The 70,144-nt window shown below is 47.0% G+C and overlaps 3 protein-coding genes and 1 long non-coding RNA gene across 5 annotated transcripts; 3 read left to right on the top strand and 1 right to left on the bottom strand.

The window, feature by feature from the left end:
* Positions 1-23,415: 23,415 nt before the first annotated feature.
* On the bottom strand, positions 23,416-23,970 carry LOC131901806 (uncharacterized). Its single transcript, XR_009376883.1, has 2 exons — positions 23,710-23,970; positions 23,416-23,562 (listed from the first exon to the last, which is right to left on the bottom strand). It is a non-coding gene; the product is annotated as an uncharacterized LOC131901806 (long non-coding RNA).
* A 329-nt stretch (positions 23,971-24,299) lies between these two features.
* LOC131901805 (doublesex- and mab-3-related transcription factor C1-like) lies at positions 24,300-31,133 on the top strand. Its single transcript, XM_059252879.1, has 7 exons — positions 24,300-24,445; positions 27,497-27,654; positions 27,945-28,000; positions 28,306-28,442; positions 29,246-29,306; positions 29,487-29,616; positions 30,589-31,133. Exons 1-7 carry the CDS (start codon positions 24,423-24,425, stop codon positions 30,699-30,701), a joined length of 678 nt encoding a protein of 225 aa, XP_059108862.1. The 5' UTR covers positions 24,300-24,422; the 3' UTR covers positions 30,702-31,133.
* A 12,474-nt stretch (positions 31,134-43,607) lies between these two features.
* Positions 43,608-49,556, top strand: LOC131901811 (uncharacterized). 2 transcript variants are annotated; one of them, XM_059252884.1, is made up of 7 exons: positions 43,608-44,105; positions 45,694-45,850; positions 46,159-46,217; positions 46,726-46,862; positions 47,949-48,009; positions 48,178-48,496; positions 49,451-49,556. In XM_059252884.1, the coding sequence occupies exons 2-7, from the start codon at positions 45,787-45,789 to the stop codon at positions 49,465-49,467; spliced, it is 657 nt and encodes a 218-aa protein (XP_059108867.1). In that variant the 5' UTR covers positions 43,608-44,105; positions 45,694-45,786; the 3' UTR covers positions 49,468-49,556. The 2 variants fall into 2 exon arrangements, with proteins under 2 accessions (XP_059108867.1, XP_059108866.1); XM_059252883.1 differs by lacking the exon at positions 43,608-44,105 and adding an exon at positions 45,176-45,465.
* A 14,585-nt stretch (positions 49,557-64,141) lies between these two features.
* On the top strand, positions 64,142-70,121 carry LOC131901812 (uncharacterized). Its single transcript, XM_059252886.1, has 14 exons — positions 64,142-64,322; positions 65,851-66,015; positions 66,147-66,311; positions 66,443-66,607; positions 66,739-66,903; positions 67,037-67,201; positions 67,334-67,498; positions 67,647-67,811; positions 67,943-68,104; positions 68,239-68,403; positions 68,535-68,699; positions 69,129-69,283; positions 69,599-69,657; positions 69,966-70,121. Exons 2-14 carry the CDS (start codon positions 65,855-65,857, stop codon positions 70,104-70,106), a joined length of 1,998 nt encoding a protein of 665 aa, XP_059108869.1. The 5' UTR covers positions 64,142-64,322; positions 65,851-65,854; the 3' UTR covers positions 70,107-70,121.
* The last annotated feature ends 23 nt before the right edge of the window (positions 70,122-70,144 follow it).

The raw sequence follows: 70,144 nt of genomic DNA, 5'->3' as shown, positions 1-70,144 counted from the left end.
AAGTGTGTCATCCTAAAGGTGCAGGAGCTTCTTCCCCGAGATAGAAGACAGCCTCTGACCTCCCCGAGTTAGTCTTTGGGTCTAGGTGAAGGAACTTGGCCCTCCAGAGCACTCCTATGTCCCGAACAGGAAAAAAAAAATCCATCCTGCCCTGCCTTTGGGGCCTGACAGGCGACCAGGGCACTCAAGCCAAAGACTGGGCTTTCTGCTGAGTATCCCGGACTTGATCTTCGTGCAGGCCAGCTGTGTCCCAGAGGAGGTGTCCGGGGAGGTGTGGAGGGTGTTGGAGGTATGTTCGCCTAAAAAGCACCCCATCCTCGGGGAGCCGTCACCAAAGCGCATCACCAGAGCTTGTGTGCCCCACGAGTATCTGGTGCACGAGTAGGTGTCCACCAGCAGTCCCGTGCTCTCGGTATTCTTGTGGGGCCCTCAAAGGAAACAACACAGATGCAAGTCCTGGAGTTTGTGGCCCAAGTGAATGACACCCGGCCCAGAGCCTTGGCTGTGGCAGTAAATGAGGCGTTGAAAGAAGAGGAGGAAATACCCGGTGCTGTGCGGTGGCGGCCGAGAAGCAGCTGCTGGTGATGCTGTGACAAATGCCAGTGTTAGTGCGAGTTCCAGTTCCAGGGCCCATGCCATGGCTGAAGCAAGCATCAGCGCCAGTGCCAATGCAAGGGCTAGGGCCAGGGCTAGAGCCATGCCGGAGTGATGATCAGTACCGGGAACAGTGCCGGTGCCAGTCACAATCTCAGGCCAGGGTCAGGCAGGGCTTCTGCAGCCACCAGGGATGGCTGAGGCCGAGGCTTCCTTGCTTTTGTTGTGGGTAGTCAAAGGGCTGCTGGAGCAGTAGGCGCTGGGCTCTGATGTAGGAAGAGTGCAAGGGTAGAGCAGGGTCAGGAAGGCTACACGGCCTTGGGCTCCAGTTCTCTGTGCTTCCTGGTGACTTAGCGCCTAGCCTGCGCCTCGCAAAGTCGTGTTTGCTTTGTAGCTCCCCTCTTTCCCGTTGAAAAACAGTTTCGAGGCATCAAGTGAGGAGAACTAAGTGATGAAGGCTGAGGATGTGGCTGAGTGGTAGAAGACTTTCCTCACGTGGGTAAGGCCGTAGGTTCCATCTCCGGAACCATAAAATAAATCAAAAGCGACTCGATATGAACAGGGTCAAATCAGAGTGGAGGTAAAGGCATACTGAACTGTTTCCCAAATCCTTGCTGTTATAGACAGATGATCAAGTATAGCATCTAGGCTTATGCTTGGCCTACATCCAGTGTTTCACTGTTCCTTATTAGGAGAGATTTGTTTATTCAAAACACTTGTGACACTGTCATTTTATGTCTGAAACATACTAGAGACAGTGGTTCTTTGAGATGCTAAAGGAATTTATAGCGCAGTGATTCCCCCTCCATATATTAAGAGGTAAAACACAAACTTGGCCAAAATCTGACACACAGCAAAAGCAGCTGATGTTTACTTGTGTTCACCTAGAGTTCTGGATGTAGGGAAAATAAAATTGAATTAGACACCTTGCTCATGGACTCATTTATTTAACTTGTGTCTAGTGACCATTTACCTTTGGTGAAGCGTTGTGCCGAGATTCAAGGCTGAACCAGACTCAAGCTCTGCCCCACATCCGAGAGTCTAGTTTGGGCTCTCAGGGTAAATAACTGAGGTAGATGTGGCAGGCAGGTTTGACTGGGATGGTCATACGATCCAGGTGGTCAGGGAGCCCAGAGGAGAGGCATGGATCCGTGGGAAGGGAGCGTCTGGGAGGCAGCAGACTTCACTGCTGACACGTAGCAGCATCCTGTCAGAGATGCATCACTAGAGAGGTAAAAACTGTAAATGACGCCCTGTTGGGTTGTTGTGGACACCTGGAGGACTCCATGCTTCCATGGAACTGGGAGGCTAGAATTAGAGGATCCTGGAGGGATGGTGAGAGAGCAAGAGCATGTGTGCAGGAGACACACTCTTTAGTTGTGGCTGAGAGAGATGAGAAATGACTGGGACTAGGCACTCTGAGGTTTGCCAGAGGGAAGGCCAACCAGCAGCAGCTGTGGTAGGTGCTCTGGACTCTGGCACCCATGCAGCGTGGACCCACACACTCTGGGTCCTTAATCCATCATTTCTAAGGAGTGGCAGGAGAGGAACAAGTGTCCATTCACCGGAACAGAGATTGTCCCCTGAGGCAGGGCTCAAAGCAGAGGTTGTCTCCTGAGGGCTGTGAGAGCCAGGGCTCAGTGTGTTAGGTGGGCAGTGCTAGGATTTCAGTGAGGTTCCATAAGTTAGAAAAGAAAAACAAAGGCGTGTGTGTGTGCAGCTATAAAGGGTTCTGCTGGTGGTGAGGAACACTGTTGACGGAAGTGAGAGAGAAGTGTGTGTAAGCAGAGGCAGCATAAGCCTTGGTGGCCAGACCGAGACTCCAATCCAATTTAGTTGAGCTCCAGAGTTTTTATGATTAGAGTGTGATCTGATGAAAGTGTAGCTCTACCCAGTGTTGATGGCCTGTATATACAGCATGGCTTTTGAAGAACCCCCGTTTCCTGTGCTGACTTAGGATAGCTTCCAGTGGATATCAGGACCATAGCAGCTGGCCTGTGAGTACCTTCGGCCCTTACAGGCTGCTGGTCACATTTCATGCGTGTGCTGGTGTGTCTTGGAAACGTCTTGTCCTCCAGATGAAAATCCCATGGGATCTGGTAACAGCAATCTTGGGGACTCCCCTGGGGTATGTGGGGTCCAGAGAAAACTGCATCTAAAACCCCTCAATTTTTCCCTTCTGTGAGGAAAACAAGAGGCGTCTGCTGGTGGAGTGGGGGTGACGATATGGGAATCTGGGGTGAACTGGACTGGGTGTTGTGGGAACGTTCTGTTTTTCTCTGGAATAGGGTTCTTGGGGCGAATATGTGGACGTCAGTCTAAACCCTACCGTGGGATGCCAAAACATTTCCTTTCCACTTGCAGCCCACAGCCCTTTGTCAGTGATGAAGGCTGCATATTAGATGGCATATATTTTTGCAGTTCTTACAGTCAGTTTTTCTCAAAAATGGCCATGGAGGATTCATTGTCTTAGCCCACAGTCCTAATAGGTACCTCAGCAAGCTCTACTGTCCCATGAAAAGTACTAAGGATGTGGCCTATTCTCTTGCTTACTTCTTAAAATGTCCCCTGTATCCATATGCCAAGATCAGCCCACCGAAATTAATTTTTCTTGTTTTGGAAGACGTACAGGAGCAATATTGATACAGAATTCAGCAGATATATCAAGACTTATTTCCACCTAGATGGGAAAGAAGCATGAGAAAGCCAGATGTGCCAGAACGGAGAAGGGTGAGCCTACAGAAGGAGGGACTCCCCCAGAGTGCTGCTCCCATCAACAAGTGGAGACAATAATTTCCCCGTTTCCACAAGGCTGAGCTCCACTCCGGGAGGCACTGTGGGATCTGGGTCCCCATTTAGACAGAAAAGAAAGTATTTTGAGGGTCCCCCATGATGTTCAAATCTGTGTTGTTTCTGAAGTCTAGGATGTTGTTGCCTCTGTCTCTGACACCTGGTGTTGCCAATTTCTTTGTTTTTATTTATTTTTTATGTCATGTGCATGGTTGTTTTGCACACATCTGTGTACCATGTGGGTGCCAGGTGCCCATAGAGGTCAAAAGAGTGGGCCAGCTAGATCTCTTAGAACTGGAGTTATACTCATTTGTGAGCCATGGTGTGGGTGGTGGGAATCGAACCCAGCTTCTCTACAATAGCATCAGGGCCTCAACCACTGAGCCTTATCTCCAGTTCAACCATTGCCATTTCTAACAAGGCCTCTTCCATGTTAGATTAATGGTTCAGCTGTACTCCATCTTCCATTGGAGCCTTGCCCTGAGGAAACTATGTTTCATTACCTTTCAAGGTCACCAAGGAAAGGCAAGAAAGGCCCACACAGGAAGAAGAACCATATGTAGTTAGAGAGAAGGTTGCCCCTTGGAGGGCGTCTGTTTTGATGAGCAATGGGTTGTCTGGGAACTCTTTGTGAGCACGGAAGTCGAAAGCCCTTTCGCAGGATCAAGACAGTCTCCCTACAAGCACCTGCCCCCCATTATGCACCCGCCTCCATGTAACCCCCCATCTACTCCTCCACTACCCATTCATAAACAAGGCGAAGGATTTCTCCATACGAGGATTGTTTGCAATGAAAGCTGGTAGAGAGACATGCTATTCCCTCCTCTGGGATTTTTGGTGCGTGCAAGTGCCCCTTGGGGTAGGAGTTGAGAGCTGTGGACACTCACTGCGCATTGAACAAGGACTCCACCAGCACCACCAAGCAGCAAGCACCATTGCCCCAGGAAGGTGGGCGCAGCAGGACTCAGAAAGACACTAGTTCCTGCCATTCACACCACCCCACCCCCAGGCCAGCAAAGCGGACACCCAGATCATCTCATCCGAGGTGGGTGTCCATATGAAAGTGAAGGAAATACCACGAAGCCAAAACATTGCAAAGCACACCGGCCTTTATTTCAACCTCATTAACAAGATTCTTGGGAGAGGAGGGGCCTGGACAGCAGAAGGTCTTGCTCTCTGTCGTGGCCCCGTGTCTCAGACTCACGTGGACTCAGCCTCGGAATGAGCGGCGTCCTCGCCTAAGAAGGAAAAAGAGACACAAGTGGACCCCCAGGAGCCCTGTGGGAACTGAGGGGAGGGCTGGGGTGCTCTCTGGGGGAGAGGAAGGGGACATCCTGGCCTGCTGTGAGTGATGAGAGAGGCAGGGGCAGACTCAGAGCCCTCACCTGAAGAACTTGGACACACGAGCCAGGGCTCTCTGGAACCGGCCCTTCCAGGTCCTTCTGGGACGAGCAGCCTCCCCGGTTCCTCTTGGGTCATTGAATACGTTCCCCATGGTGTGAGGAAAGACCACCCCTTCCGGGCAGTATTGTTGGCTTCTCAGAGTCTGAAAAAGAGAGTTGAGGCCTCATCTTTGCGGCCCCTCATGGCTGCTGTCTATCACCCCATTTGGCTACTGTGATGTGCACTGCTGGTTGAGGTGTTGAGGATGGAGAAGTGGGGAGACCTGCCCTGACCCACCCAGCCCCCCTGAAGGATGTTCCAGACCACATGGAAATGAAACTCACCTGCCCAGGAGGTGGGAAGAAGGGCATGAAGACCATGCTTCCAGGAGTGTGTGTTCCGGCCGGAGCGAGTCTTAGGACTTCCTTCCAAGAGAATGTGTAATGGCACGAATGTCCCCCCGTCCAGGACTTTATAGAGATCTGCTGAGCTGCTCACGTGGCTAGTGCAAATGCGAAGCACGCCCCTTCACAGCGCCTGCCCACTCTGCCCATGTCCTTGGTCCCTCCCTGCTTCGGTCCAGGACGTCTAGCCCAAGCAGTGGATACATTGCTGATATGGGACTTCTCTGTTCCTGTGCCTCTCCCTCCCACCTCTCCAATCTCCCTCCCTCCCTTCCATTCCCATTGTCGCTTTCTCTGCTCCTTATTCCTCCCTCCCTTCTCTTCCTCCTCATGTGCTCTGTCCTTCTCTCTGTCTCCTTCTGTTCTTCAACTTCCCTCTGGCCCCCAGTAGACTCAAGCCATGTTTCAGCTTCCTGGGCAGAGAAGCACTAAGGGGCCTCACTTTGAGTAGAAAACATGCTGATATTTTAGCCATACCTCATTTGGGGTGACAGTATTTGATCCTTTTCCTTCGGTGGACTCTCCTGGTCATGGTGTGCACCCCTCTGGTTTCTTGTCTTCTATTTTTCCCTGAGTCCTGAGAAATGCTTTTGTATCACTCAAGAGGGTGTGTTTTATAATCTGCTCCAAGCCGACACCATCATCATATAACCTCTTGATCGGTTTTCACACATTGACTTGTGAAACTTGTAGGTGAAATCCTGAGTGATGCTTGTGATGAAGAGGTGGCATTTGTGAGGAACGGGTGGCTACTGATGCCTCTGTAGTTTCTAAGTGTGGAGGTAAATGGAGAACGGTCTCTTAGGCCTTTGTGTCTGTATGCTGTATAAAGCTACTGTTGGCCTTCAGCCATTACCTCTGTTCTACTGTCTCGACTGGACATCACTCCAGAGTTCTAGGTGGACCCCGGGTGGGAGAGACATTATGGGAAGGCACTGGGGGTGGGGTTGCCGTGGAGCAAACACTGTAGGTGAAATGTGTCAGACAAAGTCTTTTTCTCTAGACAAGCCATCTCTGGAACCTGAGGTGATGATTAGCAGCCCTGGAGATGTGCAAGCAGTTGTTTCACCCCTGTGCCGTGCCCTAAGAGTAGGGTATTGGTGGTCCCTGTGCAAATCAGAGGTAAAGGAGCCCTCAGTTTTCATGTGTGCCTTTGCATGATTTATCCAAGCACCCCAATAGAATTATAGGAATTGCCAGGTACATTTTGACTAAATCTCAGAACCATCACATACCACCCACCCTCCCAGAAATGAATAGGTATCTCTGTCCTCACTGTCTGCTTTTCCTTGCCCATGCATTCAAAGAGGTTTCCTCTCACAGTGCTCCATGGGAACTTAGAGTTAGTGCCATGTGAGTCCATGAAAGAGTGAAGTGATTCTTCTCATTTCTATTCATGCCTAGCTGTGTGAATACAATGTGGGGTTCGTATGTGCGTTTAAATGTAAGTAAAAATCTGAGTTAATCCGCTGACCTCATTGGTGAGGAATAGAAACAAAGGCCTCATAACTATGTGTCATTTTGCCAACTTCCTTAGTCATGTAAGGAAGGTGGATGATAAGTAGAGGCTTCTTCCATACTCCAGCAAAGACCCCTATGCTAACAAGGAGAAGGCCCACCTTTGGTCCTGAGTCCACATTAGAACTCCTGGTTTCCTTGCCTGCACTTGTTGCTCTCCTTAGCTACCACCTGGGGGCAGAAGGAGACATGAGAACTGTCTCAGGCAGAGGCCCTGAGCCCTTTATGATGCAGCTTCTGAATGAGGTTTCCCAGGAGCCAGGGTTCAGGCCTAAGCTAAGGGCCCCTGCCAAGATTTTGTCCTGTAAGTTGCTTTAGGATGTGCCTGGGCCTGGTTGGGAGGTTTTGACATCTGCAGTGATGCTGGAGGGACTGACAGCTGTCGAGAGGGCTGGAGGCTCCCTCCCTCCCCAGCACTGGAGCGTGGCAGTTAACTGCTTAGGCAGGATGCGGGGCAGTAGTATCTGACACCGTCTCAGGGCAATATACACGTGTCTGTCATTTGACACCACGGATCAGAAAGAGCAGGTCAGTGTCAGCCACAGGACACTCTTCTGTCTGCCTTGCTCTAGACTATACCCCCTCACAATTTGTTGGTTGTTGTTGAAGTCCTACCCCAGAGCTGACTGGGTTTGGAACCTTTAGTGTGGAATTAAGGAGGAAGTTAGCCCTAGGTGGGAGGCTGACTTAAGAGGGTGGCCTTGTGTGAAGAGACCCCAGAGGACTTGCTTTAAATGTGCCTGAATGCCTGATGGAGATACCATGGGATGACTTGGAGAGAAGAAGGCCAAGCATGAAACTCTGGGCAGAAACCAAGCTGGGAAACACTTTGATCTTGGACCGGCCAGTCTGCAGGACCATGAAAAAATAAATATCTGATGTTCTAATCATCTTGTCTCTGGTATTTTCTTGTGGCAGTCTACAAAGCAGAATAATGTGGCCATCTTGTGGTTTCTCTGAAAAATGAATCTGGGGTTCTTATGGATAACCAGGCAGCCTCTTCCTTGAGAAACGTGCACAGGGTGAGGATGATAATACTGACCAGCATGGGCGTTTAGTTTTTCCTTTGAAACCTCTTGGAAAACAAAAGCCGTCAACATGCACCTGCTTCGAAGGGTACCATAGTTCTTCAGGGGTGCGAGCAGGTGGGAGTTGGTCGGCCATCTTAAAGAGGGCCTCCCACCATGGGATTGATTCATATCAAGAAGTGCTTACTGTATGTCTGAAATTTCACCGAATGAAGGCATTACATATGAGAAGAGGAGAATGTTTTTCATGGCGGCCTCAGCTTTATCAGGTGCAGAGATGGTCAAGGGCATAGGGAAGAGAGAGAGCATGTGTTGACATTTTCAGTCGGAGGGTCTGATACACAGAAGACAGGTCAGCAGGATCCAGTCAGCCCTGAGACACACCCGGATAAATTACAGTTAATTATTTGTGGCAAGCACTACATACACAGGTGCATTCCAGTATCTTCTCCTAGTCTCTTAAAGGGTAGGAAGCTCTTTGATTGTTACAGTGATAACAGATCCCTTTCTTAGGACACACGGCAGTGTCTCCTGTGTTAAGTCTTGCTTGCTTACATACATCATCCGTGTGTATACTCTCACCAAAGACTATCGGAGCAGTGTGGGATTAAAGAATGGTCTCTCCATGTAACTTCACCATTACCAGCCCTCGTACTATCAGTAGGTGTGTGTCTTGAAGACTCCTGCAAATGTGCGTTTACATACATCCTTGTGCCCCCATGGATACACACAGTTCTGTTTTTCTGACATAAAAATAGGCTCATATTGCACAGAGTAAAACATTTGGTTTTTATCATTGTCCTTGAGGGCTAGGTGAATTTACGTATCTCGTAGAAAGCTATGCACCATGGCATGGAGTCTGTAACATGCTTTGTGCCAGCCTTCTTTATGTCCAGATGTAAAGACCTCGTCCCAGCTCTTTACAGTTTTCAACTGTTCATGTGCTCCTTAAGTACCCTTGTTCCAGAGATCATTTCCCTAGAAGAGAAATAGGGAAACAGAATTTGGAGGCCACGCTAAACGTACATTTAAACCACCGTTGGTGAGTGTATCTCCAAGGAGGAGTTGTGCATCTGTGAAGCCCAGGTTGCTATTCATTGTCGTCAGCCTTCTTTGTGCAATTGTTTCCCGCTTAAACTTTGCCAGTCTGATGGGTGACATATTGAGAGGCCTTGAGAAAATGCCTCTAGGTACACAGTGAAGTCCCAGGGCGGATGGGTCATCCCAGGGAGCCAGTACTCAGACTTGGCCTCCCAGGACCTGTGCTGGGTGAGATCAGAAAAGGCACAAGGACAGCAGAGAGGGATGGAAGAAGATCAGGGACCATGGGATTGCTAGCTGTCAGGAAACTCTTCAACCTTGGCGATTGTCATGGAGTCAGGGGAGTTTTCCAGAGGAGTGTCTCTCTGGTATGGGTGAGGATAAGGTTCAGTGGGGAAGAGGAGAAGGAAGAACTCTGGAGGAACAAGACCAGACAGATACAATGACTTTGAAACTGCCCACAGGCAGCTGCCTTTTTCTCTATGGAGTGTCTGCAGAATTTAAACACGGCTGCCAGTCGGCAGCAGGGCACAGCCTCATGCCTCGTAAACACACTGATCTCTGGGGCTCTGGGTGTTCAGAAGGAGGGGGCTTGGTCCACACTGGACTGCTGCAGTATTTGGCCAGTGAGAAATTGCAGGGCATGATCAGGGATGGTCTGGAGTTTGTGAGGTCTGTCTTGTGACTTCAGGGGTGATGATGTCCTAAGGCCCTGGTCTGGCCAGTGCTGCTCAGTCCACCCACACTGTAGCTCTGAGCTTTGGGAACTGACCATTTTTGACACGATGAGAGGAGCAGGTCAGGGGGACAGATAGTGTCTTAGCGTATGGACTCACAGAGGAAGGGTCACCAGAGAGAGACCCTCATGACAGCAGTGGCCTCAGGAACCTTGCAACTGGGCTGCAGTGTCCTAGATCCCTAAGCTTTGAGATCAGAGAATGTGCAGGTGTGCAGAATGTCAGAGGTCTCTGAATGAAAGATTTCACTGTAGACATAATAGGGAATGGCAACTCTGGAAACCATACCAGCCTGTTCAAGGTCACAGAGACGGAAGGTATCACTGACAAGACAGTCATATGAGCACACCATGATTGTGACGAGCTCTGACGTATGAATCATGTCTCCTAGAAACTGACAGAGTCCCGAAACTCAGGAACTGTGTGATGCAACCATCATGAAAAGGAGAATCCAGGAGGGTTGTTTTTCCAGGTATGGCACAAAAGCAGTAACCTTCTTTCAGGTCAACCAGGAGTGGTGTAGTTGGGACATCAGGCTCTGGTGTGTGGGGAATGAGGATTCTGAGACTTTTTCTGTGTGCTGGGCAGGGATAGAGAGATGAGGGCTACTTATCATGAAGCCCCACTCCATTCATCCCCTCATTGCCTATTGGGATTCTGCTGTGTCCAGTCATACCCTCCCTTAGACATCTTATAGTTTGGGATGGCAGTTTCCTGAAGGGCTGAGAGGAACGGGAAGCTTCGGAACCTCATCCCTTGGGCCTATGCCTCTAAACCAGCAGTTGCAATCTCCTCTCTCTCTCTCTCTCTCTCTCTCTCTCTCTCTCTCTCTCTCTCTCTCTCTCTCTCTCTCTGCCTCTCCCTCTCCCTCTCCCCCTCTCTCTCCACTGCACTCTATACAGTGTAGCACCCCATGTTCATTTGGTCAGTCCAGATTCATTTCTGGAATACTCAAAGGCCCTATAAGAATTTGCTCTCCACGTGCACACTCGAAGTGTCCAGCATCTACTCTGCGGGAGTCTGGGCTTCGTTTTGGGGCAGTAAAAGGGAGAGTGTGCACCATTAATCCAGGGAGGAATCTAGGAGCTACAGAGATCAGTGGGTGCATAATTACCACCTCATTTGGTCAGTGCAAGGTACCCCAAGACAGGGACTGCTTGTTCCCAAATCATCAAGCAAAGCTCTTCCCTGGAGTGGAGTCTGAATATGGGCAATTATGGCAGCGTCCCTACCAGAGGACACAGTTCAGCATGCAAAAGCTATGGTGGAGAAGACTACATTGTCTGTGAGTGGGCGTGCACACATTTGCGTGCACTCACAGGCAGAGCAGAAGCAGAAAATGTCCTCAAATCTGGGGTGCTGTGGGAAGAAAGAAGGGAGTGGGAATGGGATTGGGGAGGAATGGGAGAGCAAGCAGGAAGAGAAGGGAGGGAAGAAGAGAGGCTTCCACGGGGAGATAGAGAAACTTTTTGCCCTCTGTATCAGCATCATGGCCTCATTCTGCTTTTGATAAAGCTCCTCTATCCACCCCGGAATTCCTTGCCAAAGTATCCATTGTGATCTGCTCTCCTTCTGGCAGAACAATGGCTTTTGTGCTATGTGCTGAGAATTGGCCTGTCGTTAATTTTGAGCATCGAAGACCCAGAAAGCAAATGAAAGCCCTTGTAGGAGAATGGTGGGTCCAGAAGGAACTATGAGTGCAATGGCCCCAAGGGAGAGGAGACTTGGAGCATCCCTTTGTTGAGTGAAGGCAAAGTCGAGACCACCATGGAGAATCCCAAGGCTGCAGGATAGATGGAAGGTGTGTGGAGTGAAAGGCAAAGTCTCTTACAGAATCATTTCATTTGGAAATGCCTGGTGGATAGAGAAGCCTCCACAAGCCTGCTTATCAATGTATCCCGCCATGTAAATGTTGGGCTTTCTTAGTGGACCATCCTTAGGTCATGAGGGAAAGGCCAAAGTAATACCCAGCTGAGTGTCTACCCAAATGGCAGTGCCCAGGTCATATGCTCTGTGTCCTGGGGAACCTGGGAGGAGCCATATAACTAGGACAATGACAGTACTGAATTGGTTCACTAGCCTGGCTGCAGAAGGAAGGACGGGGCTCCCAGCTCATATGAAATGCATGACAAGAGGCAGAATTATGGGGTCAGGCCCCTGAGACAGGAAGTCAAGGAGGCTGGGGAGATCTCAGGGGGAATGAAAGGGAGGAGAGGCAAGGGGCATGGAGGCTGCGGAAGGAGCATATCTGGCCTTCTGTCCAAGCCATATGGCCTCATTCTGTGTTCTGATAAGGCTGCTTCTCTCTTCCCCACAGTAGAATTGTTTAAAAATGTATCCTGTCTGATCTGCCTCCCTTCCAGGAGAACAAAGGCTTTTGTGCTACCTGTTGGAGAGATCTGCCCCCCCCCCCTCGGAGCTGAGGACCGAACCCAGGGCCTTGTGCTTGCTAAGCAAGCACTGTACCACTGAGCTAAATCCCCAACCTGGAGAGATCTTTTGCCTGCAGTTACTTTTTCTGCACCAGAAGCCTCCCGAGTCACTGTGAGAACTCCCGAGTAGTGGATTGTGGGTACCAGTCACCTACCTTAATAGTGGAGCATACTATTTCCTAAGTGCCTGGAAGATCCCAGATACTGTCACATCAGCTCCTTCAATTGGTGCATATTTGAACCAATCTTGCAAGGTCAGTGTCAGTCAAGTGTATGGAAGCACTACCTCAGTCCAGAGGCATCAAGTGATTTGTTCAAAGTCACACAGATGATTCACACCAAAGCTGGGACCTGACCCTGTGTCTGACTGAAAGGTGTGCACACCCTGTTCCTCCTGGGTCGCAAGAAACTCTCCTGGTTTGACTCAGGCCTTCTGTTACTTGCCACAGTCCCAGCCCCCAGGTAGTCCTGTTGTCTTCAACATTAGTGACAGATATGTAGCAAATCACACCAAATATATTAGCTTAATGGAATATGCAGTTTTTGTCCCAGAGTTTGATGGATCAGGGGTTCTGCATGACTTCTCTGAGCCCTCCACTTCTCAGCCTTTCTGACACCCAGTTGCAATCAAGGTGTCAGACTCCCGGGAACTGTGGTCTATCTCCTAGGCTTGACTGAAGGTGAACCGGTTGTTGGCAGGATCCGGTTCCTAATGGGCTGCAGCATGTGGGTCTTAGCCTGTTTCTGTCTGTTAGACATGTTGCTGCCACCAGCTCCTTACCATCTGTCCATCTCTACAGGAACATGTGCAGTTAGCACTGGAGGGAGGAAGTTCGCCTGCCCTTGGGCAGAAATGACATAGTGTTATATTTTCCAAATTCTGTTGACTAGAAGCATGGCACTGGGTTGGGACGCGAGTGCCTGTAAGGAGGTTGTCACTGGTGGCTCTTCTACAAGTGTGCTTACCACGTGTGCTGCTGCACTTTCATGGAATATGGAGTCAACACAGCTGGTGGGGGGACCCTCTCAAGGAAGGAAGGAAGGGACTGGATATAGATTGGAGAACACTAAATGCCTCCCCGGTACTTAAGTGACAATTCGTGGCAGGAAAGCAGCAGTCACAGCAAGACAGTATCACGTAAGCAGTGGGGACTTCAATGTTATTCCCTTTGGTTTTCGGAGGATTTGAGGGGTTGCATTGGAAACTGTGTTAAAAATGGAAAATATGAGACCAAGTGGAGCTCCTGTGTCTTCACTCCAGATCCCAGTGCATCACGGTGAGTGGCATGTTGAACTGTCAGCAGTCCCGTGAGCCCAACAGATTCATTTGGCATGATTCCCAGTACCCAGGGAGCCAGAATCCCTAATCCCAGCCTTAGCCAGGATCCAACGACTTTTGTGCCAGTATCACAGATGCTGTGTATTTTCACAGCACCTGGACACAGATGGGGATCATGACCTGCTATAATTTTACTGAATTCTCCCCAAAGGCAGAAGCAGACAGGGTGACACATTGTGACATAAACAACCAGAGGTGATGAATGATGCCTTGTGGTGATGGAACTCTCTTGGGTTGGAGTACTGTTGCTGTCAGAATATGAGGTATCACTCCCCTCTAAGGCCTAATTGTGGTTTCTGGGACATTATGACTCCTTTTTCCAGCTCCACATCCTTCCACCCACAGCCCCCTTGCTGGGCACTGCAGCAGTCACTCAGTACCTGATGGAGACAACCGCTCTCCATGAAAGAGTTGAAAGCAGTACTATGGTATCTTGATGTCTCAGAGTCACTTACGTCACCCTCACAAAGACACACAAACCATATACACAGGAGATAGGAGAAACCACAATATTATAAAGCCAAACCATTGAAGTCTGCTTAGCTTTGGAAAGTAAGGGCTGGGAGCAACAGACAGAACCTGATCACCATCTGCCAGTCATGTCTGTGACACTGTTGATCTCTTGCTTCTGAATTGTCTGTTGGGAAGGAGAAAATAGGGACAAGTGGTCCTTGAGCACCCTAAGGAATAGAGGCATGGGCTGCGCATCTCTTGGTGGGACTGGAATGGAGACAGCTAGGCTTGCTGCTGTGAGAGAGGCAGAGACTGTGGTCACAAACATCTGTAATCCCAGGACTCAGAAGGTGGTGGCAGGAGGTTCAGAAGCTCAGGGACATGATAGTGATGTCTATGCCAGCCTGGGGTAAGGCCTTGTCTTGAAACAAAGATATGGAGTGGAAAGTGATCCAAAGAGGAAGAGGGAGGGTGAAAGGATGAATAGAAATACAATGTTTTCAGCAGAGCCACCCTCTTCAGGGGATCCTTGATGGCCGGTCATGACATTTGCTGTCTTCCACCAAGTGTTAACTGGGAGCTTTATGTGGATACAGTGGGTCCAGGACTATATTTGTGATCCCTCAGACTCTGTGACTTCAACATATCCTACTGGTACAGGCCACAGCCAGCGTAGATCTATATTCATTTGATGCAACAATGGCATCCAGAGACCTGGGTCACTGGCCTTTGTGGGCAACGATCAGTCACACTGGAGGGAAAAGACTCCATATGTTCTTGAGTTTGCTCATTGTGGGGAAGGAAGGAAGACCCAGCCACCTACACTCCAAGCTAGGACCCCCACCCTTTCCATTGCAGGGGAGGGTCTCCAGCAAGACACAGATTTCCTCATACAGGAAGGTCCTGTCTCAGCCACAGCAGCGTGCAGAAACCTTCAGATTCTTCCAGAAGTGTGATGCGCATTTGGTGTAGGAAAGGAGTTAGTGTCAGAGGCACGAAAACCCCTTAATCTCATTGTGTTTGTGAAGGCTGAGTTCCTGTCCATACTGTGAAGCTCCATCCCTGTGTCCCTGGCCTAGTTTTCCACCGCCCCTTCTGCAGACAAGTACATGCTGGCCAAGCTCTTGATACATTTCCCTCACTCCTTTGAACCGTGGGATGCCTCACTGACTTGTATATCTGTTTCCTGTCCTTCCTCCTTCCTCCTCAAAATACAGTCTAATCAAGAGTTTGTACCCAACACAAGACACCAAGGCCAGCGACCAAATGGCTCATTGAAAGTGGTGTTCCCCACTGTTTAGAACCCTCTAGTGATGATTATGTAAGGAATAAGACTTAGGGAAAGCATGAATTTGGCATTGTCAACCTCACATTTACTAAAAGACAAAGACAGTCAACTTTCTAATTTCCAGCCCCATTCCTCATGTGGACAATTTCAGTGAACAGACAGGGAGCCTCTTCCTGGTCTCTGAAATGGCCCAAAGGCTCTCCATGACTTAAGGCCTGGGTCCACTAAGGGTTGTAACCAAGCTCTAGTTTTCTCTTCCCTGAATTGGTGGGAGTCAAGAGGTTCCAGAGGGAAACACAGAGGCAGGAACTGTATCACAGAGACCCTGAAGCCTTGAGCTGAAAATCTTTTTCTCTTTGATGTACTCAACATGCTATTGTGCATTTTGTTTTATAACTGGTGTTTATGTGTTGTACATAGAACCGAATTTCATGCAGACTGTGTAATGCAAGTATATGAGCAGCCCCCACGGCCCCCTCCTCTTCCTTCTGTTCCCCTCCCACTTATGACAAGCCCCTCGGTTCTTTCTAGACCATTTTGCTTCTACTTGGATGTCCTTTACATAGCCATGATTTTATGATCTATATACAATGTAGGATCCTCAAATGTGAGAAAACATGTAAGATTTGTCTGTCTGACATGCAAGATTTGTCTGTCTGACATTCACTTAGAATGCTGCACTCCAATTGCAGAAGAATGAAGCTAGATCCCCACCTCTCACTCTGTGAAGAAATCCATGGCAAGCTAATGACTAGTCTTAGTGTAAGACCTGAAATTCTGCCTGTGCTAGAAGCAGATATCATCATCACAGACAAGGAGTTCCTGAAAAGACCTGTGCTTGTTAGCAAATGAGGCCAACAGCAAAGAGAGCCGCTAATCCACTGAAGAGACTTCATGCAGAATGGGAGAAAATCTTCACTAACCACATCTGGCAGAAGAGCCACACCCAGCTGTGAGTCTTGAAAAAGGGCAGCATGCCTGAGGAACTCTCCATGGTCCTTACCTTGAGGATGCCCCAGCCTAGCGTGTAGCAGAGCTGGAGAAAAGCTGGTTAGAACATGATGATTGGCCATGGGGTCAACACATGAGACCCAGAACATTGATGTCGGAAGCAGCTGTTTGTTTTGTTGTAGGTCTGGTGGAGAGTGTCACCCTATCTTACCCAGGCTGGTCTTGAAACTCATAATCCTTCTGCCTCAGCCTTCCTACTGGTGAGGATACAAGCATATACCAACACAGCCAGTGCACGATTCTGATCTGCAGTAGGAGGAGAAAGAATTTGGAGATGTACCATGGGTAAAGGTTTTAAAGTAGAGCAATCCCTGCTGGATGCTGTTTCCAAGAACATGTGAACTAGTGCACGGGGCCGGCCACCCGGCTGCAGTGTATGTTCCAGCTGGAATTATTTCTGTTTGTAGCATTCTCAGTTTCTAACAGGACACAGGCGTCTGATTTTTATGTTGTTTCCATCCCAACTTGTGGCTTGGTACTCCTACTCCTTTCGAAACGGCCTTTTCATTTCTATTTCTGGCATGCTCCAATTCTTGGTTAACTCTTCCATTGTGGCTTGTATCTTTCTGTTCATCTGTTGGTTCATTTCTTCACTTTGCCCCGGGGTTCTCAGCATGCTCCAATGTGTTTCTTCTGTGTGGTTTAACTAAAGACTGTTGCTCTCAGCCTCGCGCTTCTGTTTGCTATTTCTTCTGATTCTTTGGACGATTTTCAATTGAGTGGCAGTTTCTTTTATGCTCACAACAGCTAAAGAGCCTGGTAAGACTTACCTGGATGTTCTACTGGAAATAAAGCATCAACGAGGCTGCAGGGGTTTCCCCTCAGAATCTAACCAGGTATCTTTTTTTATTTTTTATTTTTTATTTTTATTTTGCAATACAATTCAGTTCTACATATCAGCCACAGATTCCCTTGTTCTCCCCCCTCCCGCCCCCCTCACATTTCCCCCATCCCACCCCCCATTCCCACCTCCTCCAGGGCAAAGCCTCCCCCGCGGACTGAGATCAACCTGGTAGACTCAGTCCAGGCAGGTCCAGTCCCCTCATCCCAGGCTGAGCCAAGCGATCCTGCATAGGCCCCAGGTTTCAAACAGCCGACTCATGCAATGAGCACAGGACCCGGTCCCACTGCCTGGATGCCTCCCAAACATATCAAGCCAATCAACTGTCTCACCCATTCAGAGGGCCTGATCCAGTTGGTGACCCCTCAGCCATTGGTTCATAGTTCATGTGTTTCCATTTGTTTGGCTATTTGTCCCTGTGCTTTATCCAACCTTGGTCTCAACAATTCTCGCTCAGATAAACCCTCCTCATTCTCGCTAACTGGACTCCCAGAGATCCACTCGGGGCCTAGCCATGGATCTCTGCATCCAGATCCCTCAGTAGTTGGATGAGGTTTCTAGTACGACAATTAGGGTGTTTGGCCATCCCATCACCAGAGTAGGTCAGTTCGGGCTGTCTCTCAACCATTGCCAGCAGTCTTTTGTGGGGGTATCTTTGTGGATTTCTGTGGGCCTCTCTAGCACTTTGCTTCTTCCTATTTTCATGTGGTCTTCATTTACCATGGTCTCCTATTCCTTGTTCTCCCTCTCTGTTGTTGATCCAGCTGGGATCTCCCGCTCCCCCAAGCTCTCTTTCCCTCGACCCTCGCCCTTCACTACCCCCACTCATGTCCAGGCTGTTCATGTAGATCCCATTCCATTTCTCTGTCATTGGGCGATCCCTGTGTCTTTCTTGGGGTCCTGTTTTCCAGGTAGCCTCCCTGGTGATGTGAGTAGCAGTCCAGTCATCCTTGTTCCACATCTAGTATCCTCCTATGAGTGAGTACATACCATGTTTGTCTTTCTGAGTCTGGGTTACCTCACTCAGGATGATTTTTTTCTAGATCCATCCATTTGTCTGCAAACCTCATGATGTCATTGTTTTTCTCTGCTGAGTAGTATTCCATTGTATATATGTACCACATTTTGTTTATCCATTCTTCAGTTGAAGGGCATCTAGGTTGTTTCCAGGTTCTGGCTATTACAAACAATGCTGATATGAACATAGCTGAACAAGTGCTCTTGTGGTGTGCTAACCAGGTATCTTGATGAGTGTGTGCCGGCCCCAAGTGGCAAGTGACTGGGCCCGTGACAGACTGTTGCCCATCAGCAGCTCTGCTCCACACCTACTTCCTCTCAGGCGTAGATGGAATAAAGCACACAGTATAGTTGATTCACATAAACTGGGAGTGTTGGCACATGCCTGCCACCCCATTACAGGAGACTGAGTCTGGAGTGTTGTAAGTTGGAGCTAAGCATGGGATACCTGCTGAGTTTCACGTCACTGTCTTAGTTCCTTCTCTATTGTTTTGAGGAGACATCGTGACAGAGGCAACTTATGAAAGAAACAAGCATTTTGTTGGGTGTTTGTTCTCAGTTTCATAGGTTGAGTCCTCGTCATCATAGCAGGGATCATGGTAGCAGGCTGGTAGACATGGTCCTGAGCAGGCAGGCAGGCATGTCGCTGGAGCTGTAGCTTCGAGCTTACGTGTTGAGACAACAACCAGGATGGAGAAGGAGCCAGAGCCGCCTTCTCCACCCCCCCCCCCAGGAATGGTGTGAGCTTTGAAACCTCAAAGCCCACTCCCAGTGACACATCTACTCCACCAAGGCCATAACTCTTCACCTTCTCAAACAGTCCCCCAACTGGAGCCAAGTATTCAAACATACGAGTCTGTACTCATTCACACCGCCACAGCCACCTTGCTGATGTAGTGAGAACATATCTCAAAAACACTCCCAACACTCATGACAACCAAGGGAAGCCCAACCCACCAAAGCTTCCCAAACCTGACCACCAAACTCACTGCTGGAAAAACCCAGATCTACTGTCCTCACATCCTCCTACGTGTCTGACTCCCACCAAACCACACGAGAGAAAGCATCACAGAAGTGGTCTGAGGATGGATGTGATGGACGGAGAATTCTGTGTGAGCCTAGAGAGATATGGGGGCCAGGGCCAGATCCACCACTGACTGTGACTGGTCATTAGTAGCCACCTCTCCAGGCCTGTTTCTCTAAACAATGTTTTCACTGCAGCAGCAAGTGTTGATGGCTGGAGAATTGTGTGATTTCAGCTGAGGTGAAAAGGTTGTACTGTCCCTCAGGCAACCATATAGCCAGCACAGAATCCTCCTCAGCGCTGTGTCTCTCCCTCTAGATGCTGCACATTTTATCGGGGCTTCATGTAGGCGTAAAGGAGCAATAAATATCCAAAAATATAGAAAAGGTACAGAACTCAATAGTAAAGGAAACTCACAGATATCCCTGTTTGCAAATGGACTAAGGACCTGTGTAGGCATTGTTAGAAATGAGATGTCCAAATGGCCACCAATTATAGACAAAGGTCCTTGGCAATAATAATCGTCTGGAGAATGTGAATCACATTCACAGGGAGAGGTCATCTCACCTTTTTGTGTTGGGCTTACTACGAGAGATGGGAGTTAGTGTCAACAAGGAGCAGCGTTACCCCTTGTCCAATATTGTTAAAGTGTGAGTCCAAACAGCGGCGATGGAAACCACTGCATGTGTTTCCAAACATCCAAATCAGAACCACCGTGCCTCTTAACTGTACCTGCACTGGTGGTATCCCGTAAGACCTTGAACCAGTCACCCGAGCAGTATCTGCATTCCCACGTTGACTGAAGCATCACCTACAGTACCTGATCCAGGGACATAATCTAAATGTCTGCTCGTGGATAAATAGATCTGGAATAGAGGTGCATCTGAGGGCAAACCCTGCAATTACAGGCACTTGGGAGGCTGAGCCAGAAGGATAACAAGTTGATGACTTCCCTGTGCTACAGAATGAGCTGAAACACAAATGGTGTGCAAATTAGTGAGATACAGTTACATTTCTTTCAGCTTGAAAATGGTCTGGGAATAGAGCCAACTGAGAGAGCATTTACTTACCAAGTGTAAAGACTGACGTTCAATCCACAGCATCTGCAAAAAATACTCCTCTCTATGCGCACAGATGTATGTACACACAAAATGAAACATCATTTTGCCACAGACAGACAGAAATCTTGGCAGGCCTGAGAGTTGACTGTTGTTTACAACAACATGGGAACAGTGAAACAAAAGAATGTGTTACCTGCTTTCACAAGAGAAGGAATGCATAGAGAAGTGGATGCCAGCAAAGTGGGGGTGCGGTGGGGATGGCAAGTGGGAACGTGCCCGTATAAGTGACAGCCTAAGGGCACAAGCTTACTTTTTATTATAAGAATATAATGTATTCCTTGGTGATCCTACTTTGTTAGCATGTATAGTTATACGTTGTCTGTGTGCTCTATGTGATGTATGAAGTGGATAATAAGGTTGTGTTAGCTGTATAGAACTTATTTACCCACATCAACACGGACTATTTTGGTTCCTATATGATACAAAATTATAAATTTAAATCTATATCAAACACATATGTTCAACACATATGTGTTTAAGACTTCACAGCATACTGGAAATGTGCATGGTGGAAGATCTTAAATGCTTTTACCACAGAAGAATAATGTGACTCTGGAGGGTGACTGATGTGCTATTTAGCTTGATGATGGTAGGTAGTCATTTCCCAATGTGTCACATACTAACTGCGTACAATTTTATTTTGAGTTTTCCTTCGAGAAAGCTAGGGGGAACATATCCACACAGCTGTGAGAACCCCTGGATAAAACTCCTCAAGTGCTGGGCCCTAAGAAGTGCTCACTCTTGCACAGGACCATGCCCTGGTTCCCAGGCTAGGAGAATAGCAGTGTTATTGGTGAGAGTACGTGAGTCACTTGTGAGTGTGTGGGGAGGGGCAGAGGACAGTATCCTCTCCTGTGAAGCCATGACTCTATGGCTCTGTAGACTGGGAGGCAGGAGACAGGTCCACCAAAGCCTAGAATACAACAATGGTTCTCAACCTTCCTAATGCTGCAACCTTTTAATACAGTTCTTCGTGTTGTGGTGACTCCAACATAAAGTTATTGGGTTGCTACTTCATAACTGTAATTTTACTACTATTATGAATCATAAATATGTGATATGTAGGATATCTAAAATGCAACCAGAAAGGGATCGCGACCCACAGGTTGAGAATTGCTGGCCTAGAAGGACCGTGATAGGTGATTGTAGCAAGAGTTGAGATCAGCAGCAGAGTACATCCTTTGGAAAACAAAACGTAGTCCTGAAAATACCAGTGAGCACCTTGTGGGCAGTGGGCAGGTAGTTCTATGGCCATGGTTACAGTCAACTTGGAAGGTATTGGTCAGAATGGGTCCTCTGGTAAGAGGAGCCGATCGATGTGAAGGCTCCTCATGGCTCAGTCCAGCTGCCGTTATCCACCTCTGCTTCTGGATTTCTAGTGCAGCTACTGAGTGGAACCAAATTTCACCAAATATTTCAATAGACATTCATTGTTTAAACACACACACACACACACACACACACACACACACACACACACAGAGGGACATGCAGAAGTTTACAAACTAAGAAGGCATAACCACTGGGCAGACTGTCTATCTCCTGGGAGTTGAAACTTCTAAGCCCTGCATGTGAGGTTCAATCAGGACTGGGCAAGTGATGACGTGGAGCTCACCTTCCCAGCTGAGTTTGGGTCTGAGTTAGTTACTTTTTTGTCAACTTGACACAAGCTAAGATCATCTGGGAAGAGGAAACCTCAGTGGAGGAAATCCTTCCATCAGAGTGGTGTGCATGTTTTGTGATGATCGATTGATGGCGGAGGACCCAGCCCACTGGGCTGGTGCCGTCCCTGGGCAGGTGGCCCTGTGTTCTAGAAGAAAGTAGGCTGAGAAGGCCATGAGAGCTAGGCAGTAAGCAATATTTCTCTATGGCCTCTGCTTCACTTCCTGCCTCGAGTTCCTGTCTGTCTTCAACAATTATAGGACCCTAAGCTGTGGGATGAAACAGGCCCTGTCTCCCCAGCTTGCTCTAGGTCCATGGTGTTAATAGCACAGGGACCAAGTCAGTAGAGAGAGGACTGGTGGGGAGGGATGATGCTCAGGCCCTCAGACGTGCCACAGAAAGATCATCTCTAAGTCATTGATCACACTGGGATTAGCTACTTGGTGATGGTTAATCTTCACTGTCCATCTGACTGGATTTGGAATCCACTGGGAGACATATCTCCAGGGTGTCTAGGAGGATGTTTCCAGAAACATTTACATGAGGAGAGAAGGGCTCGCCATGAGTGTGGACGATGTCGTTACATGCACTGGTTTCCAGGGTTGAATAACAATGAAAATACAAAGGCCAGTGTCTCCTGCTGCATGCATTCTGGTTTTCCCACTGTGGAATCTCGGCTGCCTGCTGCTGCCACTATGAACCTGCCACCTTCCCCTCCAGCGTGAATTGGACCCGTTTAATCTGTGAGCCGAAAGAGAGTCTTTTTGTGGCTTGTTTTTGAAAGAAACGAAAACATAAGCAATACAAATTCCAACCATTCTCTCTCTGTGGCTCCCACCCTGGCTGTCCTTCAGAAATAGAGGAAAGGGCCTTGGGCCTTGAAATGCTGCTGTCTGCCTGTACACTACCTGCCTCTCTGAGAAGACCTTCCCTCTCTCACAAGGAAGGACAATGCTTTCTCACGGCTGGCCCTGGCCATGCATTTTTTCACTCCATCAGTCTGAAGCATACAGGAGCCTGTGTAATTTAAAGGGCGAGGGGTATTTGTGTTTTTCTGTATCTTATTTATGTTCTCCTGTAGCAAGTATGCATTTCAGAGTTCCGTAAAACTGCCCAGCGACTCCTCCACCTGAGGGTAAAAGATGAGCTCTGCTTCATCTCCCTTGCAGCCTGGCCCTGGAAAACTGTTCCAGTGCCTTTCACAGTCCCCCTAGGGAGCCAAGAACCCCTCATCACAGGGAGAGTAACCTTGTGTAGTGGTGACAAGGTTGTCTCTTGGTGGCTCTCTTGGCTCAAGGAGCTGTGGGTGATTGGGTACTGTTTGTGAGCACCAAGCCTAAAGCCCTTTAGAGGCTCCACAGAGTCTTTGTGTGTGCCCCTGTCCCACCTCTTCAGAAACTCTGCTCAAGCTTTCTCAGCTATGAGAGCTGCTGAACAACAGTGGAGAGAGGCCTACAAGTCTCCTCCTGGCTGTATGGAAGTGTGCGGGTCAGAGCTGCCAGCTGTGAGGAAAAAAAAACTGTTGACTGGAGACCAATTGCAACAAAGACCCCCCAACGGAGCAAGCATCATTGCCTCAAGGGGGAACATGAAGCCCTTGGAGTACTCCGAGAGATACTTGCTTTCCCCTCCAAGATATCCCCATCCCCACCCGTCACCAAAACATCATCCCCAGCACATCTTAAGTTGATGTCAATATGGAGTATGAAGAAAATATCATGAAGCCAAAACATTGTAAAGCACACCGGCCTTTATTTCAACCTCATTAACAAGATTCTTGGGAGAGGAGGGGCCTGGACAGCAGAAGGTCTTGCTCTCTGTCGTGGCCCCGTGTCTCAGACTCACGTGGACTCAGCCTCGGAATGAGCGGCGTCCTCGCCTAAGAAGGAAAAAGAGACACAAGTGGACCCCCAGGAGCCCTGTGGGAACTGAGGGGAGGGCTGGGGTGCTCTCTGGGGGAGAGGAAGGGGACATCCTGGCCTGCTGTGAGTGATGAGAGAGGCAGGGGCAGACTCAGAGCCCTCACCTGAAGAACTTGGACACACGAGCCAGGGCTCTCTGGAACCGGCCCTTCCAGGTCCTTCTGGGACGAGCAGCCTCCCTGGTTCCTCTTGGGTCATTGAATACGTTCCCCATGGTGTGAGGAAAGACCACCCCTTCCGGGCAGTATTGTTGGCTTCTCAGAGTCTGAAAAAGAGAGTTGAGGCCTCATCTTTGCGGCCCCTCATGGCTGCTGTCTATCACCCCACTGGGCTACTGTGATGTGCACTCCTGGTTGAGGTGTTGAGGATGGAGAAGTGGGGAGGCCTGCTCTGACCAACCCAGCCCCCCTGAAGGATGTTCCAGACCACATGGAAATGAGACTGCCCAGCAGGTAGGAAGAGGGAGATGAAGACCATGCTTCCAAGAGAGTGTGTGATGGCATGAGGGACACCCCCCTCCAGCACTTCTTTGCAGAGATCTCCTGAGCTCCCACTATGCTGGCTGCAGAGTTGGAGGCCGGCCACCTGCATCGCCCTAAGCCCCGCCCCCTCCATGGCCCTAAGCCCTATTGCTGCTTCCTTGGTTCCTGCCTGCTTCAGTTCAGTACATTGTGCTCAACCAGTGGATACATTTCTGGTGTGTGGCCTGTGTCCCAAATCCCGCCCCTCGGAACTTTCTTTGTTTCTTCCTTTGCTTTTTATCTTCACTCTGGCCAGATCAGCAGCCTGAACGCAAGTTCTGCTGGCTGAACTGAAAATGCAGAGGTCTTCGGTTATACGGTGAGTTCTCCTTCCGTGGGGTTTCCACGGACAAAAGTGCTCACGAAGCCTGCCTGTGGTAGCCGCATTGAGTTAGGACTGAGATGTTTTTCAATGCCCTCACAAGGTGCATGGCCCAAATGGTTCATAAAACCCGAGAGCAAGGGCTGGCCTTGGCGCCCTAAGGCCAGAAGGCCTGGACCCTAGTTTTTCTTTGTGAGGGGTTTGCTCTGCACAGGTTACCTGCATATCTGCTCCTAAGTGCTTCTGGTGAACGATGGAAAGTATTTGGTGGCCTGCAATGTGCAGGAAAGTCGTCAGGGGTCCAGACATAGGTTTTTAAATTTAGCACTTTACACTTAGAATTGTGATTGTTATGGGTTATGTCCTGCACGTTGTTGGAGCCATTGACCTTTGTTTGCTTCTTTTTCCTTAAGGGCATCCACTTTTTTTCTGTGTCATTATTGTGTAATTATGGTAGAGCCTTGTTGTGCTGTTCGTGGCCTTCCTTCGATTTCAGTGCTGTGTGTGTCCTGTCCTAAGGTGACTCCGTGCCTTGGTGCTTACCACCATGTTGTAGGATGATAGCGAATTTCCAGAGTTCAGTCCTCCATCTTTGTCCTCATCCAAATGTCATTAGCCATTTTGTGTCGTATGCATTGCTAGAGAACTTTGAGCAATAACTTTTCCTTTTATTGATGATTACAGAGTGGAAATCCTGACCTTTTGAATGTTTTGATCAGTGAGCACAGTATACCTTTCAGTGATTGTTCCAATATTCTTAACAGATATTTTCTTTATTTTAGTATTATTAAAGATGTCATTTTAAACACTTTGAGCCTCCAGTTAATTATTTCTAATATATTGAATTTTAGTGGGTTTGTGCCTACTAAATTTTCTGTTCAAATACCTTGTACAGCATTTCAAACATTTACAGATGACTTTTATCCAGAATGTGAAGTATTTTCTGTATCAAATATTATGTCACTTTTAAAGGAAGAAAATCCCGAGATTTTTTTCAATGAAATGCAGTTAAGCATTCATAATTGATCAAAGTGCAGAAAACATTGTTTTTGGAAAGTTCAGCCATAAATGGGACATTTGTATCATATGCTCCCCTTTCCCTCCACTCCTTCCCCCACTCCCCTCTTCCCTGTCCCCCACCCCACCAAGGTTCAGAGAATACTTGAAAGAGGAGGCAGGGATATTTTGAGACTAAACGTCAGGAAAGACCAGGGCAAAACAGTGTCTTCTGCTCTTGACGGGACCACTGTACTTGTGAACTCATAGCACAGATCTTGCAGACTATCAAGCCAGTCACTAATCTAGCATGATTGGGCGAGGGGGTCATGAGTCTCCACACCTACCTGAGGACTTATGGACAGCTGATAGCCCTGGGGGCTAGGGAGAATTGGCTTTCTCTAAAGTGTGGCCTCAGTGAGTCAGCCATGCTCCTGTGGATGGTGCCACACTCAGGATGGCACATGGCATCTTGGTGGATGGTTAAAGAAGAAGAAAGAGGACACAAAGTTTGGAGGGTGGGAAGGTAGATGGTGGACATAGGAAGAGTTAGGGGAGGAGCGGGTGTGAATAGGTTAAAAAATGCATTATATTAACATGTCTCACAAGGTTGATGAAAATACTATACACAGAAAGAGGACATGGTGGGGGTGGGGGTGGGTCTGGGAGGAACTAGGGGAGGAGTCAGGTAGAATATGATCAAAATACATTGTGCGCATATATGAAATTATCAAAGAATTAATAAAAATATTATAGTAAAGTACATAACTAAAAGACAGTCTTTTACTTCCTCTCTTTCAATCTATATGCCTTTTATTCATTTTGATGGGTTTTTTTGTCCCTATGTGCCAGCTATGGCCTAAAGTTTAATGTGTGCATATGGTTAGAGGTCTGTATAGAGAGATATTGTGGCTCATTTCTGAATTTTTGGTTGGAGTATTCTAGTCTGTCTTTTCAGTATCACGTGTTTTCTGTCATCAACACAATCTAATTCATGGACACATGTGTATAGACTTACATACACCCAAGTGGAAGAGACAGCATTCAGAGAAAGAAAAGAAACTAAAGGTGGTGGAAACGAGAGTAATGAAGGAAAGTAAAGATGAATGTCATGTTTTCTCATGTGTAGAGTCTACATTTAAGTGTGTGTGTGTGTGTGTGTGTGTAACGTGAAAGTAGAAGAACTGTTTGTGTGTAAGAAGAGGACTGGGTGGAACATGAGTAATGGAGGGCAATGGAGGTATGTATGAGTAAAGTACAGTGGTAAACATGTGTGAAAATGTCATAACTAATCCATCATTTTGAATATTAAATAAAAATTATAAAAATAATATTAAGATTATATATATTATTGAAAAAGAATTATTTATCTTTTCACCAGTAAGTATGTTTCTAGCGTAGCCAAGGCTGGCCTCAAACCTGTTGGAATCCAGTTGTCTGAACCTTCTGAATGCTAGGATATAGGCATATGCCACCAGACCCTGCTTTAGTATTGGCATTTAAATGGAAATTGTCTTGCATTCCTAGGGTAAACTATGCTTGATATTGGGTATTTTTCATCCATTCTTGGATTCAAATTGCTAAAATTTCATGAGAGAGGTTTGCATCTAATGTTCATAAGGAATACTGGCCAGTAATTCTTCCTATACCATCTTTTACTTCTTCTTAAAAGTAGTGTTGAACTTGTTAACTAAATTGGGAAGTTCTTTCTTTCACTTTCTAAAAAAGCTCTTGTCAGATTGCTGTAGCATTTTGTTCATTGGACATAATTAAATACCAGTTATGCTTGAGGCATTTACTGAGCCAATGAATAACGTATGACATTTCAATGAGGCAAGTTATAATGACTGGTGCAACTTGGGAGACTCAGCCTAGTCCCAACACACCAGCAGATTGCTTGTTCAAATAAGGGGATAAAAGCATTTTTGCCTCTTAAGTCTTGGGAGTGTCAAAATTGTGCCTTATTTTCCTGTGTGTAGTGTCTGGGAAAGGAAAGGATCAAGCTTCTGCTATATGTAACTAACATTAGGTCTTCAATCCCCCCTGCTTTAGGGAACTACGTAAGGCCTTGTCTGTTGTGAGTGCCTCCAAGAAGAAGCAGGGTATACTGATAAAGAGACGCCTGCTTCGGAGACAGAGAAGGATTATGGCTGCTGCCCCTAAATCGCACATTCATGTCAAGAAATTGACTGTGGAAGAAGGAGTTTGCAGTAAGTGTCTTTCACTAGATAGGGGACCTGAACTTGGGGAAGAAGCATGAGTATTTCTGTTACTAGTCCCATCGCTGACTTGCAGTGTGACCTTTAGCAAGAACTCTCTGGTGTGTAAAAAAAGAATCATTGTCAGGTACCAAGTGTTTCCAGGAAGGAATGATTTGGCAAGGCATTGGGGAGCCGAAAAGTTCAATAATAACATGAGGCTTCAGTGTGGGTATGGGGTGTTTTATAAAGGAGATGGTAGGGGAGGAAGTCTCAGTCCAAATGTGACTATTATTTTATAGCTGGAAAGAACACTGTACGTCAGCTCCAGGCCCAGGTTGACACAGCAACCCAGGAGGTAAGAAGAGCCTGTTGCCCAAGGGGGATTTCCCCATCAGCCATTGCCCACACCCTTTCTACTATATCCCGAAGACAGTTTCCATTTCTAACCCTATGACCTACTCCTCTTGTGGCACTGGAAAAATCACTTCTCCCTGGACCTCAGTATTCTCAAATCAGAGTAAAAGGTAAGGCTGGATGGTCTTCAAGGTTTCCACAGCTCTGAATTCTGTGTTCTTATTTTCATACAAAACTATACTCATCCTTTATCTCTCTGTGAACATCTGGGTGCTTGATCCTCATTTTTTATCTCTGCCCCTTCAGGAAAGTTCTCAAGGGCCTGTGCTGCTGAGTCAGCTCCCAGAACCAACATCTGTGCCGTATACTCCAGAGACCATGGGGCAACAACTGACGGTTTCCCTTTCTGGGGAGCCCCATGGGCCCTCTGCCATGGCAAGCATGTGAGTAGGACCAGGAACACCGAATGCACTGCGTTTGCAGATTTCCAACCTTGCGCCTAGTGCCATGGGAGCTAGTAGCATCAGGAGGATTGACAACAGGAAGAAGGAAGCAGACGAGTAGGGGAAGGAGAAATCAGCAAGAGCAGAGGACTCTCAGCTTTGACAATTTCTATCCATGAGGGTCTGGACAAGTGAATATTTTTCCAAGTCTCTGTGTTCCCAGCAAGCGTGTTGGTGAACATAGTCTACATCTTAGTACGAACACAAGGTGTACCACATAGTAAGCCTTCAAAGTGTTGAGAATGTCATTACTTTTTGACAGATGGAAAAGGAAGGTCCTGTTGAAATCTGGGAGCGTTATAAGGAGGGCCACAGGGCCTCAGGGGAATGAACAAAGGACAGCAGGAAAGAATCGCTAGAGGTGAACCTGAATTGTCTTTCATGGCCAGAGGGGATTGGGTAAAGAGGAGGCAAGATGCAACTACTGAAAAGGGATGGTACTCACATGCCTTAGCCACTTTCAGACTAAAACACAGACACTGCGCTTCCTCATCCTCATCTTCACGGTAGCCCAGGGAGGAAAAAGCCAGCACAAAGTATTGTCTCTGAGATGCAGTAAAAGAGGGACTAAAAGGAAAATGAATCAACCAATAGAAAGGGCTTGCCCAAAGCCTGAGGATAAATATCCATGCAATCATTTGGATTCCCAAATCTTGGTATTGCAAATACCTGCTACTCTGTCTACTGGTAGTATATTTCCACGAGAACTTTTAATCCCCTAGCCCTTCCTCTTCTTCTTCCAGGTACCCAAGCCTGATTCTTCAGCCCTGTGCCACTGCTGACTCTATGCTACTGCAGCCACAGGTCCTGGCAAAGACATGGGATTCAGAACAGTGGGAGGCAATAAGCTTTGGAGACATGGACACAAGTAGACTGGGCAGGGCGAGGGGCAGCTGGGAGAAACTGGGTGCTAGAGGGTCACTTGTCATAGAAGAGGACACACGTTGCCCTAGTCTTCATTCTCTCACACCCTCTCTCCTGCAGAGCCCCAGTGCCTCCAACCAGGCTTCGGTTTCTGCTACCTTGGAGTGGCAGGAGATGCTGGAGGCTGCTGAAGCTCTGCTGGCTCTGAAGAATTCTTCGCAGACACGTCACCAGCCCTGTGGCATGCCAGGTATGTAAGGGTATTTGGCAGATGGGAAGCTGTGTGATGACATCACCAGCCCTGTGGCATGCCAGGTATGTAGGGAAGCTGTGTGAGGAGCTATAGGAACCCAGAGTTGGTGGTTTGAACTGTCTTGGAGCCAAGCACTCAAGTTCCTAAGACTGACTTGAGAGATGATGCCTAGGGGCTACTCAGTGACTCTTCAGGTTACCAAAGGTTTTACTCTATAAAAATTGTCCAGTGCGCTGACATCAAGAAACAGGTAGGCTGAGGTCCCTGAGATAGCAAAGTCGTGCTCCAGGGGAGAAAGGTATATCAAGTAGAAAGAATAGAACTGGGTATAATGGTTCCCAATGCATGGTTGTGTCCCAGTGTAGACTGAGATGGACTGGGAGGACATGCACAGGGGATAAGGGTCTGAAATGGAACAAGATCATGATGATGACTTCAGGGAATTCCCCATGTAGATACAGAACCTAGACACCCTTATCAGGCTGAATTTTGCCAGTGAATTTCATTGGCCAACACAAAACAGGAAAGGCTTCATGAGATCAGAGGAGTATTATTATATGGCCGGGGAGGCTGAGATGGAGTCTGGATACTGCTGAGACAAAAACACCAATGGATATTGGTTTGTGGGTAGGAAGCCACTCTGGGTGGACATGCTGGAACAAAAGGCAATTAATAAAGCTTGAGAGATTAATTGTCACTGAGGTCTAGCAGAGTGGGTGATGTAGGCTAGGCCAGCAAATTTTCAGGGTGAGGAGATAGAGAATTTCCTCGACTCAGTGAGGATCATATCTAGAAACCCCAGGTTTGACCAAAAGGGACTGCTGCCTGAGGGACAGTAGAGCTAAGAGCAGAGATAAGGAATTCTGATGGGGATAGGGATATTCCTGGAGACCCAAGAAAAGTAAAGAGAAAGCCGAGGAGAGTATCATGTGTGTGACTTGGCTCTGATCTTTGTCTTTCTGTCTTCAGGTCCTGCTGGAGAGAGGGGACTGCAGCTGGCCAGCCCCTCTATGCCACCCAGGCCTGCCAGCTCTGGTTCGCTGCCTTCTGGACATCTCGATTGCATGTCCCTCTTGACCTAAGAACCCAGACTACGAGGCCTCGCTAGAGCACTGCCTGTTTGATTCCTGTTTCTGAACTTGCAAAATGGCTCCTGTCCAAAGTGCTTAATGTGTTTTTTAAGCATTCAGGTATTTTATAAGCTTTCAGATCCTTTTTATGATATAGGGCAATTACTTGGCTTTCCTATGTTCTTTATCCCCATCCCTTATTTCTTTGGAAGCTGGGGCTTTTTATGTGTCTTATAAAATGCTTTGTGCAATCAAATATGATCAATCAATCAATCTCTCGGTGGGGTTCTGAGTGATAGCAATGCCAGTGTTTTCCTTTGTGTGCACTTGCACACTGATCTGTGCACTACTGTACTGACATACGTATGTGGAAACATGAGTATTTTCACACTGCATATAGATTTGTGTCTACCAAAAATAAATAATTTTATAAGGCACTAAGAAGTATGGGTTGTTTGTTAAGCGGCATATGGTAAATAATCAGTTAGCTAAAAATGTCCTCTATCAAAGCATCAAGCAAGAGGCTTCAAAAGAGCAAATATCAGTCACAATGTCTTTCAGAATTGCACAGCCCCTTGGTTTGTTACCCAAGTCATCCCTGGATGAGGTTCTGCATCCTCTAACAATGTTCAAACTCAGACGGACTGAAATTTCAGCCGGACTTTGTTGATGCACTCGTTCTCCCTCTTTCTTTCCATGCCTTTCCTCATTTCATCACAAGTGATTGATGATGACACCTGTTCCTACTATGCCTTTTTATCCTGATGCTCTGTTCATCAGAATTCTGATAGTCTCCATCTGACGGTGGAAAAGTCAACATGCAAAATCAGTTAGGATATGGAGCAAGACTGAAGAACATCTCATTTCTCTTGTACTCCCTTGACCAATTACATGGATGAATGATCCCTAAGTCCTTTCATTCCCAGTGACAGATGATTAAAGTCAAGTATTTCTGAAGGAGTATGTGAGGAAGGGCCAAGGTCCTGCCATACAGTGACGCCCTCACCACGTGTTGATCCTATAGCTGAGTTATTACTTCTGCATTTGTAGGCACCACTAGGCAGTTTCCCATTCTGAGTGCACAGAGGTGTGTATGGTAAGTGCAATTCTTGTATGATTTTTTTTTTTTTGGTTTTTCAAGACAGGGTTTCTCTGTGTAGCTTTTGGAGCCTGTCCTGGAACTCACTTTGTAGACCAGGCTGGCCTCAAACTCACAGATCCACCTGCCTCTGCTTCCTGCGTGATGGGATTAAAGGCATGCGCCACCACCATCCAGGTTCTTGTATGATTTTTAAACCATTATTAGTATTTAACTTTTTATTTGAAATTTATTTAAGATTTATATTCAGATATTGTATGAAGACGACATCCAGTTATACAGATACCATGTTAAACATTTTCCAAAATAGGTGGCATTCATATTATGATAATCAAGAATACATGAACTCCAAGACCCATGAGAAGTGTAGAGGTCAGTTGAAAAGCCACAGCATATAGGTCATGATAAAAACAAGAAAGAATTCTAGCAATGGGTGTAGGAAAATTTTCGAGTATGTCTCTCTCTGCCCCTATCTCTACTATACATAATGTAGAACAAGTAGGAGAAATCTGGAACACTTAGCCCCTGTACTGGTACTGACATGGTAGATGGGCCTATGGATTCAATGGTCTGGGTTATATAGCAGCTATATGACAAACTAGTTTCTATCCTGCCTGACTTGGAAGGCTGAAGGAAATTGATTGGCCGTTGGAAGCCCCTCTCAACAGGCCAGCAACATTTAGGAGCTGCAGGTCTAAGTGCAGGTACCATGGGAACAAGAAGCTACGAGAGGTTATACAGATGACTGAGCCTCTGGTCCACTGGCGACAGTCTTCCTATATGCTAAGGCAGTGTGCAGTCTTGGAAAAGTGTTCTCTTTAAACCCTCAAATCCCAACACAACATGAAAAGGCATATATATCAACAATTTCAAAAACAAATTAAAACTCCAGAGGTTACACTGAAAGAAACTCAGGACCAGGAGGGCCATCAGAAAGAATTGAAAAAAATCACCATAACCACGTTTGCTAAGTTAGACGAGAACACAGATAAATAGTCAAAACAACGTTCAAAGTAACAAAAAATGGAGACAGAAGTCCAATTTTGAAGCCTCACATCTGATATTTTTGTTTTGCATTTTCATTAGATCTTTTTATTTTATTAATTTTATTTTATGTGTGAGTGTTTTGCCTGATTGTATTCTTATGTTCCACATCGGTGTTTAGTGCCCATGGAGCTTCAAAAGATGGTAGGAGTTCCCCTAGAACTGGAGTTACAGATGGTTGTGAGCCTCCATGTGGGTGATGGGAACCAAATGCAGGTACTCTGCAAGAACAGGTGTCTTCTCTCCAGGCCCTACACTTTCTGATTTTAAACCACAGTATAAAGTTAGTTATCCCAATATTCTGGTATTGGGCATACAAAAAAGACAAACAGTCCAGGAGAATACCATAGTGTCCAGAAATAAATCTCCATCCATATGGTTAAGTGACCTTTGACAGGGGTGCCAAGCCCAGTGGATGAGGGACAGTCCTGCCTCAATAAGACACATTGGAAACTACATAGAGAGAATGCAGTTGGTCCATTACATCATCTAAAAATTACCTAAAAGGAATTAAGACACAAGAAGGAAAAAAAAAGTTGCTGAGTTTAAATTTGTCTGCCTTTTCTCAGAACAAGATGAAAATGAAATATTCCTGCTGTTTTCATATCAGGCCATCTTTGATTATTGAAACCGTTGCTTTAGAAACAATTTAATTTGTGATCAATTGTGATTGAAATAAACTATTTTATAATAGTTTCATATTTACATAATACTTAATAGTACAATGACTCTCCAAATTTGTATAGCAGTTGTATCACTTTTGAAGTAATGTTCACACATATCCATGTATGGGTATTGATCACTTTGTCTGCAAATGGAAGAACAATTTGAATTATTAATTTAATACCTGTGTAAAGCAAGCAGAACAAAACAATACAAGATATAGCATCAATATATGTGGGTTAAGATCCATACCAATAAGAAATGCACCTTTCAGAAGAACACACACAAACAAAACATTAGAAATGTAAATCTTGACACACTTACACATCTATTACAAGAGAATGGAGCAGTGAATAATAGGGAATCAATAAATAACTAAAGTAAAAGATTACATTACACAGTTTGACTACAACCCAATGAAGCACATAAATTATTAGTTTTAATCCAGTCCTTAAATTTTGAAGCCTTGGAATCCAAGAAAGCAGGCAACAGAAAAATCCAGAATTGGAATTCTTCACTGAGCATCGGTTGATCATGTAATTTAGATCATTTTCCCCACTGAGGCAACCCATACACAGGCACTGCTAAAAATGACAGGTAGTAAAAACTCCCCAGGTGAAGATCTGGAGAGGTAAACTGCAGAGGTAAACAGATGCACGTCAGGTGCATTCTAGGTATTTGATAAACTGAGGACCTGATAGTGTTCCATGCACCCTCTTGAGGCCAGTAAGACAAAGGAGGCTGAGCCTGCCTGCGCTCTACTGGACAGCAGGGAACACAGAGGGGACATAGCCTATTCACAGGAGCAGCACTGGGAATCGAGGTGGATCTTAAGAACTTCATCTTTGATGTCATATGAAAGTGATAAAGCTGTGGCCCCAAATCCACAGGAAGCAACAGCTGAACATCTCTAGACGAACTGAAAAAATAAGCAAACCTTCAATAACGTTTATATGTTGTATTAATTACTTTTCTGTTGCTATGATAAAACACCATGACCAGGGAATTTAGAGAAGAGTGGGTTTATTTTGGCGTGTGGGTCCAGAGGGTTAAGAGTCTATTATGGCAGGGAAGCATGGCAGCAAGCAGTTGGCCTGGCAGCTGGATCAGGAAACTGAGGGCTCACATCTTGATCTATAAGGAAAAGCAGAGAAAGCAAACTAGAAATGGCCTGAGTCTTTAAACTCTCAAAGACTGCCCCCAGTGACATACTTCCCCCAGCAAGGCCACACTTCCTAAAACTACTGAAACAGTGCCATCAACTGGGGACCAAGTGTTCAGATGCTTGAGACTATGGGGGGACATTTTTCATTCAAACCACGGCATTCCATTCCCTGGCCACCATAGTCCTGTGGGCATATAATAATGCAAAATTCATTTTGTCCAATTTCAAAGGTCCCCACAGCCTTCTACAGTCTCAACACTGTTAAAAATCCAAAGTCTCTACTGAAATTCAAGGCAATTTCTTAATTGCACCCCTGTAAAATAAAAAAAGTAAACTACATATTTCCAATATAAAGTGCCACAGAATGTACATTGCTATTCCAAAATGGAGGACTGGGAGCAGAATAAAGAAATACTGGATCAAAGCAAGACCAAAACCCATCAGGGTAAATGTCAAGTCCTGTAGCTCCATGTCTGATGTTGAGACTTTAATTTCAAAGGGTTAGATGGCCCTACTCCTTCAACTTTGCTGTCCACAACATACAAATCTTTTTGGGACTGGTCCCTATGTTCAGCTCTCTTTGGCCGATATCTCGCAGCTCTAGCATCTCCAGCATCTTGAGATCTCCATCACAACCAATGCTTTAGGTTCACAGATTCACCTAATGGCTTCTCAGGCCTCCATGAAAAGATTCCACTGCCACATATTGCCTGGACTCAGTGAAACCATGGAGGAACATTCCAAAACCCCTTTAATTTTGTATCCTTCATGACTTTAAAGCCAGCATCACATGGACAACACAGCCAAGTTTAGGTGTCATCTTGGGTTGAATGAAATGCTGAAACTGTTAGAAGAACACATAGACATCACCCTACAAGATGTAGGTATAGGAAGGGACTTTCTCAATACAACTCTATTTCCTCAGGTATTGGAGCCAACAATTGACAAATGCGACCTCATAATACTAAAAGGCTTCTGTACAATAAAGGAAATAATCTAGTAAATAGGAAGTCCCTAGAATGGGAGAGAATCCTTGTTTGTTACATATCTGATAGAAGATTACTATCCAGGATATATAAAGAGCTTAGAGCCAAGAAAACAAATGGACTATGGTTCCAAACAATTCTCAAAAGAAGAATAACAGTGGCTAAGAAATATCTTAGCAATTATGGAAATGAAAATTAAAACTACTTTGAGATTTCATCTTACTCCAGTCAGAACAGTTAAGGTAAAAAATAACTGACGGCAAATTCTGTTGAACACATGGGGGATCAGGAGCCCTCATTCATTCTTAGTGGAATTGCAAATTGTTGCCGCCTATCTGGACATCAGTGTGGATAATTCTCAAACACTAAAAACAAACCTACCAAGTGACCCAGCTATACCATTCCTACATATGCCCGCAGGACTGGACATTTTACTCCACAGACACTTTGCAGCTATGTTCATTTCCACTCTATTTACAATAGATAAGAAATGGAAGCAATTTCAATGTGGTTCAACTGATAGATGGCTAATGGAAATGTGGTGCACATACACTACGAGATATTATACAGATGTAAAGGAAAATGAAATTTGCAGGTAAATGGATGGATCTAGAAAATATTATATTGAGTGAGGTAACCCAGGCCCAGAAATAAAAGTGCCACATGTTCGCTCTTATTTTTGCATCCTAGCTCTAAATCTTTAGATGTGAGTATAGCAGTTGGAGTAACAGCAAAAAAAAAGTGTGAAAAGGGCTCATGGGGGCAGAGAGCTCTACAAAGAGAAATAATAGGACATAGGTGCTATGAAAAAGGAAATGGGAAAAATGATGGGGGATGGGAGGGCAACATGGAGAGAGAGGGAAAGACATGGAGTAAAAAAACACTAAAGTTGCTTTAAAAGACTATAGGAAATCATATTATTTTATGTTTACTTAAAATTTTCCACACATATGCACATACATATAAAGTTATGCCACTTGGGGATGACAGTGTTTCCTTAAGAATTGTTAATTATGTAATTAAAAAAAAACTGTGCCAGGCATGTGAAACTTCCTTTTGAGTTGTTGGTCAGGGGAGTCCAAAATTATAAGATATGGCCATTGCCATTGGTTGCCTCCTGAAAATTGAAAGTAAGGCCCCATTACTGAAAGATAGCATATACTTTTGGCAGAGGCATTGGAGGAATCAAGATAGAACTGACATGAAAGCCCCTTCCTGAGAACTAACTCATGTATTACTGGAAGAAGTTGTGCAAGCAGCCAAGGGAGAAGAGCCATCAAAAGTTCCACCCAGCTGTAATGCCTGTGAACCCCAACAATGACCAGAACGACAAGATGTCCCCAAAGGTGCACTATCGATCATGTGGCTAACCCACAGCCATCTAATTGGACTGAAGACTCACTCAATTGGAGGGAATTTATGATTGGTTATGTAAACCTAGACCACTCCTCCTAGCTGGTGAAGCCATGAACTCTAGAAGAGAACCCATTGCTGCTACTTTTCTAAATCAGTATAATTTTAACTGCTTTCTAAATACTTACCCTCAACTATTCACAGATAAGTATAGCTCTAACTCCTCGCCAAAGAAGCTTCCCTTGCAGCAAATGGAGACCATTACAGAAAGTCACAACTGGTCAAAATGCAAAGAACAATGGAGTGTGGAGTTTCCAGTCATAATTGATACATATACATTGTGGAAGAGAATGGGGAGAGACTATAAGAGTCAGGACCAGGAAGGGATGTCTATTGTAAGACAGTGTCTTCTATGTGTGACAAGGAAGCTAATCCAGGAAATCTCAATCATATGATTACAGAAGAAGTCATAAAAATGACAACACTGATTGATATGTGAACATGAATAGGGAAATTCTCACTGTTGGAAGGTATTCACCAGGGACGACTACTTGGACATGGGTTTAAGCCAAGAGAAAGTCTTTATTAGCTGGCTGACAACTATACTGGATGTTTGGGATCCCAGTGTAGCCCCTAGTCTTTCTTAGGGTGACCTCTGAAGCACATAAACCACATTCTGGGTTGAGCTACTTCTGTTAGCAAGAACAGTTAGCCAGAAGAGAACTACACAGGCTGAAAAGAAAGGTTAGTACATTTTGAAACTTTCCCAGAACTATATGGACTTTGATGGATTAGTCCTATATTTTAGTTTATGGCAGGTGGTGCTGTCTATGTGCTGAGTTTTATGGCCTGAGTGGTACTTTCATCATGGAGTCAGTTGTGCTAAAGTCTTGGAGCCTACAAAGTGTGGGACCCTATTACATCACAAGGCTTCACCCTAGAAGAGTTACAGGTAACTAATGGTTGCAGAGAGGGAGAGTTGGTCTTCCCCAGGGCAAGACCCCCTGATAAATTATCCAATTACAAGGGGCCTAAGCACAAACACATACGAGCAAAACTAAATGATCGTAGCATGTTATATGGATAAACTTATGTGAACACACACATATAAAAAATTGTAAATAAAGAATAAGAGGCTATGAATTTGATAAGGAATAAGAGAGACACAGGAGAAGTGAAAAGGAGGGAGACAATGATGGGAACACAGTACTCACATATGAAATTGTCAAAAATTAAAATATTAAAAATATTTTTATTAGCACATTACCTCTTTTTGTATTTGTGCATTGTTTGACCTCTACACACACACACACACACACACACACACACACACACACACACTCATACACACAGGATTCCATAAAGAGACTTGACTTTTCTTTATTCAGTTTACTCTTTTTTCTTCTTTTTTATTTAAAATTTTTTATTCATTTTACATACCAACCACAGATCCCCCTCTCATCCCTCCTCCCGCTGTCACCCCAACCTCCCCCACCCAGCCCAACCCCCACCCCCTCCTCCCAAAGGGTAAGGCCTCCCATGGGGAGTCAGCAAAGCCTGGTACATTCAGTTGAGGCAGGTCCAAGCCCCCCTCCCCCTGCATCAAGGCTCAGCAAGGCATCCCATCATAGGTAATGGGCTCCAGAAAGCCAGCTCATGCACCAGGGATAGATCCTGATCCCACTGCCAGGGGCCCCTCAAACAGACGAAGCTACACAACTGTCTCCTGTATGCAGAGGGTCTAGTCGGCAGTTTACACTTTTATATCTCTTAATAAATAAGTGTATTTTACAAAGGGTGTTGATTGCATTGGGAAAGTGAAAAAAGAAAGGTCATGAATTTGAAAGAGACCAAGGAATTTCATAGAGAAGTATTTGGAGGGAGGAAAGGAAAGTTGGAAATAATTTAATTATATTATGATCTAAGAATGACCCCCATAGGGTTATATGTTGAATGTCTGGTTCTCAGTTGGTGGACTGTTTAGGAAAGATTAGTAAATAGTATGGCCTTATTGGAGAAGGTGTGTCACTGTGGATGGGGGATGGACTTTGATGTTTCAAAAGCCCATGCCAGACAAAGTCTCATTTTTTCTGCTGGCAATTTGCAGTTTGATGTAAATTCTCAGCTACTGCTCTAGACCCATGCTTGCCTGCCTGCTGACACAGTCCCCACTGTGATGATCACAGACTAACCTAACCCTCGAACTTAACTATAAGCAAGACCCCAATTAAACGTATCTTCTATAAGTTGCCTTGGTCATGGTATTTTGTCCTGCTGATAGAACAGTAACTAAGACATAACCCCCAAACATAATAGAAACAATTTTTAAAACTGCAAAAAAAAGTATCAATAATTACCTTCTTTGTGCATTTTAAATTTGAGATGAGGTCTTCTTATATTACCTAGGTTTGACTTGAACTCTTGACTCAAGTGATCCTCTCATTTTAGCCTTAATATTTGCAGGAACTACATGCACCAGAATTTCACTTAGTTTAAACTGTCTCCTTCCAATGTCTGCAGAATACATCTTTACATCAACAGTTTCATTTGTGAAAATGGGCGTATATTCTTCATTTTATATTAGTCTATACAGAGTTCAATTGTTTTCATTTTAGGAGACTACTATTTTTATTTTAAAAACATTGGATGAAAATTTTATACATAAGTACCTTATTTACATTATTTCTACCCATTTCTCTTCCACTGGAACTCCTCCTATACCACCCTAATTTTAATGCACTCTCATATACATATATATCCTACTGGGTCCATTTAGTGTTGCTCATAAGTACATATGTTTAGAGCTTAAATGCTTTATTTCATGTTTTATTCAGTTTCTATGGTTTTCGGTGTTGTGTTTTGTTTTTCTGAGATGGTTTTTCATTTTTCTTAGTGTACAAAATAATGGCTTTCATTATCATGATCATAAATATAGGTTGCTCATATTCATTCTCATTAACCTTTTTATTATTACTTTTATTCTTTGAGATTTGGGGCAATGTATTTTGATCATATTCACCTCCTCCCTACTCCTCCCAGATCCACCCTCTCTTCTCTACCCACCAACCAAGTGGCTTCTTATTTTTTTCATCCATCAAGTGCAACTTGTGCTCCCCATATATTCTCATGGGTTTGGCGTTCCATTGGAGTGTGGTCCACTTACAAGAGGCAACATTCTTAAAGTGCTCCCCCTCTCCTAAGCTCTCAATTGAAAATATCTCCTCAGATAGAGGTTGTGTCCACCTTCTCTCTCTGTGCTGGGATTTTTTTCTGACTCGCAAGGGGTTTGTGCATGCTATACCAATTGCTTTGAGTTCATATATGGAGCTGCCCCACTGTGCCCAGAGGATAATTTTCCTATTATCATCCACTGTCTCTGACTCTTATAGTGTTTCAATCCCCTCTTCCACAATGATCCAACTGTGTACATACCAACAGTTAATATTAACATTGCCCAGGAGGGACACATCTTTAGAAACCCAAATTTGTGATTCTGCAGAAATTTTAGAGCTGTTCGGTAATTTTGGTTATGGTAAATATGGAGAATGAGGAATGTCCAATAATGATATTTCAGCCCTGCTAGAAATTATATTCCATGAATCCTTTTCTCAAATACCAGTAACAAGATGCACCCTAAAATCATCTATGAGAATGGAAAACCAGTCTCCAAGTATTTGTACATCACTGCTGAAAAAGTTGTTTAGGGGAGAAGGGAAGTCAGGAGAGGCCAACTGGCGTTGTCTTCAGAAAGAAACATCTGGAAGATGAACTGTGGCACAAATCCCTTCTTTCATCAAAGCTAATGTTGTGGAAGAAAAAAGGCAGGGTAAAGAATAATGAGGAATGACCCAAAACAATTGAATCACCGGGAAACCTGAATTCTTCCTACAAAGACAGGAGCCCTCACTGTGCAATGGGCTTGCTAAATAACAGATCAGATTTGTGTTGGTGGACCCAGCGGTGTGGCAGATCTTCTTCTGCTCCCTTTCGCTCTCATATCCATAGCTTTGAAACCTTTAGACATAAAACTTGAGCGACTTGGAGATTTACATCTCAATTTTCAATAATTATTTATCAAATCCTCCTGCTGTATTCATGTTGTACATGAACAGAGACCAGTAACATCTTTTATCTGCTGTTCCAATTGCAGGAATATTGTATAATTGTTAATGCTCACAGTAAATCCTAAATTAAAATCAGTAACTATATCTATTACAAAGAGTATCAGCCCATCTTTTCCTCCTTTTCTCTTGAGAATAATCTTGGATTTCTTATTGAATGCCTGCTCACTCCTTTCTCTTCTAATCTGGGTTCCCTCTTCATACAAATGTTTGTGGAGAAATGACTATGTGCTGAGACTCAGCCCCAGCTGGAAACATGATCTCCTTGTGGTTCTTAGAGAAATGCAAGCCTTCAAGCCCTACCATGGATTCATTTTGTCAAGCTTTGAACTGTTTTCTTATACTGAGGAAAACAAAAATTTAAAAAAATTATATAATTAATCAATTTAATTGTAATAAAATCATCAAAGGACTTGAAAAAGATTGAATGTATTCCCTTCTGTAATGTGTTCACAAAAAAAAAAAGGTGAGAGAGAAGGAAGCCAAGAACTCACTATATATCCCACATAGGCCATCCTCCTGCCTCAGGCTCCTGAGTACATGGGATTATAGACCTTTACCATTAGGCCAGCATACGCATACACTCATTCATTGTTTTCAAGGTGTTTGTTATTTATCGTTATATGCAATTGTCTTCTCTCACCCAGTATTTTAGTGTACTGAAGAAATATTTACTCGTGTGGGTATGAGGACAGAATTTCCAGAAGCTAAATTTTAATGAAATCCAAAGAAAGATGGTTCATATGTAGCCCTGGCCTTTTGTACTTGGTTCACTGAACCTTCATGCTCTGAAATTCCTTTCTAACAGACGATTGGAGGACATGCAAAACTCCTAACTGATTTTCTGGAACAAAAGTAATGCACAATTATAGCATTATGGAAGAGTAATCAACGAACTGCTGTTACCTTCCATAAACAGCATAGTCCTTTGCAACATCATATGAAAATCACTTTTAAAATAAACAAAACAAAAAGGAGTAGGATAAATTTTTTAAATGTAGTGGGGCAGGTAGGAGAATTTAAATATGGACTGCCTGGCAACCTGGCTAATACTTGCATTTAACGACTTTTCTTGGTGAGATACTGTTATTGTGCTGGTCTGGGGACACAACACAGTTCTCAGAAGATGCATGCCAAAATTATTTAGGGGAAGCTTCAATCTCTACAAGAACCCAGTGAAACAAGCCAATGTGAGTATATGGTTTAGATAAAAGAGTGTTCGCTGTATTTGTCTTCAGCTGTGTCTTCTCGGGCTAAAAACGGTGGGGGAAATGGATTGTTCCCCCAATTGTGGAGTTGCACGTGAACACTCTTAGTGAGCTTTGCTTGAAAATCACCGGGGAAATACGGAGATCAGAGGACATACACGAAAGGAGATTTGCAGGGAGTTATTAAGGATGTCTGTCAGTGGAAGAAGGGTAATTGCTGTCCTCTCTCCCGGCACTGGTTCTCGAAGGTTGTCCCCGGCCCCAAATGCCACCACCATCAGCAGGAAGAACAGAAAAGTGGTCCAAGATCAAACTCTGCTTCCCACACGTGGCGCTCTAATCTGAGACTACAAATATGGCGCTCAACACGGTGTGTTAAAGAACCATTGTGAGCTCGCCATGGGGCTCCTGTCTATAATCCCAGCACACAGAAGGCCAGGGCGAGTCAGAGGACAGCCTGGGCTACACAGCAAGTTGAAGACCACCGTGAGCTACACAGCGAGACCATTTTTCAAAAGAATTTTTAGGAGCTAGAGAGATGGGTGGGCTGTCCTGGAGGATCTGGGTTGGATTCCCAGCACCCACGTGAAAGCTCACAAACATTTGCCACAAAATTGGGTCCCAGACGGTCCAACAAGCTCTTCCAGCTCCTGAGATCACTGCACTCTTGTGGTGCACAGACATGCATGCACGAAAGTCATACACACGGAATAAACCAGTAAATCTTTAAATACATTTTAAAACAAAAAAAGAGAAAGAAAAAAATAGAAACCTAAGAAGCTACAAGCATCATGAAGTTGGGAAATATTCCAGGATCGCTGCTCTAAAGAAATCTATATAGGGGCTGTGTACACATTATTCATAGTTGCCTGAAATTAACCAAAACACGGTTGGAATGTGGGTTGCGTGTGTGTGGCTGCACACTCCCCTGTGTATGTGCGCGTGTTGGGGCCAGAGATGGACTTTGGGTGTCTTGCTCAATCCCTCTTCACCTTCTTTCTTGAGACACTGTGTTTCACGGAACCTGGATCTCACCGATTTGCTTCGACAGGCAAGCAAGCCCCAGGGTTCCTCTTGTCTCTGCCTCCCCAGTGTTGGGATCGCAAGATCCTTCCTCCACAATCAGCATTTTATATGTGTTCTGGGGTTCAAACTCGGGTCCTCGTGGTTACTACGTACAGACTGAGATATCGCTCTGACCGCCACAGGCTGACATTTATTTTTTATTTTTTTTATTTTTTATTTTTTTTGGTTTTTTCAAGACAGGGTTTCTCTGTGCAGCACTGGCTATCCTGGAATTCGCTCTGTAGGCCATGTTGGCGTTGAACTCACAGAGATCGGCCTGCCTCTGCCTCTCCGGTGCTGGGAGTAAAGACATGTGAGACGCCCGACGCCCGCCTTAAGCCCCCACGTGCTGAACTTTGGAAAGGCGAGCAGGAGCTTTGCAAGCAGATATGCTGAAAACACTGGCACATCAAGTTTCCCACGAAAAGGAGGCAACGCAGGTAAACACCACTAGAGAGCAGAAGTCTGGTTTCTCTCCCCAGAGACACTGGGTGCTGGGGAGAACTGTGTAGATCACAGAGCAGCCATAAGGTGGCGACAAAGCCAGTGTGAGGGGAGGAACTCTGCAAGCTCATTGGTCCAGAAGCAACAAGTGCTGAGGAGGGAAAAAGAAGCTCGGGCAGCTCATTGGCGGGAAACTGAGTTGGCAGAGGAAGGACCTGCATCTTGCCTCAGAACTCAGCTCCTCGCTTCTGATCCGCTGGACACTGAGGTAACCACGGGCTGGCATCCAAAATAAGATTTGCACATTCCTCGGCCTGTTCTCCCCCTTCTCTGGCGTCTCTGGGAACCCAGTTCCTTCAGCTTTCTGCCTCCTCGTGCAAGTGTACCAGGGCAAGGCCAGAGAGGCGAGGCCAGAGAGGCGAGGCTTGTCCCGCCTAGCCTGCCCACTCGTGGAGGCTATGGCAGAAGGCATGAGTTTTCCTGACAGCAGAGAGTAGGCTGTCCTGAGAAAAACAGCCCGCTGAGGAACTATCTCCTGGCTTGAACGGGGCATAGCATTTCACGCTGGGCCAAAAAAAGATTTTTTTAAAAATTTTTTTTGGTTGCAGAAAAATGCTGGGGGAAAAGGAGGATACAGGAAGATAGATGTAAGAGGTCCAAGATTCTAGAGGACAACAATCTTTTGTTAATTATTTATGGGTTGTTAAAATAATATAAATATTATATATTAAAAATATATTTATTAAAATTATAGATATTAAATATCTATAATTATTTATTTATTCTTGTCGTTGTTGTTGTCTTTACTGTGGTTACTACCAGAGTCAAGTTGTCCCGGTGTTATGAGTTGTCATCAAACTCACCATTCTCCTGCCTCAGCCTCCTGTGTAGTGGGATTTTAGGCAGGAGTCAGCCAAGTTGGCTTGGGTAGAACATGATTTCATGAGGAGCATGGGGTCAGTGAGTTCCAAGGAGATAAAAGGAATTATTAAGATTAAAATGGGGCTTACGGATAAACCATAATCCAGGGAAAAGGGAATACGTGGCACCCCGTGAGCTAATGACCAATTTCATTCACTTCCATGTGGGTGGTCAGAAGTCAAGTTAAAGTCAGGACTTTAGGGAGACATTTCAAGGTGGACCCATAAGTCAGGAATAGCACTTGGCTTTGGCAGGACACAGAAGGAAGCAACAGAACAGGGAGTGGTGGTTGCACAAGAAGGTGTGTGTGTGTGTGTGTGTGTGTGTGTGTGTGTGTGTGTGTGTGATGGTGAGCAGGGAAAGGCACGATCAGGCTTCTGTGAGGCTTAGGAGAGCAGATTGTTAGGAGAAGGTGTTGTGAGAGAGGGACTTGTGTGAGGGAGATTCTGAGTAATCAGGTGAGATCAGGTTAAAACAAAAACCATGGTAAAAAGAAGGGAGGGGAAACTGGTTCCAGAGATGGCAGGATGGAGGACAGGAAGATTCTAGGCACCAGAGATAGAGTTATCTGGTGGTAGAGGAAGTACACTGGGGGTAGGAATTCCAGTGGCCATTTTGGTGGCCTCCCCTAACCCTAGAGCCACGGAACACAGAACTTGAAAGACATTCTGTTTTCTAGTGGACTTGCGACTCCAACTTAACATTGAGTATGGGACCAGATCACCAAAAGGGGGGGGTTCAAACTGGGTCCCAGAGAACCCATAATTTGCTCTGACTGTGCCATGCCCATGGAATCAGAACAAGTCGGGGGCGAAACAATTTTCTGCCTCTTCCAGACCTATAAGTACACCTTCTCAGGAGTCTACTATCTCTAGGGGAGAGGTCAGGCCTCCTGTATGTGTGACTAACAGGACTCTTTCAATCCCCTATTTCAGGGAGTGTGGTGGAGCCTTGCCTACTGTGGTTTCTGTAAAGAAGGACAGTGTACACAGAGAAAGAGGCATCTCTCTTCAGGCCTGAGAAGAACAATGGATGCTGACCCCAACTCTCATGTGGATGCTGAGCAGTGCCCCGCCAAGTCACCAGGCATGGGTGAGTGTCTCTGGCCAGGGAGTGGGGGGGTCTCCGTTTGGCAGCAGTAATCCTAAATGCTTCTGCCACCAGCCACGCCACAGCCTTTCCACTTGACCTTGGGCAAACCCTCCCCAGCCCTTAACCTGTCCAGGTTTAAGGGGTCCTATCAGTGCCAAGTATCACACGCTTACAGAAAGGAGAGGCGTTGTGGGTGGGGTATTGAAAAAACTGATGGTGACCAGAGTCCTCAGATGGAGGGTCGGTGCTTTTTCGGGAGACTGTGGTGGGAAGGGAGGTTCAGCCCAGCTCTGCGTGGTCTTTTACAGATGGGCAACAGGGTATCATTTACCAGCCTGAAGTCCCGCCTCACACAGTTCCCCAGCAGGTAAGAAGAATGAGTTGCTCCAGGGAGGATCTGCACGGCAGCAGTCATTGTCCAGACGATTTCAACTTGTCCTAAACTCTGAGGCTCTAGCACCAGTCCTGTCTGGCCCTTGCCTTGGACCTTGGGAAAATAACTTCACTTTTGGTCTCAGTATCCTCCCTCACAGGAAAAACCCAAATGGTGAGACTGTGCAGTTGGTCACCAAAGTCTTGAGAGCTCTGCCGTTCCCCATGGCTGTGACCAGGGTCTTGAGAGCTCTGATGTACTCCATGGCTGTGACCAGGGTCTTGAGAGCTCTGCCATTCCCCATGGCTGTGACCAGGGTCTTGAGAGCTCTGCCGTTCCCATGGCTGTGACCAGGGTCTTGAGAGCTCTGCCATTCCCATGGCTGTGACCAGGGTCTTGAGAGCTCTGCCAATCTCCATGGCTGTCACCATTTTAAAACATTCCCATCCCTTCTGTCTTGGTGGTCAGACCTGATCTTCAACATGGATGTCTGTCCTTGCAGGAAAACTCCCAGGTGCCTGTGCTGCTAAACTGGCCCACAACATTTTTACCTGTGAACAGTACTCCGGTGACTTTGAGTCCTCAAATGATGATTTCGTTCTCATGTGACCACTGCCAGCCCGTGACTATACCCTGCTTGTGAGTACAAAAAAGACCATGGAGCCAGCTGTGGCTTAGGGTGCTGTGTCAACACTCCTGCCTGGTGCTGTGGGGCGGGGGTGGGGGTAGGAGCAGCAAGAAGGAAGACCAAGACGGGGAGGAAAGAAGAGGAGCAAGAGGAGAAGGAAGGAAGGAAGGAAGGAAGGAAGGAAGGAAGGAAGGAAGGAAGGAAGGAAGAAAGGAAGGAAGGAAGGAAGAAAGGAGGGAAGGAGGGACGAAGGAAGGAAGGAAGGAAGGAAGGAAGGAAGGAAGGAAGGAAGAAAGAAAGGAGGGAAGGAGGGACAAAGGAAGGAAGGAGAGAAGGAGGGAGGGAGGGAGGGAGGGAGGGAAGGAAGGAAGGAAGGAAGGAAGGGACCAAAACGTATAGGGGATGACACAGCCATATTTCGGCCTAACTTGCAGACAGGATCCTCCCTGATTTGGTATTTTCTATATGACATGCTTGGGAAAGAGCTTTCTGAGCTGTTCACTCCCTCTGGGCATGTCTGGAAAATATCCTACACAGGAGCAATAAAGAGGACAAGCTCACTGCATGCAGCAGGCAGTGGCAGTCTAAATGTTGAGACAATTCACCCACACTGAAGTGAACGGACACGAGAGAAGTTTCTGCTGAAATGTGGAGGCTTAATTGGAAGGCCGGGGAAATGTTCCAGGCCAGCAGAGAATGTGTCTGCTAGATGAGCTTGGCTTGTCCTTCATGACCGGTGGGGAGTGGGCAAAAATGGAGGCAAGAGCCAGTCTCTGAAAAGGAGCATACTCACATCTTTCCTGGTGCCGTGCAGATCAGAATGGCTCTTGGTCATCTTCAGTGTGCCCGGGAAGGAAAGAGTTCACAAAAAGTACTGTCTAGAGGAAGATCTACGGAAGGAGGTTGGAAGGAAAACGGGTCACAGGGGAGGAGGATTACTCCCAGGCCCAGTGGACGGATGCCATTTGCCCTCCTGTCCACAGTCATTCACATTCCCCCCAGCCTGCTCTTGCAGAGCCCCTGGCTCTCCATGTGTACTCTCGGTAGTTGTCATCCAGAGTGTTTCACCTCCTGGCTTCTCCTCTGCTTGCTCTCAGGTTCTCGAACGTGCTCTTGCAGCCCTGCATCAACGCTACCCCTCCTGGACTGCCGGCACAGGTACTGGTAAATGAGTGGGGTCGAGGTCTTTGGACGGGATGGGCTCTGTGGAAATCGGAGGAGAAGCTCATAGAGATGGCTGTTTGGTAGAAAGGAACGGAGGCTGAAGAGTCCGTTGTGGTTGGGTGTCTTGTCAGAATTCACTCTCTCACATCTCTTCCTTTGCAGGTCTCCAGCATCTGTTTCCAGGGCCCTGAAAATGCCAACCAGGCTCCTGTCATCTCCAACCAGATCAATGATGTCTCCAACCAGAGCCCTGAAGTCTACACCCAGCTCCCTGACACCTCCAGCCTGGTCCCTGAAGTCTACACCCAGCTCCATGACACCTACAACCTGGTTCCTGAAGGCACCACCCAGCTCTCAGGTGTCTCCAACCAGGGTGCCCTCTCTGCTGAAGTGGATAGGCAGAAGGTACTAGATGCTGCCGAGGCCCTCCTGATTCTGCATAACTCCCCTCAGGCCTGGCAGGACACTTGCAGCACATCAGGTAGCTGGCTCCTTGAAGGAGGAACGTGGGGTGGATAGGGTGGGGAAACTGGAGGGCGTTGTGCTGAGATACTGGTAGCTAGAGTGGGTGGTTTCATCAGCCTGGGGGCCAGAGCCTCGAACTCTTCGGTCCGATTGAGAAGTGGCACCCAGGTTCTACTCGGTGCATCTTGGTTTAGCAAGTGCTTTGCTCAACAGTAGAGGGCCAGCACCCCGAAGTCGAGAAAACTGTGGGGCCTTCCAGTGGCAAGTTCTTTCCGGAGGGCAGGCGGCATATGACGTGGAAGCAATAGCACCGGGTGGAATGACTCCCAGCCCATAGTTGTGCCCCAGTCTGCAGCAGCCTGAGAAGGCCTGGGAGGCTAGGCACAGGGGATGAGGGTCTGGAACGGAGGCAGAGCATCTTGCTGACTGGGACATTTTCCATGTGGACATGGCACGTGGATGCCTCCCCAGGCTGAATTTTGCCAGCAAATCTCAAGTCCGTCAAGGAAGAGGTTTGTGAATTGAGAGGAGAATTTCATAGCCAGGGAGGCTGGAAAGGAAGGCTTCTGAGTAAAAATGGCCAAGGAAGAGCACTGTGTGAGTGTGAAGCCACTCTGGGTGGATATCCGGGAACACGGGATGCTGAATGAAGCCCGAGGGCTTGCTTCTCACAGAGGTCTGTCTGGGTGGGCGATGTAAGCTGTGCCGGAAACTCTGGGGCCGGGGGTGAAAGATGGAGGCGTCTTGTCAGAGCCAGGGTCTTACGCAGAGATCTTGGGCTTGACCAAAAGGAAACGCTGGCTGGGACTGATGGTGGCACCTCTGCCAGAGAGAAGGAATTCAGGTAGGAACAGGTCTGTTCATTGGTCCCGGTGAAAACCTGAGACCGTTTGGTCCACGGCGTTATGACTGGAGAGCCAGGCAGGGACGTATTCGTGATCCGACTTTGCCCTTGCGTTTCTTTCTGCAGGTCCTGATGGGGAGTGAAGACCACAGCTGACCTGCCTCTGGAATCCCCCTCAGCCTACACACTCTGCTTCACCGAATGACAACTGGATGTCTTGATAGCACCCTGCTCTGGCCCTAAGAGAGCTGAAAAGCTGGTCTGCCAAGCACTAGACTGCCTGTCAAATTCTGTTTCTGAGTTTGCAACAAAGTTCCCGTCCAAACTGCTTATTTCCTTTTCTTAAGCCTTTAGGCATTTTGTGGGCTTCTGAAACCTATCTTGAGGTAGGGTCATGACTTAACTGTGGTTGTATATTCTGGACCTTGCATCCCCCTGCCACCCCTTTTTTGGTTTTCTTGTCTTCTTGTTTGTTTTCGTTTGTAGGACATGGATTTTTCTGTGTGTCGTCAAAGCTGCACTGCGCAACAGACTGTTAACGGACTGTTCACAAGGTTCTGAGCCCGTAACTATGGCAGCATTTTTTGTCTCTTCATTGTTTGCATACTTGAATAATCCTGTATGTCTTTGGATATGTCAGGATGCATCACCTGCGTCTAGTAATCTGTGTGTGAACACAAATAAAGTTTCGTTGTTGTACAGCACCGAGAAGTATAGGCTGACTCTTTAAAAAAAAGGTACGCCAGATGTTTGTGAATACTGCCTTCTTTTCTCAGGCACTAATATAGCCAGCAGTTTATTATTTGTTCTGTTAAGGCACCCACATCATCAGGCATCAGGGAAAAGGCTTTGCCAGAGGTGCTTACCAACTTGAGCCTGTGTAGCAAAACCTCCAAAGAGGACTTTCTGCTGTCCCATGGCCTATCAGACTTTACTATGTGAGCAGAGGGAATTGGGGTTTGGGCGGAAAGCACATCATTCCACCTTAGGATGTGTAGATTACTAGTAAGACTGTTAGTCTTAGTAAGACTGTTAGTCAAAGCTGTTAGTGCCACATGTCAGGTTTGTCGCAAAAGTTCCAACCGCATCCTCCCTTTGCTCCCAGGATCTAGTCCCCTGGGACTCTAATTGTGTGGTGTCAAGAATCCCATCTTAGTCATTAAGCTGCATATATCATTGTTCTTTCCACTTCCACACTGATTATGGTTTTAGATTTCCCTGCTTCACACCATCAAACTCAAAAGTATTTCAGCTTTGAAGTGAAAACGATAAACCCGTTGACCACGATTTGGAAGTAATTTGGCCCTGTGGTTTTGCGTTCAAATCTTTACACTCAATGCAACTGAGCGTATTTAAGGCATGATACGGTAACGCAGTGCAGACTTGACTGCAAGAGCCTTTTTCCATCATGACCAGAAATGGCTCCAATTTGCAGAATTCTCTATGAACCAGGAAAATTGTGAGTCTGTGCACAGAGAATCCATCTCTGGCAACAGCCTTTTAAGAAGGTGAATATTGCCCAGTGCTGCATCTTGAGACGCTTTCTGCACATGTTCCCTGGCTTCTTGAGAGGAATCCATTAATGAACGCAGGAAGGCCTTTAGCTCAAAACATCTTGTATAAAGCAAGGCAACTCTCATCCTGGTGAGATTTGAGAATGTTTCTGGCCTCCTTTGAACCTTCTTATTCATCTCTGTGTTTCCTTGTTCATTTGTTTATTTAGTCTTCTCTCGTGTATGATCCCTAGTGAACTTTCCCCTACCCTCTCCTCCAAATCCTCCCGCGCACCGCAGTCCCCCACCCCACCCCACCCCCACTTCACCCCTTCAGAGACAAACAGGCCTCCCAGGGATATCAACCAAACATGGCATATCAAGTAACAATAAGACTGTGTACATACCCTCATATCAAGGCTGGAGGAGACAACCCAGGAGGAGGAAAGGGGTCCCATGAGCAGGCTAAAGAGCCAGAGCCAGTCCCCACTCCCACTGTTAGGAGTCCCACAAGAACACCAAGCTACACAACCATAACATATATGCAGAGGACCTAGGTCAGACCCATAGAGACTCCCCGATTGTCAGTTCAGTATCTGTGAGCCCCTATGAGCCCCAGTTAGTTGACTCTGTGGGCCGTGTTCTTGTGGTTGCCACAATTCCCTCTGACACCTACAATCCTTTCTCCCCCTCTTCTGAGGTATTCCCCAAGTTCCACCTAATGTCTGGCTGTGGGTCTCTGTCTTAGTTAGGGTTTCTATTGTTGTGAAGAGGCACCATGACCACAGCAACTCGTCTAAAGGAAAGCATTTCATTGTGGCGGCTCACTTACACTCCAGAGATTCAGCCCATTATCATCATCATGGTGGGACGTGGTGGCATGCAGGAGGACACGGTGCTGGAGAGGTAGCTGAGAGTTCTGCATCTTCTGCAGGCCAAAGGACATGGTATGATACAGTGGGTGTGGCTTGAGCCTATCTGAGACCTGAAAGCCCACCTCCAGAGTGACACATTTCCTCCAACAAGGCTAAACCCACTCCGACAAAGCCCACACCTAATAGTGCCACTACCTTTGGGGGCCATTTTCTTTCACACCACCACACTCCACTCCCTGGCCCACAAAGGCTTGTGCCACATCATAAGGCAAAAATGCATTCAGTCCAACTTCAAAAGTCCCCATAAGTCTATCACAGTCTCAACACTGTTTAAAAGCCCAGAGTTCAAAGTCTCTTCTGAGATTTGTGCAGTCTCTTAACTGGGATCCCCTGTAAAATCAAAATAAAAGAGCATATCACACACTTCCAACATATAATGGTGTGGCGGTGTCCTGTGAGGTTCCCTTTGGGGCGGGCGAGGGGTTGGGGAGGGGTAGAGTACGCACATCGTCAAAGATACAGACTCTGGGAGGATGTTGAAACAACAAGCTCAGTTTATTCGGGAAGAGGCAAGCCTTAAAACCCTCCACCTCCCCACCCCCCCACCCCCCTCAACACCCCCCACCCCCAACCCCCCCACCCCCCCACCCCCCACCCCCCCACCCCCCCCACCTCACACCCCCCACCCCTCTGCTCAGGGGAAGGTCTGATGAATATGCATCTGCTGCTGTAACATGGCTGCCTCTCATTGGCCCAGGTCATCTCAGATCATGTCTCTGTTGATAAGGCTGTTGATAAGGCCCTTAGGCAGACCCAGGTTGGCTCTCAGGAAGTATCTCACGCACATGCTCTCATTACCAGTTTGGGCTGGCTGACCCTCAGGCCTTTTAGGGCTGAGTCATCCATCCCACATAATGGCACATCATATCCATCACCATACAGAAAACCTAGGGTAGGGAGCATAGTGAGGAAATACTGGACCAAAGCAAGACCGAAAAACAGCTGGGCAAACTCCAAACTCTGCATCTCCATGTCTGATGTCACAGTGCTCTTCAGATCTGCAACTCCTTTCAGCTTTGTTGACTGCAATATACTTCTCTCTCTTGGGCTGCTTCTATTCCCTATTAGTAGCTCTCCTTGGCAGGTATCCCACAGCTCTGGCATCTTCAACATCTGGGGTCTCCAAAGCAATCTAGGCTTCTCCTTCACAGCTTCACAGGATGGTCTCTCTGTGCCTCCAATTCAGCGACACCCCTGACATGTGCCTGCCTCAGCGGCTTTCCTTAGTCATGGAGGAATGTTCCATAACCCGTTTTCGATCCCTAGAGCCAGAACTAAGTGACTGCAGCTGCCAAGTTCTGCTGCTTGCTGGGGCTGGAACATGGCCCCTTCATTTAATTACATCTTCACCAACTTTCTGTTTTCCATGGTTTCCTTCACTGCCTGGGCTTGGCTGTCTTGGAACTCGCTCTGTAGACCAGGCTGGCCTCAAATCAGAGATCTGCCAGCCTCTGCCTTCTGAGTGCTGGGCTTAAAGGCGTGCACAACCACACCCAGTTCTAAGCTTTCCTTTAACTCCTTTTCACAAGTCAGAAACTTGGCTGGGTGAGTTCTTGCCCTGAGGTCACCACTCCCTTCATTCCATTTCTTAATCTGTTTATCTCCGTGAACATAGGACTTAGCTCCATTCCATTTCCCGGTGATCCTTTTCTCCTCAAATTTTACATCTTGTAATTTTCCATTTAGCTTGCTCCAATTCATTAGAAATCTTCATTAGAGTTATTACGAAAAACCACTTGACAGAGTCTATACTAGGTTTTTCCTGAGATTTCCTCTGGCAAAGGAATGAATGCAAAACTCTTGACTTAGCCTCAGGCGGGGACATCTGTGGACAAGGACAAAAGGCAGCCACATTCTTCACCAAGATGTCACAAGAACAATCCTTAGGCCAAATATTAATATTCTTCTCTGGAAGCCTGTAGACCGGTTTTCTAAATGGTCTTATTAAGTAAAAAACACAGAGCCCAATATAGGGGTGAAAGCCTTAGAGATCAGGGAAACAGCGAGAGCCACCAGCGAACCTTAACTCACCACACCACCATAGCTTCCCAAGAGAGCTACTTGCTGTCTACCCAGGCTTTTGTTGCCTTGCTGTTCTTCCCTCTCATTGGCTCTTAGCCCAGCTACCTGGCTTCCTTGTTACTGCCTATCTGTACAGACCTCCAGGTCTCTGTGGTCGGTACTGGGATTAAAGGCGTGTGTCACCACGTTTGGCTGTTCCCTAGTGTGTCCTTGAACACACTGAGACCCTGCCTGCCAAGTGATCGGATTGAGGGCACATGCTACCACTGCCTGACTTTTGCGTTAATGGCTTGCTATTGCCTCTGATCTCCAGGCCAACTTTATGTATTAACATACAAATAAAATATCACCACAGAACCCCTGGAGCCAGGCCCCAACAGTTCCAATCATCCTTCGCACCACTGTCTTCCATGCTCCTCCTTGAATGGCCCATTAAGCATCACTTAAAGCATTCCACTGCTTTCTGAACCCAAACTCCCAAAATTCATATTATTCCAAACAAAAACATCATCCAGTCTATCAGGGCAATACCCCAGTCCCTGGTAACAACTTCTGTCTTTGTCGGGGTTCCTATCGCTATGAAGAGACACCGCAACCGTGACAACTCTTAGAGAGAAAAACATTTCACTGGGGCTGGCTCGCTTACAGTTCAGAGGTTCAGGCGGTTATCATCTTGGTGGGACATGGCGGCATGCAGGAAGACATGGTGCTGGAGAAGGAGCTGAGAGTTCTACACCTTGTGCATCCATTGGGTGTGGCTTGAGCATATCTGAGACCTGAAAGCCCTCCACAGAGACACACTTCTTTCTTCCAAATCATTTTCTTTTCTTTTCTTTTCCTTTCTTTCCTCTTTTTTTTGTTTTTTGTTTTTTGTTTTTGTTGTTGTTGTTGTCGTTGTTTTTCGAGACGGGGTTTCTCTGTGTAGCTTTGTGCCTTTCCTGGAACTCACTTGGTAGCCCAGGCTGGCCTGGAACTCACAGACATCCGCCTGGCTCTGCCAGCAAGCGGGGTGGGGGGATGATGAGGCATGGGTGCTGTGGGGAGTGCCTCCAGACGGTCTGCATGGCAGCAGGACCTCTTGAGCGGCTTCTCTAAGAAGATGTGCCCTGGCCCAGCCAAGGCTGCACCAGCGACCCCAGAGAGGAGTCAGTGACCACCAATCAGATCTTCCTTGCCTGCGTGCGTGCGTGCGTCGTTCTTCAGTCCTGTACTGACGTTCCGAAGAAATACAGAGCCAGTGGTGCCCACTGTGCAGAAGGCAAGGTCACCTGGATGCTCCTGAGCTGAGGCTCTCTGCCATGCCGCTGAGTCCCCTTTCCTGCCTGCCTCTTGTTTTTGGCACACGTGATTTACAGCAATGGCATCCAATCCTGCTTTTCTTTTTGTTTCTGAGGCTCTGAGCCTCTCGTATTATCGCTCTGGTGGAGGAGAAAGAAGTCGGGAAACTTACCGAGAGTGGGCTGCTGTGCAGTGAGGCTTGGTATCTTCCGCCTGTGCCCACTTGTTCTTGCATCCTTAACTGTGCTGAAAGCAGCACCAGTGCCCACTAGAGGCCGCCACCCACGCCCTGTATTACCAGGCTCCTGGACATGAGCCCAAATAAACGTCTCTAGTTCACAAAGGACCCATTTCAGGTATTCTCTTTTGGTATCAGGAAACGGACAAGGGTAGAAACTGACAGGTGACATTGTGGCTTCAACCGTATTTGAAAATGCAGAGGTGGCTTTGGATGTCAGTGATGGTTAGATGGGCATAGTTTTCATGTGTGCCTGAGAGGCCTGTACCACTGTGAGTAAAGAAATAATCAACCAGGTGTCCTGACAGCGTCTAGAAGGAACGATTTCCAGACCGTGTATCCTGGAAGAGATAATATCAGAATGTGTACGCGTAACTAAGGGTGCGCTGTAACAATAAATAAACCTAGATTGAAAACTGACAAACGTCCTGAATAGATGTATGTATGTATGTATGAATGTGTATGTGTATATGGATATGTGTATGTATACAAATAACCAATGGGCATATGAAGAAAAGTTCAACGTCACAAACTGTGTTAGGCTGAGTTTTCTGGAGGAACAGAACTAGAACATTTCTGTCTGTCTGTCTGTTTGTCTGTGTGTGTGTGTGTGTGTGTGTGTGTCTGTCTGTCTGTCTGTCTGTCTCTGTCTCTCTCTGAATGTGTGTGTGTGTGTCCACACATATGGAGGCCAAAGGACATACTTGGGTGTCATTTTCGGACTGCATCCACTGAGAGACTGAATCTTTGTGACATGGTTCTCTCACTGGCCAAGAGCTGTCCAAGTAGACCAGGCTGGCTGGTCTATGAGTGCTGGGGACTCACCTCTCCCGGTCTCCCCAGCTCTAGGATTACAAGGGCACATTGTCATGACTGGCTTTTAGTATGGGGTCTGGGGAATGAATCCTGTCCTCATGTGTGTAAGTCAAGCTCCCTCCTCAGCCCTGCCCTCCACCCCCACTCAGACAGTTCTCCAATCATGTTTACTCGGGGTGGTCATTTTGTCCATGACACTTAGTATCTCTTCTACACAGCTGTCCCTTTCTGCCTTCTACCAATAATTATTCCATTCCTATCCAAGTCCCCCCATTCCCTCACTCAGTATCATTAAAAGTTTCAATAATTAAAATAATCTTAAAGTTAAAAAAACTGCTTAGCTTACCTCTCTGCAGATAGGTCAAAAGTGGACTGATTCACACCACCCACAAAAAGGACGCTGCTAGGTGCCTAAGAGCTCCCCCAAACCCTTCCCATCAGAAGCAGCCACCATGAGCCTCAATGGCTGCTACGCTTGTCCCTCGGGATCTCATGGGTTTTTTTTCCCAGATCCCCTGTGAGCATCAAGATCAACAGATGATCGAGCCCCTTATGCAGAACAGACGGAAATTGATCCACCTCTGTGCTACTTGAAAAATTTAACAGCGTACGTGCAGGATTCAAAGGAGTTAGGGAATTGTGAAGGACCTCTGTCCCACAGGTCTGTACACATTCAGTGCTGATGAACTTTATCCCTGAATACTCTGCGTGTGTGGGTACGTGAAGTTACAGTCGTAGTACTGCACATTTGGATGGACTGTTTGTATTTTCAAACACAGGAAGGAGCTGGAACTTCACTGTCCAGCTTATAGAAAAGTTCACTAAAAAATAAATGAACAGCCCGGACATAAAGCAGCCAACGTAAAGCCAGGCAAAGGGGACTACAGACTAGCAGTTCTGCTGTTGGAAGCAGGTGCCACCATGCCCTGCTTTGTCCCCCTGGGCTATAGGGGTCAAACTTATTTGGTCCTCTAGTGCAGCCAGCACTGTAGCTACGGAGCGCCCTCTCCAGGCCAGATGGGACTCACTGTGTTTGAGGAGACCTCTCTAAGGCGACGCATGTGTTCTTAAGGAAAAATGTGTCTTTGCTACTTGCCGTGGTATTGCTTCCCAACCCTGAGAAATGAGGAAAGGTTGTTTCAAGACATAAAGGCCTTCACTTATTAGGGAGACTGCCCACTGGGGGATTTGTCAAGGGTACAGTACAGTTGTAGGCAAAGCGTCTTGTGGATTCATTTTTAATGGGAAAAAGTTTCGCTTTGGTTCCGACTTTGAAGATACAGATCTTGTCAAAAGGAGGATTTGGGCATTTTAGAAAGACACGGTGAGCACGTACATCTCCCCCATGCCTGCATCAGAAACTTGATTCGGAGAATGTGAAAGAAGCACCACTCTATATTAAGTGCCACTACTAGCGTCCTTCCTGAGACGTCCAACTGACCCGTCTTAGCTGTAGAGAATAGCTGACTTGAACATCTAAGCATACTTAAATTGTGAGGACTCTCTGACATCTACCAGTGTTTTAAAAGACTTTTGTAAATGTAAACCTACCAGAATTTGATCCGGGGTCACTTGTTTAATTAACCTCTGAGGTTAAACCTAGCACTACTGGTCTATTAAAAAGAAAAAAAGCATGAATAAAATGACACCTAATGATATGTGCTATACTCATAGAATAGTGCCTTGCCCAGTCATCACCAAAGAGGCTTCCTCCGGCAGCAGATGGGAACAGATGCAGAGGCCCGCAAGTCAGACATTCCTTGGAGGGAAGAGAGTCAAAATGGGAGGTCTCTATCAAATCCCTCCCCCTCAGAGCTCAGAGACTCCCACTGAAGAGGAGGCAGAAAGAATGTGAGAGTCAGAGGGGATGGAGGACACCAGGAAAACAAGGCCCTCTGAAGCAACTAAGTCAGATGCCTATGAGCACACAGGACTGAGGCAGCAAGCACAGGGCCTACATGGGTCTGCGCTGGGTCCTCTGGCATAGATATTATAGCTTTAACTTGGTGTGTCTATGGGACTCGTGACAGGGAGAATGAGTTGGTCTCGGACTCTTGTGCCTGCCTTTGGGGGCCCTTCTCCTCCTGTTCACTTGCCTTGTCTAACTTCCATATGATAGTTTTTGCTTCATCTTATTGTATTTTATCCTGTCATCTTTGGTTGTTGTCTCTTAGAAGCCTTTTTTTTTCTAATGAGAGACGGAAAGGGAGTGGATCTGGAGGGGAGGGGAGGAGAGAAGGAACTGGGGGGAGGAGTAGAGAGAGGGGGAAACCGTAATCAGGATATAGTGTATACAAAAGAATCTATTTTCAATAAAATGAAAAATTTTTTTTAAAACATTCCCACGGATAACCAAAAATGGATAAAGAACAAGAAGCTGATGCCTGATCCTCCACACTTTCCATGATAAAAAGGAAAGACGTTTGTAATAGAAAGGAAAGTTATCAGCTCAGGACCCTCCCCCCCCCCCCCCAAGTCCTAGTTGTCAGACCAAGTTCTCAGCACAAAGGAGATTTACTAGCCCCAGAGGGACAGAGGGGAGGGATAAATGTGGTGACATATTGTGTACCCCAATAAACTTGCCTGAGAATCAGAGGACAGAGCCAGCCACTAGATTAGAGATAGAGGCCAGGCAGTGGTGGCACACACCCTTACTGCTCTCACTCGGGAGGAAGAGATCCATCTGGATCTCTGTGAGTTCGAGGCCACACTGGGAACTGAGTCAGGCAGTGGCGTCATACACCTTTAGTCCCAGTACTGGGAAGCACACACGCCTTTAATCCCAGGAAGTGATGTCTGGGCAGAGAAAGGTATATAAGGCGTGAGGAAACAGGAACTCACTCTCTTTAGGCTGAGGATTTCGTACAGGTAAGAACTAGTGGCTGGCTGTTCTGCTTCTCTGCACTTTCAGCTTTCACCCTGATATCTGGCTCTGGGTGTTTGTTAAAACAACGTCAAAGATTTGAACAACAGACAAGGGACAAAGACAGGAGAAAGAGGAAGAGGGATAAGGGGGAGGATACCAAGGGAAGGGGGAAGGGTTATTTGTCCCAAAGTGACTAAGGACTGCCTCTGGACAGAGAGGAGACAGATGTGGCACATAGGTAAACGGCAGTTCGTAAAGGGAAGAAGGAAACTCCGTGTTAGGAAGAGGTGCTTAATTTCAACTGGACGTGTTGCTTAGGTGAGTCCCAGGGGGCTTTTGATTGCTGGATTTCAATACTTTGATAGCTGGACCTTGGTAGTCAGCCTTAGGAGGAGGGATTGGCCAATAAGGGAATGGACCTTGAGGGCCAGCCAGCTTCAGGCACGTAAACTAACAGACTTTAGCAAGGCAGAGGGAAGTGGGGAGAAGGACAGGGCCTGCCAGAGCCACACGTTCGAGTGGGCTGATGTCCCTCCAATAATACGATCCATTTTGTGATTTGGAATCACGCTGAGGGCATGTTAATCTGTGTCTGTGTGTTTTGTTTATTTTTTTTCCTCCCTCTGGAGCTCAGCATGCAGCTCACTAGGGAGTCCTTGGTGGCCTCAAACTTGTGGTGGTCCACTTGACTCAGCCTTCTTAGGGGTGGAATTGAAGGTGTGGTGTGGCCATCTTGCCTGGCTGTGGGCCTGATTGCTCTTGTTTTCAGTGGCTATTGCTTTAAGATCTACACTTCTCAACAAGATACCACTTTAGAAGTCTTTGCCTGAAAAATGTTCCCTAGAGATTTTCATTCCTTTGTCTGGAGGTGGGCCTTGGCTACAGCTCTTTATTTTCCATTGTTGTTTTGTTTTGTTTTGTTTTTAATGCGCCAATCCTGCGGTCTCCATTCCTCAAAGATGCAGATAGGTTCAGACTAACTGAGCTAATGATAGAACTTTCTGTTTCAAGGAGACAATTGCTTTCAATTGCAGTGATGTCTATTAATTAGCTTTGGCCTTTCTGTGTGTGTGTGTGTGTGTGTGTGTGTGTGTGTGTGTGTGTGTGTGTGTTGTGTGTACGTGTGAGTGTATTCATCTCGTTGCAATTGTGCATGTGTGTACTGAGGATAGAGATGAACATCCGGTGTCCTTCCTCATGAGCACTCTACATTCCCTTTCGCCTGTTTTCAGACAGAGCTTCCCGCTGAACCCCGGGGTTAGTCAATTAGGTAGGTTGGCTGTCCAGCAGGCCCAGGAATCTATCTGTCTTACCACCTCCACAGCTCGCTCTGGAATCAGAAGCGTGTATCACCAAGCCCTGCTTTTTCAGGTGGGATCTGGGGGTCAAACTCAGTTCCTCATGCATGCTTAGCAAGTAGTTTATCTACTGAGCCACCGCTGCAGCCCAGCTTTGTTCTTAGTTTACTATCTGGATGCTTTTGTGACCACTAAGAGACCGTGTTGCTGTCGTTCTTGTTATTTGGCCTGTTTTTCCTCGTGAGACAAGTGTCCCTATGTAGAACAGATTGTCCCTGAACTTGATAGGCATCCTTCTGCCTCTCTCTCCAAAGTGCTGGGAGCACAAGTATTTGTGATCACATCCAATTCTAAGTCAATGTTTTATTACTCCTGTTTGACTGTTATAAAATAGAGGAAGCAATTGAGCTTTGAGTTTTGTATGATGACATTAACTTTATTTCAATCTCTCTCTCTCTCTCTCTCTGTCTCTCTCTGTCTCTCTCTCTCTCTGTCTCTCTCTCTCTCTCTCTCTGTGTGTGTGTGTCTGTCTGTGTGTGTGTGTGTGTGTGTGTCTGTGTGTGTGTGTGTGTGTGTGTGTCTGTGTGTGTGTGTGCGCGTGTTCCCAAGTATGCCAGTGTGGAAGTCAGGGAACAAGTTGTGGGAGTCGATTCTCTCCTTCCATAGTGTAGATTCTGGGGAGTAAACTTGGGTCTTTGGGTTTCTCAGTAAGCACTTTACCCTGCTGGGCCCCGTCTTAGTTAGGTTCCTATTGCTGTGGAAAAGACACCACGAGCACAGCATCTCTTATAAAGGAAACATTTCATGTAGATGGCTGGCTTACAGTTTCAGAGGCTCAGTCCATTATCATCAGGGCGGGGAGCATGGTGGCGTGCTGGCAGACATGGTGCTGGAGCCGAGAGTGCTTACATCTTGACTCAGAGGCAACAGGAAGTTGACTGACTGTCACACCGAGGGAAGCTTGAGTAAATGGGACCTCAAAGCCCACCCCCACAGTGACACATTTCCTTCAACAAGGTCAGACCTCCTAAAAGTGCCACTCCCTGAGGGGGCCATTTTCTTTCAACCCACCCCAAGCCCTCACCCTGGCCCATACAGTACATTAACTTTTGCGTTTTATCCAGAACGTTGGCTTCCTTGTCGAGTGCATGCCCCCCGCTCCTTTGTATATTTTAGTTGTTTATGGCATTAGGTAACAAAAATTCAGAAATGGGGATAAATGTCAATGAGAGGAAAGAAAGGACATTTTGTGTGTACTGCAGGGTCTAAGTGATTTAAATATGGGCCAACAAGAGTAGGCGTGACAGTTGCCGAAGTCTCAATGGGGGTTGGAACTTCCAGATCAAAACTGGAATGGCTACCCACTATAGGTAAACCATAGAGCACTGTGGTCAGGCATGGTTCAAAGACTCGGCCTCCCATGTATAGACCATGCGACAACAAGCAAGTCATATTTGATACCCTGGCCTCAGATTTCTCATCAGTAAATTGAGATGCAATAAATAATATCTCACTCAAGAATTTTACTAACATAGTATCTAGAACCTGCAGGATGTCCCGCACAATGAGAGAGTGTCAGCAAGCTCATGGGGGCTTACCACTGTTGGCCTATCTCCTGAGAGTAACTTGTCTCTAGACTGTGAGGTCTATGAGGGCATCTGGCCGATTTTGCTGTCCCCACTGTCTTAACCTGCTGCCAGGCACAATAGAGGAACTTGAAGTGACTCACAGTTCCTGTATATTGAAACTACCCATGAGTAGCAGAGGTTTTTGAGCTTGGTCCTTTAGAGTCTGGTCAAGTTAGTATGATGGAAAGAAACACCATGCCAGTGTCCCCCAGGAAGGGAAGACACTAGACTACTACACAAGTGTGGATCAGACCAAAGTTTCCAATATATGGAAAATAATCTGCCACAGCTGTTAGATTTTTAGTGTATTTTTTAAAAAAAAAAAATTCTTGGACAGGAGAACAAAGCTCAGCTCATATTAGATTTCTGGGAGTGGAAGGGGACTTCAGAAGAAGGTCTGTGCTGTTAACACATGCAGTCGCTTGCTCTAGAGTGTACAAAGCAGTATATGTTTATTTTTATTTTATTTTATTTTATTTATTGTTTTGTTTTCGAGGCAGGGTTCCTCTATGTAGTTTTGGTGCCTGTCCTGGATCTCACTCTGTAGAGCAGATTCACCTGGCTCTGCCTCCCGAGTGCTGGGATTAAAGGCGTGTTTAAGTTTAGAATATGCCAAAGCATATGCTATCCCCTGTGGTACACACTTTTTTTTTTTTTAAATTAAAAGTGAGCTTAGCTAGCAATATTGGGAAGAATCTATGAATGCCATGCACCATGTTCACAAAAGAACCAATAGAGCCACAAATGCTTCCAGGCAGGCGCAGTGCATTTGTGATTTTTGAAGAAGACATTTAAAATCTGCACAAGGGATGTTCATTAATCTTTTAATAGAAATGGACAAGGGAAAAACAAGAAAGGAAGGAAAGAATGAGACTTTGGAGCAAAGAAGAGAGGGAGACAGGCAGGAAAGGAAGTAAGGAGACTGGGAGGGTGAGTGGATGAAGGAATGTCTTTGAAAGTGAGCACAGAAAGGGAGAGCCAGAAAAAAGTATTTTCATCTGAAAATGTTGGTGACATTTTACTAAAAGTAGCAACAACTCAAACAAGCCCCTCAACCCCTGTCCTTATCAGACTGCATTCTGAGGAGCCAAGCTAACACTGAAAACAACAACAAATAACAACAGCAACAACAAAACATAAACTGTTGAATTAACTGAGATGCAGAGAAAAAACTCAGAACTTATGTGTGTGCGCGCGCGTGCATGTGTGTTCTAACATAATGGGATTTAATCCGGTGCCTGACTTTAGGAACAATGCACCAGTTAAAAAGTCCAGTGTATTTCTGTAAATTAGAAGCAAATGAAGTTTTTCCTGCTAAGCAGATATCAGATGACAGGAAAGTGTCGATAGTCTAGAGTGCACTGGGATTTAAAAAAAAAAAAAAAAAAGGCACAAGATGTACCAGACAGGAATGCACAAAAGAAAAAACTGAAAACAAAAGTGGAAGATACAAAAATATGACAGAGCCACATAAAGGGAGAGACACGCCAACCTGGTGAGTAGGAAGGCCGGGTATCCTGTGGCTAGCCAGTTCCCTCTTAATTCATCCCCGGAATCAAAGAAAATGCAATCAGAACTCATTGCAACCGAGAGTACACTGGGGAATTGTCGTGCAGATGCTCACATACACATAGAAGAACAAAAGATAAGGAACAGGAAAGTTACATTTGGGTCTGTGGAGCAAGAATTAGGGACGTTTCCTAGCAGACATCATGCCATGCAATGGCCTGACATAAATAAATGATAGATAGATAGATAGATGATAGATAGATAGATAGATAGATAGATAGACAGATGATAGATAGATAGATAGATGATAGATAAATGATAGATAGATAGATAGATAGATAGATGATAGATAGATAGATGATAGACAGACAGACAGACAGACAGACAGACAGACAGATAGATAGATAGATAGATAGATAGATAGATAGATAGATAGAAAAAAACTTAAGACACTGTAGAGCTAGCAGAGAAATTTAGGGATTTATCCCTGGAACAGAAAAGAAAGCTCAGAGACAGACTCAAAGAAGATGAAACACAGTGTTCTCAGACATTGGAAGTGTTCTCTGGGGTTTTCCGATGGCTGCTGCTGAATGAGAAAACACCATGTGAGGTCTAACCCTCATTTGTTCCTCCCGTGCTAAAGGCTGGATTAGTCGAGTGAGCACCAGTAACCACTAGAGGCCTACAGGCACCACATCCGCGTGTGGGCGGAAGTGGGACTCAGAGCGGCCACCAGGGGGCGGGTTTTCAACTGACGCGTGCTGGGAGCTCATTGGCCTTTGTGGCACGCACGGCAGGAAGTGGAGCCGAAGACCCAGTCACAACGGAGGGACAGGACTCGAGGGCCAGAACCGCGTCTTCTCCCTCGGGCTCAACTCCCTGATTCTGAAGGGCTGGAGTCCGGAGTAACCACAAGTATGACCTTCGCGTTCTTCTGTGCCTTTCTTCTTCCCTCCCTCACGCCAACGTGCCCATCTCCTCCATTTTTAGGCCTCTTTAGGCGAAGCCTGCTGGAGATGGGAAACGACCCGGAGGAACACTCCTCGCCCCCACCCGGCCCTTCTGCCCACACAGGCGCCGCCCCCCACAGGCCGTACCCCAACCCCTTCAGAGAGCGCCTCTCTCCGGGCTGCCGGGCAGTCTGGGAATTACCACAGAACAGTTGAGGCAGGGAGAGAGAGGGTGTGAGGGAAGAGAAGAAGCCATACTCGGTCCCACCCGTCGAAGCGTTGAGGCGCGCCTGGAAGACTGGTGGACAACTGGGGAGAGAACGTGGGTTTGGTGAAAGAAGAGGGTGCATGGCCGGGCGGCCGTGGCGCACGCCTTTAATCCCAGCACTCGGGAGGCAGAGCCAGGCGGATCTCTGTGAGTTCGAGGCCAGCCTGGTCTAGAGAGCGAGATCCAGGACAGGCACCAAAACTACACAGAGAAACCCTGTCTCAAAAAAACAAAACAAAACAAAAAAAAAAAAAAAAAAAAAAAACAAAAAAAAAAAAAAAAAAAAACAAAAAAAAAAAAGAAAGAAAAGAAAAGAAAAAAAGAAAACCAGAGGATACGTGTTGGGCCAACAGAAAGCTGACTGCCGGATAGTTTGTCTTTGGGCTAGGTCAGGGCCTCGTACTCCGCATGGGCTTCAACAAACATCTGTCACGTGTACAAGTGTAGAATGTCTGGATGGAATTCGTGAGAGTATTGTTTGTTTGAAACCCAGCGTCTCATTAGCTAGCTCAGTTAGTCTCAGTCGTGACCGGCCTACCCCAGGTTCCTGGGTGGTGGGGTTTTTAGGTATGACTCATATGTCCACTGCCTTCAGAAGAACAATATGATTTCACGGGCAGGTGTGGGAGCGGGATGCAGGACAAAAGGATAATCGGTTGAAATGGAGAGCAAGGTAACAATTAAGATTAAAGTGTGGTGTGAGGAAAACTTGAATGGAGGCTGAAGGGAAAAATTGAACACCGGGTATCCATGAGACTACTGAGTATTTGGTGCAGATTTCCCCATGTGAATTTTGGAGTGAATGAATGGAGGGCACCAGGAAGACAGCTGTCAGTGTCTGGGCTTTGGTGTGATTGTCCAGGGAGGCCTTGGGCTCCTTGAGTGTTCCTGGAAAGGGGATGTGTGGAGTGAGTCTGAGAAGACTGATCCTGTAAAGGAGCCAATGCCAACAAGTTCTTCGGGGTGGTGGTGAGGAGAGGTGGTGGGTGAGTGAGACAACCTGGGAAGGATGGAGACTGTGAGTACAAAGAGGAGATGAAGACCAAAGAAAACCATGAGAGGATGAATTGATAGGAGTAGAGGTGAGTGTGTTGGAGAAGATTCTAGTCACCAGACATTGGTTATGTTTGTTGGTTTGGTTTGGTTTGGTTTGGATTTTGCTAAGGAAAGAGCAGTTACTCTTAGGCCCTGGGGGATACAGTGGCATTTCTGCTCTCTACCCCAGAACCATGGAGCAAAAAGACAAAGTGGATGTCCCGGGCTGGCCCTCCAACTTGGAAAGTAACATGGAGAACAAGACTGGAGCCCCACTGGGAATAGAACCTGGCTTCAGAGGACCTGCAGATCAACGTGGCAGAGGCCACAGTTGTGGCGCCAGGATCCAAGTCAGGTGAGAAACCTGCCTCCTGGTGAGTATGGTGTCTGGGTTGGGGAGGGGGTCAGGCTGCCTTTGCACATGGGGATACCGTGGCCATTGGGATACTCATGGGGATACAGCGGCATTTCTGCTCTCCACCCCAGAGCCGTGGAACAAAAAGACAAAGTGGATGTCCCGGGCTGGCCCTCCAACACGGAAAGTAACATGGAGAACAAGATTGGAGCCCCACTGGGAATAGAACCTGGCCTCAGAGGACCTGCAGATCAACATGGCAGAGGCCACAGTTGTGGCGCCAGGATCCAAGTCAGGTGAGAAACCCGCCTCCTGGTGAGTATGGTGTCTGGGTTGGGGAGGGGGTCAGGCTGCCTTTGCACATGGGGATACCATGGCCATTGGGATACTCATGGGGATACAGTGGCATTTCTGCTCTCCACCCCAGAGCCGTGGAACAAAAAGACAAAGTGGATGTCCCGGGCTGGCCCTCCAACTCGGAAAGTAACATGGAGAGCAAGACTGGAGCCCCACTGGGAATAGAACCTGGCCTCAGAGGACCTGAAGATCAACGTGGCAGAGGCCACAGTTGTGGCGCCAGGATCCAAGTCAGGTGAGAAACCTGCCTCCTGGTGAGTATGGTGTCTGGGTTGGGGAGGGGGTCAGGCTGCCTTTGCACATGGGGATACCGTGGCCATTGGGATACTCATGGGGATACAGTGGCATTTCTGCTCTCCACCCCAGAGCCGTGGAACAAAGAGACAAAGTGGATGTCCCGGGCTGGCCCTCCAACTCGGAAAGTAACATGGAGAACAAGACTGGAGCCCCACTGGGAATAGAACGTGGCCTCAGAGGACCTGAAGATCAACGTGGCAGAGGCCACAGTTGTGGCGCCAGGACCCAAGCCAGGTGAGAAACCCGCCTCCTCGTGAGTATGGTGTCTGGGTTGGGGAGGGGGGTCAGGCTGCCTTTGCACATGGGCATACCGTGGCCATTGGGATACACAGGGGGGATACAGTGGCGTTTCTGCTCTCCACCCCAGAACCATGGAACAAAAAGACAAAGTGTATATCCACTGCTGGCCCCCCAACTCGGAATGTAACATCGGGAAGAAGACTGGAGCCCCATGGGGAATGGAACAAGGCCTCAGAGGACCTGCAAGTCACCGTGGCAGAGGCCACAGTTGTGGCGCCAGGACCCAAGCCAGGTGAGAAACCCGCCTCCTCGTGAGTATAGCGTCTGGGTTGGGGAGGGGGTCAAGGCTGTCTTTGCACATGGGCATACCGTGGCCATTGGGATACACAGGGAGATACAGTGGCGTTTCTCCTCACCACCCCAGAACCATGGAACAAAAAGACAAAGTGTATATCCACTGCAAGCCCTCCACCTTGGAAAGTAACATGGGGAACAAGACTGGAGCCCCACTGGGATTTGAAGCTGGCCTCAGAGGACCTGCAGATCAACGTGGCAGAGGCCACAGTTGTGGCGCCAGGATCCAAGTCAGGTGAGAAACCCGCCTCCTCGTGAGTATAGTGTCTGGCTTGGGGAGGGGGTCAGGCTGCCTTTGCACATGGGAATGTAGTGGCCATTGGGATACACAGGGGGATACAGTGGCCATGGGGATACAGTGGCATTTCTGCTCTCCACCCCAGAGCCGTGGAACAAAAAGACAAAGTGGATGTCCCGGGCTGGCCCTCCACCTCGGAATGTACCATGGAGAGCAAGACTGGAGCCCCACTGGGAATGGAGCAAGGCCTCAGAGGACCTGCAGATCACCGTGGCAGAGGCCACAGTTGTGGCGCCAGGACCCAAGCCAGGTGAGAAACCCATGTCCTCGTGAGTATGGTGTCTGGGTTGGGGAGGGGGTCAGGCTGCCTTTGCATGTGGGCATACTGTGGCCATTGGGATACACAGGGGGATACAGTGGTGTTTCTGCTCTCCACCCCAGAAGCACGGAACAAAAAGACAAAGTGGATGTCCCCTGCTGGCCCTCCACCTCGGAAAGTATCATGGAGAACAAGACTAGAGCCCCACTGGAAACAGAGTCTGGCCTCAGAGGACCTGCAGATCACCGTGGCAGAGGCCACAGTTGCGCCAGGACCCAAGCCAGGTGAGAAACCCAACCTCCCCGTGAGTATGGTGCCTGCGTTGGGAGGGGGGTCAGGCTGCCTTTGCACATGGGGATACCATGGCCATTGGGATACTCATGGGGATACAGTGTGGCATTTCTGCTCTCTACCCCAGAACCACGGGACAAAAAGATAAAGTGAGTGTCCCGCCGGGCTGGCCCTCCACCTCGGAATGCAACGTGGGGAACAAGACTGGAGCCCCACTTGGAGTAGAACCTGGCCTCAGAGGACCTGCAAGTCACCGTGGCAGAGGCCACAGTTGTGCCAGGACCCAAGCCAGGTGAGAAACCCATGTCCTCGTGAGTATGGTGTCTGTTTTGGGAAGGGGGTCAGGCTGCCTTTGCACATGGGGATACCATGGCCATTGGGATACACATGGGGATACAGTGGCGTTTCTGCTCTCCACCCCAGAACCGTGGAACAAAAAGACAAAGTGGATGTCCCGGTCTGGCCCTCCACCTCGGAATGTAACCCTGAGAACCAGCCTGGAGCCCCACTGGGAATAGAGCCTGGCCACAGAGGACCTGCAGATCAACGTGGCAGAGGCCACAGTTGTGGCACCGGGACCAAAGCCAGGTGAGAAACCCGGTCCTCACACTCTCGGGTCCTCGAGTGTCCCAGTTGTGCCACCTCCTCATGAGTGTGTTGAGGCATAAATCTAACTAATCTTATTAATAAAAAACAGAAATCGGGTATCGAGGTAGAATCCTAAAAGAGCAGAGAAGCAGGGGAGCAGCCACAGTCGCTTCCTACCTCTCTGGTTCCTCCCACTAAAAGGGCTTAGATCCTCTCTCCACCCTGCCTTATCACTTCCTGTCTCCTCTCTGTACAGACCTCCAGACCTCTATGGTTAACTAGTGGCTAGCTCTGCCCTCTGACTCCAAGCAAGCTGTATTTGTCAGAACACAAACAAAGCATCACAGCACAGTATGGTGTCTGGGTTGGAGAGGGGGTCAGTCCCCCCTGGCCCGTGACTAGCAGGAGTCCTTCAAACCCCTACTGTAGGGAACACAGCGAGGCCCTGCCTGCTCTGGGTTCTGAGAAGAAGGTGCATGGTGCACTGCTAAAGAGAAAACAGATTCGACTACCAAGAGCGACTGGGGCTGTGGCCCACAAACCCCTCTGGCAGGGCAAGAAGTCCTCTGCCAAAAGAGGTCACAGTGAGTGCCGTTGGCTGGGGAGGGAGCCTGAGTTTGGTTGGAGGGAAGCACAGCTTGAGTAACTCAGTGACCAGCCCTGTCTCAGAATTGCAGTGTGACCTTGGGCAAGTACACCCTGGACCTCAGTGGCCCAGGTGGAAAAGATCCTATCAATGGTAGGCAGCACTTGTGGACAGGAAGCAGAGATTTTTTTTTTTTGGGGGGGGGGGAGGAGGTGTTTGAAAAGGTCCAGTCGTGAGTTCTCAGAATGGTGGTGAGTGTCTTCAGATGAAGCTGGCGGGCAGCCAGCGGGGAGGAATTGGTGGTCTTTTACAGCAGGGAAGGAGAACACTGTGTGCCAGCCTGAAGTCCTGCCCTTCACAAGCCCCCAGGAGGTAAGGAGAATCTGTTGCTAGAGTGGGAGGCGCCCACCAGTCACTGTCAAGACCCTTTCCACTGTGTCTTCAAGTCAGGGCTTCCACCGCTAATCGTTCAGCACAATGCTTTGTGACACTGGGAAACATCACTTCTCCTCGGGCCTGTCTTCTTAGCGCTAACAGGGCGTGTTAAGATTGGAGGAGGGTTCTGTGGGGTCTTCAGAGCCCTGACATTCTGGGTTCCTGCCCTCAGCCTAAAATTTGCCCAGCCCTCCTCTCTTCCTGGCTGGCCTGGAACCCAAACCCCGTGATCTCTGTCCCTGCAGGAGAGCTCCCAAGGGCCTCCGCTCTTCTGCTGGACCCCAGCAGTTTCATCTCCGCCCTACGTGACAATGACCTTGGGGCAGCAATTGATTGTTTCTCCTTCCGTGGAGCTCCATGAGGCTGTTGCCTCATCCAACTCGTGAGTAGAAAGTGACCGTGGGGCTGGTTGTGTCATGTCATG

Source organism: Peromyscus eremicus, unplaced genomic scaffold, assembly GCF_949786415.1.
Source record: "Peromyscus eremicus unplaced genomic scaffold, PerEre_H2_v1 PerEre#2#unplaced_432, whole genome shotgun sequence".
NCBI classification, from domain to species: Eukaryota; Metazoa; Chordata; class Mammalia; order Rodentia; family Cricetidae; genus Peromyscus; species Peromyscus eremicus.
This window is presented reverse-complemented; position numbering and strand designations above follow the sequence as displayed.

Coding starts and splice junctions, on each gene's coding strand:
- LOC131901805 (XM_059252879.1), top strand. CDS start 24,423: ATGCAGAGGTCTTCGGTTATACG. Junction 27,655..27,944: donor TGTGGAAGAAGGAGTTTGCA/GTAAGTGTCTTT, acceptor ATTATTTTATAG/CTGGAAAGAACACTGTACGT. Junction 28,001..28,305: donor TTGACACAGCAACCCAGGAG/GTAAGAAGAGCC, acceptor CTGCCCCTTCAG/GAAAGTTCTCAAGGGCCTGT.
- LOC131901811 (XM_059252884.1), top strand. CDS start 45,787: ATGGATGCTGACCCCAACTCTCATGTGGATGCTGAGCAGTGCCCCGCC. Junction 45,851..46,158: donor CGCCAAGTCACCAGGCATGG/GTGAGTGTCTCT, acceptor GGTCTTTTACAG/ATGGGCAACAGGGTATCATT. Junction 48,010..48,177: donor CTCCTGGACTGCCGGCACAG/GTACTGGTAAAT, acceptor CTTCCTTTGCAG/GTCTCCAGCATCTGTTTCCA.
- LOC131901812 (XM_059252886.1), top strand. CDS start 65,855: ATGGAGCAAAAAGACAAAGTGGATGTCCCGGGCTGGCCCTCCAACTTG. Junction 66,608..66,738: donor GGCGCCAGGATCCAAGTCAG/GTGAGAAACCTG, acceptor TCTCCACCCCAG/AGCCGTGGAACAAAGAGACA. Junction 67,499..67,646: donor GGCGCCAGGATCCAAGTCAG/GTGAGAAACCCG, acceptor TCTCCACCCCAG/AGCCGTGGAACAAAAAGACA.